Consider the following 69,905-nt stretch of genomic DNA (forward strand, 5'->3'; position numbering starts at 1 on the left):
AGGACAGTCAATGTGTTGGTAATAATTCTGGAGCACGAACCTCAAATTACCTTTGTTAATCAACACATTGACTGTCCTACTCGCGGAAATTCCACACTTGACCACTACTACACGCCTTTTAGACAGGTGTATAAGGCCGTCTCTCGTCCTCCTTTCGGTAAATCTCACCGAAACGATTTTGACTGCTGTGGCTAGCTGGCTGACTGCTGTGGCTAGCTGGCTGACTGCTGTGGCTAGCTGGCTGACTGCTGTGGCTAGCTAGCTGACTGCTGTGGCTAGCTAGCTGACTGCTGTGGCTAGCTGGCTGACTGCTGTGGCTAGATAGTTGACTGCTGTGGCTAGCTGGCTGACTGCTGTGGCTAGATAGCTGACTGCTGTGGCTAGATAGCTGACTGCTGTGGCTAGATAGCTGACTGCTGTGGCTAGATAGCTGACTGCTGTGGCTAGATAGCTGACTGCTGTGGCTAGCTGGCTGACTGCTGTGGCTAGCTAGCTGACTGCTGTGGCTAGCTGGCTGACTGCTGTGGCTAGCCTAAAAGGGACTTGTTTTGAAAGTTTGATTATCTTATCCTTTGAGGTTTTAAAAGTGTTCTTCCTCTATGAATTTGAACATTCACAGCAACTGGGAAATGTCTATGGCAGCCATTGTTGTCACCTTAGCTTGCTACATAACTTCTGAGTGATAGGAAGCCTATACCACTGTTCACACACCCGTCATTACTATGACGTTGTTACAACAGTATCACAACTAGCGTGACCATGTCAGCAAATAACGGCTGTCTGAACACACACAAATCCGATTTGATCACTTGTAACTTGCTGTTTGGACAGTCAGTATTCCAAAACAGAATAGAAGAACCAAACTATTCTGACCATTAAAGCCTGCAGGGTGAACAAGGCTTAAGTACAGGCGCCATTCTAAAGGCCACATCTTATTGCCTGTTCTTCATAGGACTATTGTGATACTGTGTCCTGAAATCAGGAATGTGTCAGATGTTGTTATACATTCACAAGAAGTGGATAAAGAAGTGCATAAGAAGTGGATTCAATAAAAAAGACCCAACTCAACTTGAACCACAGTAATACGTCACTGAAAGCTAGATTGGTTGGTCAGAATAGGAAGAGACTCAATACAACAGTTTGAAGCAGAAAGTATAGTTTATTGTATCCAGTATAGAAAATCAACCAAAAGCAGTGGAAGGCACACATTGTTTTTGTGGGGAAGGGGGTGGGGGGGTTGTCACTTGTATAAGTGCCAGCAAACTTCAACGTCGTGGACAAGATACCCCGCAACCCACATATAGACAGAATCATATCAAAATATACTGTTACACACGTGTGACGCCGACACAGCCCACCACACAGTCAACGGGGAGGTCTTTCTAGGCTCCAACCCACTGCCTCAATACGGTGTCCATATTAGGACAGCCTCAGTCTTTGCAGGACTTGACAGACAACCCCTGCAGAGACTGGGGATATGTCCTAATATGGACGCCGTAACTTCATGACAAGAATTAAAGGATGCAAACCCGTTACCAGGCCAAACATTCCAGCGTGTACAATGTCAAAACATATGACTTTGCAAAAATATATTCATATATACATTTACATTTTAGATGTTTGTTTCATATACTCCCCGATAAACTATACGAAAAGCAGAAAACTTGAATGGTACAGCAATAGGTTGGTACAGCTTTCTGTGAGAAAATGCGAAGAGTAGAGCCCCCCCCCCCCCCTGTTTAGCTTACTATTGGCAGTTACAGTTTTTGGAGAAGGGACTGCGTGACAGTTGCAGTACTTTTGTCATCGTCATAGTACATAAACATGTATTTTTCAATACACACTTCTTAATAGGAAGTCAACACTTCAGGAAAAATACTGTTTTGTATGCGCGTCCCTTTTACATGTTACGACAAAATGAGTCAAATGAAAGAGCTAAAAAACATATTGGAAAGATACATCTGGTAGGACACGCCAACATCAGGAGTAAAGAGCTGCCATGGTTAAATGCGGTGGAAAGATACATCTGGTAGAGGACACGCCAACATCAGGAGTAAAACAGCACCGGGAAGGCTTTACATTTTTGGGTAAGAGAAAAAAAAAATTCCCCAGAGTCTGAAGAGAATGCTGAGCTAGCGAGTCCGGAGTCCACCTCTCCCATTTCAGATTGGATTTCAGTGTGTTGTTGTTTTTAATGATTGGCCAAAGCAACTTGCTCCGGGGTACTCGCGTCCCAGCTTCTTTATAGTCGTACGATGTATTATGGATTAATAAGAACAGTCGGTTGGTTGCCTGTGTGTTTGGCCCATTCATTGCATACAGAGCTACATTACATCACCACCTGCGGTACTAAGGTTCGTAGATTCTCTCCAAGGTGAAGCCCCTGTGCGCGTGTCAAGTGTACTACTCTTTTTGTTTGGGATCAAGCCATAAAACGATTGCTTTATCAATGTTTTATATCCTTGCCATTACTTGTCATACTCGTACCGAGCAGATTGTGGAAACTGCATGGCTATTGGCTACAATCCTGGCACACTCGTGCCCATTACTTGAGTCCCATTATAATCACGTGAACAGTGTCCTCGCTCAACCCCCGTAAGGGAGATCACTCAGTTCAGTTTATGTTGATGAGGACCGCACACCTTTCGCCACAATTCAGTTTGATAACAGAGGGCAAAGAATAAGCAAGATGGCCGTCTCAGGGTTGACCGTTTTTTCCTTGGGACTTGGGGAGGGTAATCTCAAGACTGGCAAGAGGAGCTGAGTTTGGGATAGGAGTAGGGGAGGGGGGTTACAGAGCTCCAAATCCGCTCAGCAGTTTGGGCTCTGGGTGTGTAGTTAGGGGACTAGGGTTTGGGCTCTGGGTGTGTAGTTATGGGATGTGGGGTAGGGTAGTGGTGTGTAGTTTTGGGATGTGGGGTTGGAGTGTACAGTTAGGGGACAAGGGGTAGGGTAGTGGTGTGTAGCTAGGGGACCAGAGTTTGGGGTAGGGTAGGGGTGTGGCAGGGTACCAGATGACAGCTGTCTTTATTCCGTCATTGGTCAGAACATTCAGAATGAATAGTTATCGGGGAAGCCCAGTAAGGAGACGCACCGCTCCCCTCCGTCGGCCAGGTAGGGGCCACAGCCATCCTCGTAGTGGGCCAGGGGCACGGTGGTGTCGTCCTCCCCCGCAGACGGCGGCAGGCAGTCCGGGTCCTGCTTCAGGCTGGGCCTCTGGTTGTCAGGGAAGGCCATGGAGAAGAGCGCCTCGGGGTCACACGTAAACTTGTACACGTACCTCTCTCCAGCCACCTGACCCCACCCGAAGAGGAAGAGGGAGTTAAACAGTCGTTCAGCGCACAACCACTAGTAGTTTGAAAATAACGTTTGACTTTATACCCAACCTTCTGAAACTCTCAATGCATCTGACCTGTCCTTATATACAACCAATGTACTATTTATTGGTGCAATGTAGCCCTCAATTGTACTGTGATGTTTTCCATCAATTCACAAAGCCTCCATTGAATTTGAACCAAAACAGAAAATTCCAAATTGACTTGAATTAAATTAAAATTTACCTTTACCTTCTGCATGATGCCCTTCTCGTAGTAGTAGCGTAGAGAGCGGCTCAGCTTGTCGTAGTTCATGGCAGGCCGGTTCTTCTGGAGGCCCCAGCGCCGAGCCACCTGCCACAGGAGAGAGAAACGGTTCAAATCAACCTGTAGATACATACACCAAGCTCTTCTGATCAACCTGTAGATACACACACCAAGCTCTTCTGATCAACCTGTAGATACACACACCAAGCTCTTCTGATCAACCTGTAGATACATACACCAAGCTCTTCTGATCAACCTGTAGATACATACACCAAGCTCTTCTGATCAACCTGTAGATACATACACCAAGCTCTTCTGATCAACCTGTAGATACACACACCAAGCTCTTCTGATCAACCTGTAGATACACACACCAAGCTCTTCTGATCAACCTGTAGATACACACACCAAGCTCTTCTGATCAACCTGTAGATACACACACCAAGCTCTTCTGATCAACCTGTAGATACACACACCAAGCTCTTCTGGGGTTAGTTTCTGGTGTGCCACTTCTCGTGCCGTAGTAATACTGTGTGGTTATTCCTGGAAGCACAGCGACTTATCACGACTTGTTGAAACACTCTTCTACTTTAAACTCAGAGACATAATGATGAAAAACTCCAAGAAGCCCTAAAGTCTCTAAACTCACTAGGACCACAGCTCTGCCTGCTGACCAACTGACCTCTTCGGGCTCGATGAGTTTGAACTCCATGCCGCGGCCGGTCCAGGAGATGAAGTGACCATTGGCCGGGTCGTCCAGCAGAGTGACCAGGAACTGCCAGAGCTGCAGGGAACCTCGGCGCTGGTAGGGCGGTCCGTCACGGAACACTCCGGCCTCCTGCTTGATCTTGCCTGGATGGACAGAAGGAGAGGGGGAAAGAGGGAGTGAGTGTGTAAATGAAGGAGTGACGTGGTGGGGTGGGGTGGCAGGGTAGCCTAGTGGTTAGAGCGTTGGACTAGTAACCGGAAGGTTGCAAGTTCAAACCCCCGAGCTGACAAGGTTCTTTGTTGTTCTGCCTCTGGTGAAAGACTCCAGTGATTGGCAGTCTGAGCGTGGGGATACAATAAGAGGCTCTGCTCATGTCACACAGGCTCTCTGTCCAAGGCCCCGTGGGTCTCCTCTGGCATCCACACTGCCATGACATAACGAGAAGATGTCAGATACCAGGATTCACTACCTGCTGCACTACCTGCTGCACTACCTAAAGCCCTGTGTCAAACCAGTCAGAGGTTCTGTCTTTTTAAATACTTTCAGTGTTTGCACTTTTGGGACAATTGGGTTCCATTGTGCCCTTGTTTTTCATAGCAATTTACGGAAGAATGTCTCACCTTCTAGTCTCTCTGGAACCACGCATGTGTCGTCGTTGTACAGATGAGGCTCTCCGTCGTAGATCAACCCATCACTGTTTTGGTAGAAGTTACCGGACTTCCTGAAAGAAGACTGGCAGTTCTGCATTTCTGTAAGACACAAGGGAAAAGAGAAAATATTAGACATATTTTTCCTTAACATGCTCTTCAAACCAGAAAGATACAAAAACTATAAGGTGTTTCTTTGAATAGATTCTTACTACTAACTTAATTTCCCAACCCCATCTTTTAAAGTAGCCATTAGCCTAATGACATAATACCCAGTAGAAGGCGGACATACATTCTCACACAGCCAGCGGTCTCTTAACAATCCCCTGGGGTTTTCTTAGCTGGGACTTTATTAAGAGGATTTGACTGTTACATCACTGACAGAAAGTGGCCCAGACATGGAGAGTGAAATGAGGTCATCTTAGCTTAGTAGAGTCTTAGAATGCTACACTGCTACATACCCAACCACTACTGCTAATACTAGTGTCCACATCAGTCTGAAACATGCTTACTGTTTTATCCCCATCGCTGCACTATTAGCTGTGTACAGTAGAGTCTCAAAGGAACTTGGACTACCTCCAAACCCTTAGGGCCTTCCTGTCCGGACTCAGATTAAGCCTAGGCATGGAAGGAGAAGCACTTCCTATTGAGATTCTCCATTGAACATGATTTAATCTATGAGTGTGAAACTGAGCCTCAAAGACCGTTGCCATCCAGCGATTCCCCAGGGCTCACCTTGGTCAAAGCAGAAATCCCGGGGCTCCTGCTTTATAGAGAGGCCCTGGAACGGGGTGCGGGGAGGGCCCATTGTGGGGACCCCCTGCTCGGTGTAACGGAGGTCCACCAGCTCCTGCTTGAAGCCCTGAGCAGGGAGGAGGACCAAGGGCTCTGACAGGTGCCGCTGGTAGATGGGGCGGCCGTCCCGGGACAGGGGGGCCCGGTGGGGGTGATGGGGCTGAGGAGGGTAAGGGGTACAGGCGGCACCGTCAGGCGGAGGGAAAGGCAGACATGGCTCAGAGAGCTGCCGCTGGAACCTGCAGAGGGGAACGAGACAGAGAGACAAAATAAGGACAAATTTGTCAATTAGGATCTTAAACCAGAGAATCATACAACAATGGGATTTCAACTGTAGCACTGAACATGCATGCTGAGTCCCAGCCTACAGTAGTTCCAATCATGCCTTTACAACCAAGCTATGGGGTCAAACAGTGCATGGTGTCAACACATGGTGCCAACCTGAGCCAACACATGGTGCCAACTCACCTGTGTTCTGAGCTGTAGGAGGCATCGGAGTGATTGACAGGTAGGCGGGGCACGGCGAAAGGCTGGCTTTGGCTCGGGTGTGGCGGGAGTGTTCGGTGGTGGGAGGGGCTGTGCCCGTGAGTTGGACGACTGTGGCCGGGGTGTGTTGCCTGGACAGGGGACGTGATCTGCCTCTGTAGGGGGTGTGTCCCCGGGGTGGGGGCGGGGCTGCAAGGTGAGGCGGGTGTGGAGGGTGGGGTTAAAGTATTGATGCCAAGTGGCTTCCTGTTGTAGGCACTGTGGAGGGAGGAGGGGGATGGAAGGGGTTAACTTGGGCCTGTAGAGCATGGCTGTACACCTGTTGTATTCGGCGCATGTGACAAATAAAATGTGATTTATAATAGCACTAAGGCACCTTGGGGGTTTGTGGTATATGGCCAATATACCACGGCTAAGGGCTGTATCCAGGCACTCGTAAGAACAGCCCTTAGCTGTGGTATATGGGCCATATACCACGCCCCTCAGGCCTTATCAACTTGATGTAGGTATATCTAATTAAGCAATGTCTTAGTAGTGAACTTTATTATGCCTTACCCTCTTTTATGATCTTTTATTGGTTGTAACTGAAAATACCTCTTGCTACTGAGAGTACAATTTGTGTGGGGTGTCAAAACCTGGTCCGTCTCAGTGGGTACTGTAACGTACCTGTAGCTGTAAAGGCACTTGTCTGTGTAGAGTCTCTGTTGTTCCTGACTGCAGGGGGACAGATCTCTGGAGGCGCTGGACTCTCGCTTCACTTTATTGGCTGGAGGTCCATGGAACATTACTTTGAAGAAAGGAGAAAACATTTTAAAAAACTGAAATATATAATATGTGCCATTTCAAAGATTCACAAAATAATCACTACGTTGAATATATTTACTCAGTATTCTTGTTTTGTGTGCTTCACTAAGGAATAAGAAGATACATAGTTTTCTATCAAAGGATCAAATGTGTCTCCTATGCTGGGATTTGTCTTTAATTCCAACTTCCCAAATGTTTGTTGTTTAGTGAATTGGTGAGGTTGTAAATCTGTCCTTCCATTTGGGAGGGAAAACTATAAACCCAGCACTGAAAGACACACAGTGTACTTTCACTATTTTTTTTTTATTGTTTCCAAGGCAACAATCAGACCAGTAACAAAGATGCCTTTGTATTAAATGACACAGACCAAAACAGTCTGCTCCGACTTCCACCACCAGTTAGTAACTTAGGCAACCATTGTGTGTCTGTACATACAGTAGGACTTTAACTGGGTGCTGTGTTGGCATCAGAGGCTGGGTCTGTCAGAGGCCGGGTCTGTCAGAGGCCGGGTCTGTGCCTACATCAACTCTCCATTTCCTGTTGTGCCACAGAACGGCCATCATTCAGCTTCCGCAGCCACGGGCCAGCAGTCTACACACACTCATGTTATGGGGTTAGGCCTCTCAGTGTCCATAGTGACCTCCATTATAAGATCAAATTTTGAACACCTAGCATCCATGAATGAAACACAGTGCAACTCTCAAGCGTGGCCAGAAGACATTTAAATCTCAGGTTTCAAATCATTTGCAACGTTTCTTTAAATCACTAACTGGTAGTTAATAAGAGTGTGTTCTCACTTCTCAGCCAAGTTCATTGCTAAATTAAGGAGTAAGGAGATGATGGCATAATGCCATTTGATCGCTATGGACACTGCCCCTTTGCCCAGCTGCAGAGTCCACACACACACACACACAGAGAGAGGAGGACTGCTGAATGAAGGGTCTGTGAGACCAACTGGCAGCGTGCCAAACTAGGGAGCGTCATGCCAACCCCGTCACCGCACACACACACTCAGACTCTTCAGCAAACACAACAATCGCCCGGCTGTGCCACGACACAATTCACTCAGTGTGTACACACTGCATTAAACCTGTCACTAGCTGCATCCGCGACAATGAAATACAACGTTACAGGGAAACAAGGCGATACCGGGCCTCTAAAAACACTCTTTCTTCCTCCACAGGATCATTCACATCTTGAAACCCAGGCCTGCAACTACACCAGGCCTACAGCTCCGTCTGGAGCCCAATCAAAGGCTTCCATTCAAACCCCATGCATATATTATTCTAGACAGAGAAAGGAGAGAGGAGATGAGTATAAAGCAAACAGCATGAGGGTTCTGTGGGCTTGGATTGGAACGTAGCCCATCCTAGCAGCCAAGAGCTGTGGTTAGTAGGTTGGGACTCCATGGAAGGCCATCCCAGGCTGCTATGGTGCACCTGGGTCATGTTAAGTAAGGCCCACCGTAGCAAAACTCTAATGCAACAGAACATCTCCCCGTTTCAAACCGTTCTCTCTTTATTTCCTCTGATGTTAATGTGGTGGATTTGGGCAGAGATCAGAGAATAGGATTGTTCTCATCCGGGTTGACGATCAAAGAGGAGAGCTGAGGGATTTCTGGTATAAAACCACAAGATTCTTGATTTTCACCGAGTGAGTAACGTCTTATTCTGAGGTAGCTCTATTATTCCTGTGCCTTTGTTGGAACACAAATCCCTACAATACAATAATCAAATCAAGTTGTATTTGTCACATGGGCCGAATACAACAGCTGTAGACCTTATTTACAAGTCCTTAACCAACAATGCAGTTTTTTTTTTAAATACACTTCTTTTTTTAAAGTAACAAAACAGCAAGGTGTGCATTAAGGACACCGATTGGCAACAGGGCAGAAGTAGGTCCACTGCAGGGTGAGTGGAGGTTGGTTAAATCAGGGCTCAATGACATCGATTGGATTTCTGCTTTCGACGAGGCAAATCTGTCGATAATGTTAGCCCTCAGCCTACATAGGCAACCCGAAAACCCCAACCACATACCCATAAAAACACACTCACTGTGACGCACTGAGTTAATATGCCAACTGGATAAGACTGGTATTGGAAAACCAGTTCATCTCTTTGTTGTGCTTGTATGTTGTGTCAAAGACCATGTCTGGGAATTAAAGCATCAATTAGGAAATGCGCAACTATGCAGGAGCAGACGCTGTCGATTCCCCTTTGTAACACACATACACATATATTTCATTGGCTGGTACTTACGGTTATCTGACTGGAAATCTGGGACAAACTGTTCGTCATCAGGCACCTGAGCTGAAAGAGGGGACGGAGAGAGTTAAATGACTAACTTATGGAAGGCATGCCACGTGGCTGAGTCACTTTAATATGCTTCATAGAACAAATAGAATGCACTTGATACAGTACAGTCAAAAATACAGTAAATATGTATGATACAGTACAGTCAAAAATACAGTAAATATGTATGATACAGTACAGTCAAAAATACAGTAAAAATGTATGATGCAGTACAGTCAAAAATACAGTAAATATTTATGATGCAGTACAGTCAAAAATACAGTAAATATTTATGATGCAGTACAGTCAAAAATACAGTAAATATTTATGATGCAGTACAGTCAAAAATACAGTAAATATTTATGATGCAGTACAGTCAAAAATACAGTAAATATTTATGATACACTTGTTAAAAAGAGGAAGTTGTATAAAGTTCTTATAACAACCTATTTTCCAGTTTTTCCTGATTCAATAGCCTCGGCTAAACCACTGATGTTACTAAAAACAATGAGTATGATGCAAGATTGAAAACCTTCTGAAATACAAGAGCAGAACTCACCTTCTGCAATCCATGTCTCTTGAAGTTGCATGAGGTCCTGAAAGAGATCTTCTGTGTCCTGGGCGAGCTCAGTGTCAACAAACTTTCTCTTCCGGTCGTTAAATGGCGTGTTCGCTGGTTCTTCCACGTGACAATTCTGCTAGTACAATGTTTAAAACACCTACAACATTAGTGATTGCATTGGTGTGAACAAATCCCTAAGCATTCATATATGCTAAAAAGTCGTTGTTATCTTAATCCACTATGAAAAGTTTCAGATTAGTGCTTTGATCAAAATCCTATGTTGAAAAACTATCAGAGAAAACATTCAGAGAGTCAGCCAAACACTCACCCTGGAGGGGGCCATGAAAGGGACTTGCTGGTCATAAAATCCATCCATGTTGCCTGAATATCTTCACGCCCTCGGGACTGAAGTTGGTCTTGGAGGGGTGGAGGGGCTGACGGTAGCAGCAGGAGACGCTCGTTCGTCTGTCTGTTCTTTCTGTGGAGAGCAGGGAAAAGTGTGCCCCCTGGTCAGTAGCTTATACCCAAATCACCTGTCATATAACATCAACACAGACATAGGATGTTTCCCAAATGGCAACCTAACCTATTCCCTGTATAGTGCACTATATCCTATGGGCCTTGGTCTAAAGTAGTTCCCTATGGGTCCTGGTTTAAAGTAGTTCCCTATGGGTCCTGGTTTAAAGTAGTGCCCTATTCCCTATGGGTCCTGGTTTAAAGTAGTGCCCTATTCCCTATGGGTCCTGGTTTAAAGTAGTGCCCTATTCCCTATGGGTCCTAGTTTAAAGTAGTGCCCTATTCCCTATGGGTCCTGGTTTAAAGTAGTGCCCTATTCCCTATGGGTCCTGGTTTAAAGTAGTGCCCTATTCCCTATGGGTCCTGGTTTAAAGTAGTGCCCTATTCCCTATGGGTCCTAGTTTAAAGTAGTGCCCTATTCCCTATGGGTCCTGGTTTAAAGTAGTGCCCTATTCCCTATGGGTCCTGGTTTAAAGTAGTGCCCTATTCCCTATGGGTCCTGGTTTAAAGTAGTGCACTATGGGTCCTGGTTTAAAGTAGTGCCCTATTCCCTATGGGTCCTGGTTTAAAGTAGTGCACTATGGGTCCTGGTTTAAAGTAGTGCCCTATTCCCTATGGGTCCTGGTTTAAAGTAGTGCCCTATTCCCTATGGGTCCTGGTTTAAAGTAGTTCCATATGGGTCCTAGTTTAAAGTAGTGCCCTATGGGTCCTGGTTTAAAGTAGTGCCCTATTCCCTATGGGTCCTGGTTTAAAGTAGTGCCCTATTCCCTATGGGTCCTGGTTTAAAGTAGTGCCCTATTCCCTATGGGTCCTGGTTTAAAGTAGTGCCCTATTCCCTATGGGTCCTAGTTTAAAGTAGTGCCCTATTCCCTATGGGTCCTGGTTTAAAGTAGTGCCCTATTCCCTATGGGTCCTGGTTTAAAGTAGTGCCCTATTCACTATGGGTCCTGGTTTAAAGTAGTGCCCTATTCCCTATGGGTCCTGGTTTAAAGTAGTGCCCTATTCCCTATGGGTCCTAGTTTAAAGTAGTGCCCTATTCCCTATGGGTCCTGGTTTAAAGTAGTGTCCTATGGGTCCTGGTCTAAAGTAGTGCACTATGGGTCCTGGTCTAAAGTAGTGCCCTATGGGTCCTGGTCTAAAGTAGTGTCCTATGGGTCCTGGTCTAAAGTAGTGCCCTATGGGTCCTGGTCTAAAGTAGTGCCCTATGGGTCCTGGTCTAAAGTAGTGTCCTATGGGTCCTGGTCTAAAGTAGTGTCCTATGGGTCCTGGTCTAAAGTAGTGCCCTATGGGTCCTGGTCTAAAGTAGTGCCCTATGGGTCCTGGTCTAAAGTAGTGTCCTATGGGTCCTGGTCTAAAGTAGTGCCCTATGGGTCCTGGTCTAAAGTAGTGTCCTATGGGTCCTGGTCTAAAGTAGTGCCCTATGGGTCCTGGTCTAAAGTAGTGTCCTATGGGTCCTGGTCTAAAGTAGTGTCCTATGGGTCCTGGTCTAAAGTAGTGTCCTATGGGTCCTGGTCTAAAGTAGTGCCCTATGGGTCCTGGTCTAAAGTAGTGCCCTATGGGTCCTGGTCTAAAGTAGTGCCCTATGGGTCCTGGTCTAAAGTAGTGCCCTATGGGTCCTGGTCTAAAGTAGTGCCCTATGGGTCCTGGTCTAAAGTAGTGCCCTATGGGTCCTGGTCTAAAGTAGTGCCCTATGGGTCCTGGTCTAAAGTAGTGCCCTATGGGTCCTGGTCTAAAGTAGTGCCCTATGGGTCCTGGTCTAAAGTAGTGCCCTATGGGTCCTGGTCTAAAGTAGTGCCCTATGGGTCCTGGTCTAAAGTAGTGTCCTATGGGTCCTGGTCTAAAGTAGTGCCCTATTGGTCCTGGTCTAAAGTAGTGCCCTATGGGTCCTGGTCTAAAGTAGTGTCCTATGGGTCCTGGTCTAAAGTAGTGTCCTATGGGTCCTGGTCTAAAGTAGTGTCCTATGGGTCCTGGTCTAAAGTAGTGTCCTATGGGTCCTGGTCTAAAGTAGTGTCCTATGGGTCCTGGTCTAAAGTAGTGTCCTATGGGTCCTGGTCTAAAGTAGTGTCCTATGGGTCCTGGTCTAAAGTAGTGCCCTATGGGTCCTGCTCTAAAGTAGTGCCCTATGGTTCCTGGTCTAAAGTAGTGCCCTATGGGTCCTGGTCTAAAGTAGTGCCCTATGGGTCCTGGTCTAAAGTAGTGCCCTATGGGTCCTGGTCTAAAGTAGTGCCCTATGGGTCCTGGTCTAAAGTAGTGCCCTATGGGTCCTGGTCTGAAGTAGTTCCCTATGGGTCCTGGTCTAAAGTAGTTCCCTATGGGTCCTGGTCTAAAGTAGTGCCCTATGGGTCCTGGTCCAAAGTAGTGCCCTATGGGTCCTGGTCTAAAGTAGTGTCCTATGGGTCCTGGTCTAAAGTAGTGTCCTATGGGTCCTGGTCTAAAGTAGTGCCCTATGGGTCCTGGTCTAAAGTAGTGTCCTAGGGGTCCTGGTCTAAAGTAGTGCCCTATGGGTCCTGGTCCAAAGTAGTGCCCTATGGGTCCTGGTCCAAAGTAGTGCCCTATGGGTCCTGGTCTAAAGTAGTGCCCTATGGGTCCTGGTCTAAAGTAGTGCCCTATGGGTCCTGGTCCAAAGTAGTGTCCTATGGGTCCTGGTCTAAAGTAGTGCCCTATGGGTCCTGGTCTAAAGTAGTGCCCTATGGGTCCTGGTTCAAAGTAGTGTCCTATGGATCCTGGTCTAAAGTAGTGCCCTATTCCCTATGGGTCCTGGTTTAAAGTAGTGCCCTATGGGTCCTGGTCTAAAGTAGTGCCCTATTCCCTATGGGTCCTGGTTTAAAGTAGTGCCCTATGGGTCCTGGTCCAAAGTAGTGCCCTATGGGTCCTGGTCTAAAGTAGTGCCCTATGGGTCCTGGTCCAAAGTAGTGTCCTATGGATCCTGGTCTAAAGTAGTGCCCTATTCCCTATGGGTCCTGGTTTAAAGTAGTGCCCTATGGGTCCTGGTCTAAAGTAGTGCACTATGGGTCCTGGTCTAAAGTAGTGCCCTATGGGTCCTGGTCTAAAGTAGTGCCCTATGGGTCCTGGTCTAAAGTAGTGCCCTATGGGTCCTGGTCCAAAGTAGTGTCCTATGGTTCCTGGTCTAAAGTAGTGCCCTATGGGTCCTGGTCTAAAGTAGTGCCCTATGGGTCCTGGTCTAAAGTAGTGTCCTATGGGTCCTGGTCTAAAGTAGTGCCCTATGGGTCCTGGTCTAAAGTAGTGCCCTATGGGTCCTGGTCTAAAGTAGTGTCCTATGGGTCCTGGTCTAAAGTAGTGCCCTATGGGTCCTGGTCTAAAGTAGTGCCCTATGGGTCCTGGTCTAAAGTAGTGCCCTATGGGTCCTGGTCCAAAGTAGTGTCCTATGGATCCTGGTCTAAAGTAGTGCCCTATTCCCTATGGGTCCTGGTTTAAAGTAGTGCCCTATGGGTCCTGGTCTAAAGTAGTGCACTATGGGTCCTGGTCTAAAGTAGTGCACTATGGGTCCTGGTCTAAGTAGTGCACTATGGGTCCTGGTCTAAAGTAGTGCCCTATGGGTCCTGGTCTAAAGTAGTGCACTATGGGTCCTGGTCTAAAGTAGTGCCCTATGTTTCCTGGTCTAATGTAGTCACTAGGGCATAGTGCCAGCCGGCCTTCAGGATAAGACAGTTGTTCCTTTCCTCTGTCTTGGGTGTTTGTTTTGTGTTGTTTGTTAGCGTAATCCTCCCTGCATCGTAGTGCTGGCGGGCTGTACACTATGCCAGTGAGCATGTACTCAATACGCTGGGGACTACGTTCTTACATAAGCAAGGCAGCAAGGCACAGTAAGCTATTTGGAGAGGAGACTGTTGACATTACAATAAGTAGAAGGACTAGGAGGGAGCTGTTTTGAATAAGTGTTCAAAAATAGGATGCAAATCAGGGTATTGAGTTAAGTAGTCGTTGATATCTAAACATTGGATAAACTATCTTCATAATGGGAACATATAAAACGTATACATGCAATAATCTGAATAAAACATTTAGAGATCAAATTTCAGCATTATTTGACAAGTATTGGATAAAGTTATTTATTCAGGGCAGCAGAGGGTTAATCTCAGCAAAGAAAATCTGAGCCAGTTCAAGAAGTAGCTAAACTCCCCCCCAGACCCTCCTCCCTCTACCGTTTCCTATTCCCCCTCTCATGGCCCCAGCTTGTTTTTCTCAATGAAGTGAAATTTGATCCCTGAGCTAAGGGGGGGGGGGGGGGGGGGGGTCGAACCTTCCATTCATAAATGTTAGAACCGTCTATGAAGATGCTGCATGCGCCGTAGCAAGTCAAAATACTGCAACATAAACATTCTCACGTCAAAGTACTGCAAAAACATTTGACTACAAATAAGAAAATGGTTCCCAAATTAAGATACATATAAAATGGCGTTCACATTTCTACCCCCCCCCCCCCCCTCACCAGACAGCTAGAAAATGCTTGGCAGAGAGCTCGCATTCTACGGATACTAGTCGGTCAAAGTAAATGCATTATTACAGGCGCTAGAAATAAACTAACGCAAAAACCTTATACGCATCTTTTTTGTTGCGGTTGATAGTTTGATGTTAAACTCACATTTGCGAAGATTTAATTCCTTTGCAATGTTGAAAATAAGTTATGTTTCACTCCACGCTGTTGCAAACGTTCTTTCAGGGTTGTCGTCTATGCTCTTCTCACACAAAGCTTGACTGTGGATTTCTGAATGGAATCGTCTGGTTTTCCCTGAAGCCAAAATAGAGGACTCCATAATACACGCCAATTGGTTGTTACACAATGCCATTCAAGTGACTGGCCAATTGACGTTCAGAGAGCTCTTTGGACCCCAGTGACCAATGGTAAGCGAGCTTGTCTTGTTTTTATGAATGACTGCTTTTCATTCACGTCTGACGGCCAGACACGGGGCGGAAACGAAAAATGTACAGTAGAAACAGATACTGACATCTTGAAACTTATAACTCGAGTACATTCATACAACAACCAGATACAATGTTTTGCCGCAAAGTTGTTACATAGTTATTACAGCATCTTGCTACATTGCTATTACAATATCTTGCAACATATTTTCCATTTTCAGTTTAGAAAAGCTGCCTTGTGTAGGAAAACAGCAGGATATGCAGTTTCCATTTTCACATGTTTTTCTGTTTTTTCTTCTGACATTGATTAACTGCTTGGAGTTGGGTACGTTGTTGTGATATTCTCAGGACAGAGCTGGCTGTAGGGAGTCTGGACACAAGTGATCACACAAACACACACGCATGTACTGTATGTATGCACACACAGACAGACACACATGCACGCTACACGCACGCAAGCTCACACACACGCACGCAGACACGCCCCCACACACACACACACACTATTCTGCCCAGGGTTGAACTGCAGTCAGATAAGAAAAGGCTAAAATTGTTACAGTCGATTAAATGCCAAACATGATCTGACTTGCAGGGTAATTATAGGTCCCATAATGACCTCATACTACCTTGTTATGGTGATACAGAGGAATGCTCCATTGTCTGCACAGACTCTATCGTATTAAAGAGATGGAACTATGGTATTACAGAGATATACACTGAGTATACCAAACATTAGGAAACACCTTCCTTTTAAAAAAAAAAACGTTTTACCCCTTTTTCTCCCCAATTTCGTGGTACCCAATTGTTTAGTAGCTACTATCTTGTCTCATCGCTACAACTCCCGTACGGGCTCGGGAGAGACCTAATATTGAGTTGAACACAGGAGAAACTTCTGAGCGTGAAAAACCCAGTAGTGTTGCAGTTCTTGGCACAAACAGATGAACCTGGCGCCTACAGTGCACTCGGAAAGTATTCAGACCCCTTGACTTTTTCCACATTTTGTTACGTTACAGCCTTATTCTAAAATGGATTAAATCATTTTAAGTACATTTTTACACATAATAATTATAATACTCCATAATGACAGAGCGAAAACAGGTTTTTAGAATTTTTTGCTAATTTATAAAAAAAAATGCAAAACTGAAATACCTTATTTAAATAAGCATTCACACACCTGTCTATATAAGGTCCCACAGTTGACCGTGCATGTCAGATCAAAAACCAAGCCATGAGGTCGAACGAATTGTCCGTAGGGCTCCGAGACAGGATTGTGTCGAGGCACAAATCTGGGGAAGGGTACCAAAACATTTGTGCAGTATTGAAGGTCCCCAAGAACACAGTCGCCTCCATCATTCTTAAATGGAAGAAGTTTGGAACCACCTAGACTCTTCCTAGAGCTGGCCGCCCAGCCAAATTGAACAATCCGATGGTCACTCTGACAGAGCTCCAGAGTTCCTCTGTGAAGATGGGAGAACCTTCCAGAAGGACAACCATCTCTGCAGCACTCCACCAATCAGGCCTTTACGGTAGAGTGGCCAGACGGAAGCCACTCCTCAGTAAAAAGCATATGATAGTCCATTTGGAATTTGCCAAAGACACCTAAAGGACTCAGACTATGAGAAACAAGATTCTCTGGTCTAATGAAACCAAGATGGAACTCTTTGGCCTGAATGTCAAGCTTCATGTCTGGCACTATCCCTACAGTGAGGCATGGTGTGGCAACATCATGCTGTGGGGGTGTTTTTCAGTGGCAGCACACAGCTAAGACAATGCAACAGTGGCTTTGGGACAAGTCTCTGAATGTCCTTGAGTGGCCCAGCCAGAGCCCGGACTTGAACCCGATTGTCACGCCCTGGTCTTAGTATTTTGTGTTTTCTTTATTATTTTGGTCAGGCCAGGGTGTGACATGGGTTTATTATGTGGTGTGTTTTGTCTTGGGGATTTTGTAGGTATTGGGATTGTGGTATAGTGGGGTTGTCTAGAATAGTCTATGGCTGTCTGGAGTGGTTCTCAATCAGAGGCAGGTGTTTATCGTTGTCTCTGATTGGGAACCATATTTAGGCAGCCATATGTTTCGTGGGTGATTGTTCCTGTCTCAGTGTTTGTTTGCACCAGATAAGGCTGTTTAGGTTTTCACGGTACGTTTATTGTTTGTGTTTATCTTTTTTATTAAACATGAATCGAAATAACCACGCTGTATTTTGGTCCGCCTCTCTTTCGACGGAAGAAAACTGTAACACCGATAGAACATCTCTGGAGAGACCTGAAAATAGCTGTGCAGCAACACTCCCCATCCAACAAGACAGAGCTGGAGAAGGTCTGCAGAGAAGAATGGGAGAAACTCTCCAAATATAGTAGGTTTGCCAAGCTTGCAGTGTCATACCCAAGAAGACTCAAGGCTGTAATCGCTGCCAAAGGTGCTTCAACAAAGTACTGAGTAAAGGGTCTGAAAATGTGATATTTCAGTTTTTTATTTAAAATAAATGAGCAAAAATTTCTAAAACGTATTTTTGCTTTGTCATTATGGGGTTATTGTGTGTAGATCGATGAGGGAAAAAAATATTGAATCCATTTTTAGAACAAGTCTGTAACGTAATAAAATGTGGAAAAAGTCAAAGGGTCTGAATACTTTCCGAGTGCACTGCACTACCAGACCCCGTTCAAAGGCACTTCAATATTTTCTTGCCCCTTCACCCCTCTGAATGGCACATAAACAATCCATGTCTCAATTGTCTCAAGGCTTAAACATCCTTCTTTTACCCTTCTCTTCCCCTTCATCTACACTGATTGAAGTGGATTTAACAAGTGACATCAGTAAGGGATCCTAGCTTTCACCTGGTCAGTCTATATCATGGAAAGAGCAGGTGTCCTTAATGTTTTTTACAGTCAGTGTAACTCTATGGTGTAACACATCCTATCTTTCACATCGGTTCTATTCCCCTGGGACTTGTATTTGCTGTTTATATATGGGCATGTCTATTTTAATGTATTTTATGGTTGTGGGTGTTTCATACTTTAAACTTTATGAAGGAATTGCAAACAGGACAGGTATCTAAAAATGAATTTGATTGATGAAAGTGTTATCCAGTGGAGGCTGCTGAGGGGAGGACGGCTCATAATAATGGCTGGAACTGCGCGAATGGTATCAATCACATAGAAACCATTTGTATTTCATACCATTCCACTGATTCCACTCCAGTCATTACTACGAGCCCGTCCTCCCCAATTAAGGTGCCACCAGCCTCCTGTGGTGTTATCCACTTGCTTGGGAAACCAAGGCCTTATTGACCAATCACCACACTTTACACTGTCATTATTGACAAATCACATTTTACCCTGTCGTTATTGACCAATCACCACAATTTACACTGTCGTTGTTGACCAATCACCACGCTAGGAGCATTGCAGTTCCCTTTGTGTTGGCTTTCTCCATGCTCACCCCTTCCATAATACATTGTCTCTCTGTTCCATCTCTGCTGTGTGGATTGCAGTAGGACTGGATCAGAGGCCTGGTGTTAGTGGTGTCTCTCTGTTCATATGACTGGATCAGAGGCCTGGTGTTAGTGGTGTCTCTGTCCATAGGACTGGATCAGAGGCCTGGTGTTAGTGGTGTCTCTCTGTTCGTAGGACTGGATCAGAGGCCTGGTGTTAGTGGTGTCTCTGTCCAGAGGCCTGGTGTTAGTGGTGTCTCTGTCCATAGGGCTGGATCAGAGGCCTGGTGTTAGTGGTGTCTCTGTCCATAGGACTGGATCAGAGGCCTGGTGTTAGTGGTGTCTCTGCACATCTATTATTAACACCAGGAACGTTATTCAGTAGTGCACACCCTAGCAAAATGTATTGCAACGGAAAACAAAATTAGTTGGACAAGTCCAGATAGTCACTCCCTGTTTCAGTCAGGTTTCTTCCTTTTCGTGCCTAATGAACACGACCCAGGTCTTCAAAGGGTCTTTCCACCACCCTGTGCGGTCTATCTTTGGACTATTTGTACCCAACCCACTGGCCTACTGACCCCTTCTCACCCTATGTTGGTACCCTTGGTACAGGTATGCACCAACACCAGCCCAGAGTGCACATTCACAAGACCCCCAAATTCACACAGTCCTGTGATCGAATACAGCTCCCTTTGTCCTCATTGGCTGTGTTCCCAGATCCCCCTCCAGGTCTCCTAGCCTCCTCCCTCTGAAGCCTGCAGACATCTGTACAGTCTGCGTCTGAAATGGCACCCTATTCCTTACGTAGTGCACTACTTTTGATCAGAGCCCTGTCAAAAGTAGTGCACTACATAGGGAATAGGGTACCATTTGGTACACGCACACAGTTTGGTAACAGTTCTCGTGGCTCTTTGATAGTATTTACCATGCAGTATCATGACTGTATGCTTCAAAGACTCTTCATCTCCCCCCTCCCGTCTCCCACATTTCAAGCAGTATGTCTGTCCAGCTAGGAGCAGCAGATTCCTCTCTAATTCCCCTTTGAACTAATTCTAGTTCATTACCCTTCCCATTGTTCCTAAGCAGAGGGATCTAGTCCATGAAGCTCACCGCTCTCTCACCCACCATTATCATAGCCCACCTCTCTCACCCACCATTATCATAGCCCACCTCTCTCACCCACCATTATCATAGCTCACCTCTCTCACCCACTATTATCATAGCCCACCTCTCTCACCCACCATTATCATAGCCCACCTCTCTCACCCACCATTATCATAGCCCACCTCTCTCACCCACCATTATCATAGCTCACCGCTCTTTCACCCACCATTATCATAGCTCGCCTCTCTCACCCACCATTATCATAGCTCACCTCTCTCACCCACCATTATCATAGCCCACCTCTCTCACCCACCATTATCATAGCTCACCTCTCTCACCCACCATTATCATAGCTCACCTCTCTCACCCACCATTATCATAGCTCACCTCTCTCACCCACCATTATCATAGCTTACCTCTCTCACCCACCATTATCATAGCTTACCTCTCTCGCCCACCATTATCATAGCTCACCTCTCTCACCCACCATTATCATAGCCCACCTCTCTCACCCACCATTATCATAGCTCACCGCTCTCTCGCTCACCGCTCTCTCACCCACCATTATCATAGCTCACCTCTCTCACCCACCATTATCATAGCCCACCTCTCTCACCCACCATTATCATAGCTCACCTCTCTCACCCACCATTATCATAGCCCACCTCTATCACCCACCATTATCATAGTGCAACGCCTCTCTTTCTCTCTCTCTGAACTACTAGGCTATGTGGTGGGATTATGCTGCCACTTCATGTAGGGTGAAGTACAGTATATTAATGTTATTGGTTATGTATGCCCTATAATGCCTGGTTAAAACGTGAGGAAATTGACTACTGTACTGCAGTGGTTCCCAAACTGTGCCCCCTCCCAAACAAAAATAAATAAATATATTTATTATTATTATATATATATATTTATTATTATTATTATTATTATTTTTTAGAGGAACTCAGTCCGGCTTTAAACCTACTCTTGAAAGTTGTAATAGTAGAATGCAAAAGGTGTCATTTCTATATTAGGTATTGCATCATCAGTTCCTCTTGTCATGTCAGTCATTGCAGACCTTAGAGAGATATTTAAATGTCCAGATCAACTAGCCCATGTCAGATAATGTTTTTTTATTTAGGTTTATTAGCCCAAAGATATTGTTGTATTTTTTTTGCCACTTAAATATCACATGAATACACATTAAGCATGGCAAAATGTATAGAATTGCAAAAAAAGATGTTTGCTTTAAAACTGCAATGCTTTCTTCACACCCCATGACAAAATGTGTAGAATTGCAGGAAATGAGCTTTAAACCTGCAACATTCTCTCCACCAACAAGAAGGGTGTGAACAGTTGATGTCATGATCAGTGCTTGTGCCCATGGAAATAGACATGGCGTGAGATGTTACCCAATGCTGGCAGGGGGGCCCTGCTGTACTGCACAGTATCACTAGTGCTCTACTCTACTGTATCACTAATGCTCTACTCTACTGTATCACTAATGCTCTACTCTACTGTATCACTAATGCTCTACTCTACTGTATCACTAATGCTCTACTCTACTATATCACTATTGCTCTACTCTACTGTATCACTAGTGATCTACTCTACTTGTATCACTAGTTCTCTGATCTACTCTACTGTATCACTACTGCTCTACTCTACTGTATCACTAATGCTCTACTCTACTGTATCACCAATGCTCTACTCTACTGTATCACTAATGCTCTACTCTACTATATCACTATTGCTCTACTCTATTGTATCACTAGTGCTCTACCCTATTGTATCACTAGTGCTTTACTCTACTGTATCACTAGTGCTCTACTCTACTGTATCACTAGTGATCTACTCTACTGTATCACTACTGCTCTACTCTACTGTATCACTAGTACTCTACTCTACTGTATCACTATTGCTCTAATCTACTCTACTGTATCACTAGGGCGTTTCTCTACTGTATCACTAGTACTCTACTCTACTTGTATCACTAGTTCTCTGATCTACTCTACTGTATCACTAGTGCTCTACTCTACTGTATCACTAGTGCTCTACTCTACTGTATCACTAGTGCTCTACTGTATCACTAGTGATCTGCTCTACTCCACTCTACTTGAAAATGCACAAATTAGCCCACTTGTTTACCCTCTTATAGCAAAACACATGGAATACACATATCTGAATATCTTATTAAGTTGTCTTTATAATCCCAACCACCCAACCATTGTAAAATGTATTATGGGGTCTCTATCATCTTCCTGGCCCCTTCATGTTGCATCATGTGCTAGGCCTATATTTTTCCTCCAACTAACAAGCAAAGCAGCCAATCTGAAAGGGCCATTCCATCCCTATACCTAAGCATTTTAACCATCAACCTAATTATATTCACCACAGAGCCTGCTAGTTGTTCAGAGAGAAGGGTTTCTCTGGTTTGATCTTTGCTACACGTTTCTTTCTCATACCTAAAATCATCTCCAAATGGCCTCTTACATGAGACTGCTCAGTGCTTCAAGAGAGATTCCTGTTGCTGCTGATGCTGATGCTGGTCATCTCTCTCCCTTTCTCTCCAGCTCTCTCTCTCTCACTCTCTCTTGTTCTCTCTCTTTCTCTTGTTCTTTCTCTTTCTCTCACTCTCACTCTCGTTCTCTCTCTCTCTCTCTCTCTTGTTCTCTCTCTTTCGCTGGTTCTCTCTCTCTCTCTCACCCACACCTTCTCTTGTTCTCTCTCTCTTGTTCTCTTTCTCTTGCTTTCTCTTGTTCTCTTTCTCTTGTTCTCTCTCTCTCTCTCCTGCTCTCACACACAAGACAAATTATCTCTCTCTATTTGCTCTAGTGAGGGAGGATGGCTGCCAAACAGATCATGTCCAGGCTTGCTCCCCTCCCCTTTTAAATGCACCGCATCAGGTAAGATAGGATGACTGAGAAAGAAAGAGTTTTAAATGAGTTAAACCAATCATAAGTCAAAGAGGAAGAGCCCTGGGTGGTTGGATGTTGTCCTGCATAATGACAGGGGGTCGTTTTTTTTTATTAGAGGATCTGAAACACAGTATGGAGTTCTTGGCTTTGTAGTGGGTTCCACGTCACCATCGTCGGAAGCATCATCCTCCATTCAGCCAGGCTCTGGAAAGTATCCCTGAGGACACGTATTCCACTGCTGCTGTATTTATGTGTGTGAGTGCTGCTTTTTGCATACAAATGTACTCTCTCACTGCAGGACTGTTTCTTCAAGTTATACTGTAGAAGTCATTGCATGATAAAGGACCCACCAGTGTGTGGATAGCTGCTTGGCCTTGCACTGCTTCTTTTGTGTCTTGAGGAAAGCAGGAAAACAGGGTGTAATGATTTAGCTAGTGTGGAAATACAAGAGGTTGTGACATAATTAAAGAGAATAGAGGATTGTGGGAAGGGAAACTACTAAATCGGTTCTATTAAACCCTAATTTTATCAGGTAAATTGACTGAAAGCAAATTCTCATTCACAGCAACGACTTGGGGAATAGTTACAGGGGAGAGGGTGGGGGGTGAACCAATGAATTAAAGTGATGTGTGTTCGAGAGCTTGATCATGTAATGAGCCATATGACTTGCAGTACAACGCTGCCAGATACAAGCACTTACTGTATGTGTAGACTGGGGAGATTAGAGTAGATCAGGGTTTCTTAAACTATGGGTCGGGACCCAAAATGGGCCCTGGGCTTGTGAGAGGTGGGTCGCACGTTTTGAGAATGCATCTATTATAGTACAGTATTTCTTCACATTTGGGTTGTTGGAGGACGATTTGGGTCACGGGAGGACGGTCAATTTCTCATTTGGGTCTCGAGCTGAAAAAGTTTAAAACCCCAGGATTAGATGGTACTTTATTGTTGGTTTTCACAGAAGTTTGTATTACGTTCAGAAATTGCACTGCACTTATAAATCTATCAGGGACACATCACATCCACTAATTAACCTATCAGGGACACATCACATCCACTAATTAACCTATCAGGGACACATCACATCCACTAATTAACCTATCAGGGACACATCACATCCACTAATTAACCTATCAGGGACACATCACATCCACTTATTAACCTATCAGGGACACATCACATCCACTAATTAACCTATCAGGGACACATCACATCCACTAATTAACCTATCAGGGACACATCACATCCACTAATTAACCTATCAGGGACACATCACATCCACTAATTAACCTATCAGGGACACATCACATCCACTAATTAACCTATCAGGGACACATCACATCCACTTATTAACCTATCAGGGACACATCACATCCACTTATTAACCTATCAGGGACACATCACATCCACTAATTAACCTATCAGGGACACATCATGTCCACTTATTAACCTATCAGGGATAATGTCCTGTGTCCTGTGTTGTCCAACTTCATCCTCTATCCATTGTATTCATCCAGCCTCTTATATCCTATATTCATTGTGACATAGTGATTGCATCAACTCATACACAGTATCACTTCATCTTGTCATTGTAATGTAAACAACAACAGTGAAGAAAGGCAAGCAGCCTGTGTGTGGATGGAGTTACTGATCACATGTGGGTTTACTGTCATGTTTAAGGTAGCTTTGTATATTCAGATATGTTTTCAATTGTGGGTATATTTTGGTATAACAAAGGCCCTGATGTTTGACTGACTGACTGGCTGAATGACTGACTGGCTGAGTGACTGAATGACTGACTGACTGACAGACTGAATGACTGGCTGGCTGAATGACTGACTGGCTGAGTGACTGACTGGCTGAGTGACTGACTGGCTGAGTGACTGAATGGCTGGCTGAATGACTGAGTAGCTGACTGAATGACTGAGTATCTGACTGAATGACTGACTGACTGAGTGACTGAGTATCTGACTGAATGACTGACTGACTGACAGACTGAATGACTGACTGGCTGAATGACTGACTGACTGAATGACTGAGTATCTGACTGAATGACTGACTGACTTACTGACTGGCTGGCTGACTGACTGACTGAATGACTGACTGACTGGCTGAATGACTGACTGGCTGAGTGACTGAATGACTGACTGACTGACAGACTGAATGACTGGCTGGCTGAATGACTGACTGGCTGAATGACTGAATGACTGACTGACTGACAGACAGACTGAATGACTGGCTGGCTGAATGACTGAGTATCTGACTGAATGACTGACTGACTTACTGACTGGCTGGCTGACTGACTGACTGACTGGCTGACTTGCTGACTGATATTGTAGCTGGAGTGACAGACAGAACTGTCCATTAGAGAGTAAGGGAAAGGAAGACGTATGATTGTGCCGATTTAGAATGAATCAATTCCTAAATGATGAAATTGGGTTACTGATTAGGTTATAGCAGCAACGTCAATGACCCACTTCTCTCTACATTATGTTCATTTAACAAAACAAAAAAAGTTGTTTCAGCAAAAGGCTAAATGAGATGTTTCTTGGGTACAATAGCTATTGATTAGTGTTGATCATCATGAATCAAATCTATAAGATCCCTTCTCTATGCAAAGGAGTGCAACTGCTGCCATACGTATACAGTTAGTGCTAGAACCCATGTGACAACCTGTCAGTTGAACCAATCAGCTGAAGACCATTATTACCTGGGCCAGTGATTATTTTGAGGCTGGCTGTTGGGATTATCACTAACCATCAAATGAAAAGTTAAAGAAAACTAATGCCAAATTAAGGTAAACAAGAAATATCCAACAAGATAGGAAAGACAGTCTGAAAAAGGATATTTTTCTATCCACGAGGAGATATTCTCTATTGTTTAAAACATACCCAGAACCAAACCAAATGTTTCCTACTTTAGTAATACCACAACTGCCCCCCCAGACATAGGCTTTTACCTTCTGACATAACAGAGGATCATGCACTATGCTTGAAGAACACTGTGAGTTGAGCCGTTTACATTATTGTAATGATGTATGATCTTCAAGAGCAGTGTGCAGCAGGGTCATATTCGTTCGGAAAACAAAAACAATAGTTTCTTAATGGACAAGTTCAGCTAGTCCCTCCCCTGCTGAGGGAATACAACCCAGGTTTCTGAGTCAGATTCACTGTACATTCTCCATATGCACAGCACCATGTCTGATTTGCTCTTATATAAAACATGAAGCTGCAGGCATGGAGCCAAAATAACCCACTGCAGCCTTAGCTACCTATCTGTGTTCAGCTCTCTTCTGCAGCTGGTGTTGGATTTCTCTTGGTTGTCTCCCGTTTCCCCTTGGCATTTGTTAGGACAACACCGAGATGTTTCCTCACATCCCCTTTGTGTAAAAGCTACTCTCCTATTAGTTCCGTTGTTGTATTGGGGCAGAAACAAGTATGACAATCACTTTTTAGGAAGAAACGGAGCTGAGCACTGTGCCTTGGGGGATCCCAAACAAATGAAATACTGTTGCAACAGACGGATAAGGGAGAGAGATGTAGAAAGAGAGGAGGGTGAAGGAGGAGGAACGCACAAACAAACAAAGAAACCCTGGTGACTCAGGTAAAGTAAATGAAAGCTTCAACAACAGGCCATTGACGTTCATTCGCTCCTCAGAGAGAAATTCTCCCAGTGTGTGGAATCTCTTAGGACTAACAATGTATGACTCACCTTACAGTGAAAATTAAAGCCTGTACTCTGTGAGCATGTCTTCAGGTCATATAATGAAAGCCTGAACTCTGTGAGCATGTCTTCAGGTCATATAATGAAAGCCTGAACTCTGTGAGCATGTCTTCAGGTCATATAATGAAAGCCTGAACTCTGTGAGCATGTCTTCAGGTCATATAATGAAAGCCTGAACTCTGTGAGCATGTCTTCAGGTCATATAATGAAAGCCTGAACTCTGTGAGCATGTCTTCAGGTCATATAATGAAAACCTGAACTCTGTGAGCATGTCTTCAGGTCATATAATGAAAACCTGAACTCTGTGAGCATGTCTTCAGGTCATATAATGAAAGCCTGAACTCTGTGAGCATGTCTTCAGGTCATATAATGAAAGCCTGAACTCTGTGAGCATGTCTTCAGGTCATATAATGAAAGCGTTAGAGGACCGTGCACTGTGTTTCAGCCTGACTCACACTCTGACTGATCTTCCTCAGTTGGAGTCAGGGATCAAACTGTACTCAATTAGCGTCCCTGTATTTATAGGCCTTCAGGCTGCTAGGCTTATCGTTTTCTGCTCGCTGTTCACAGTTGTATATATTTCTATTTTCAGTCATAGCTCACTGCTGAGCCGCCGAGTTAGACAGGTTAGTACATGTAGTACTCATAAGAATGTGTGTGTGTGTGTGTAGACTGTAGCAACCCTGTCACATGCCCATGCCTAGTGTGTGTGTGCGTGTGCGTGTAGGCACTCCTTTGATGACCTACTTGGACTCTATACAGTACGTACGTTCCATGGGAGAACGTTCTAAAAGCTAAGGCACATGTTTTCAACAGTCATTTCAGCAAAAGGCAACAACTATGCATAATAGTAAGATCTCACTGTCCTCTTTGCAAAGAGAGGAGGTTGCTGCCACTTGTAGTTCTAGAACCTGGACAGGATTCTAGAAGAGCTAGAAGGCTCGAAAAGTGGGGCCTGGGCAAACTATTGAGAACTTCACTCTTCTGTGATGAACCACGTGATGGATTGGAATATGGGATATAGTATGCTACCCACTCTCAGAATCTCACGTCACAATTAGATGTTCATCCATGTTTCTTTAACGTCAAATTTCTAAGTTGTTCCACTCATCAAATGTCAAAGTGTTTAAGATTAAGTTCAGGCATTAACTCTGAATGGTTAAGTTCAGGCATTAACTCTGAATGGTGAAGGTTAGGCATTAACTCTGAATGGTTAAGTTCAGGCATTAACTCTGAATGGTTAAGTTCAGGCATTAACTCTGAATGGTTAAGGTAAGGCATTAACTCTGAATGGTTAAGTTCAGGCATTAACTCTGAATGGTTAAGGTTAGGCATTAACTCTGAATGGTTAAGGTTAGGCATTAACTCTGAATGGTTAAGGTTAGGCATTAACTCTGAATGGTTAAGGTTAGGCATTAACTCTGAATGGTTAAGGTAAGGCATTAACTGAGAATAGTTAAGGTAAGTCATTAACTCTGAATGTTGAAGGTTAGACATTAACTCTGAATGGTTAAGGTAAGACATTAACTCTGAATGGAGGTAATTAAGGTAATGGTTAAGGTCTGGGATAGGCTTAAAACCAAAATATCAAAAACAACTTTCTATCGCTGGATTCAAACTTGCAACCTTTGGAAATAGAGGCAGATGCTTACACCCATCCCTGTCCACATGCCCTGGCAAAACCGAAATCTACTTCAAAGTAACATGCTCACTGTTGCCTCTAGTGGCCGGTTTCCACTTCATCTCCCAACGTCCTCAGACATGGATGGACGTCCAATACTGACTTGTATCACAGGTGACCTGGCTGATAGTATGAGAATCATATCGAACTCTGGATCTACTGTGGATTGGATCTACTCGAGATTGGATCTACTCAGGAGTGGATCTACTGTGGATTGGATCTACTCGAGATTGGATCTACTCAGGAGTGGATCGACTCTGGAGTGGATCGACTCTGGAGTGGATCGACTCTGGAGTGGATCTACTCTGGAGTGGATCTACTCTGGTGTGGATTTACTCTGGAGTGGATCTACTCTTTAGTGGATCTACTCTTTAGTGGATCTACTCTGGATTGGATCTACTCTGGATTGAATCTACTCTGGATTGAATCTACTCTGGATTGAATCTACTCTGGATTGAATCTACTCTGGATTGAATCTACTCTGGATTGAATCTACTCTGGATTGAATCTACTCTGGATTGAATCTACTCTGGATTGAATCTACTCTGGAGTGGATCTACTCTGGATTGGATCTACTCTGGATTGAATCTACTCTGGAGTGGATCTACTCTGGATTGGATCTACTCTGGAGTGGATCTACTCTGGATTGGATCTACTCTGGATTGGATCTACTCTGGATTGGATCTACTCTGGAGTGGATCTACTCTGGAGTGGATCTACTCTGGATTGGATCTACTCTGGAGTGGATCTACTCTGGATTGGATCGACTCTGGATTGGATCTACTCTGGAGTGGATCTACTCTGGATTGGATCTACTCTGGATTGGATCGACTCTGGATTGAATCTACTCAGGAGTGGATCGACTCTGGATTGGATCTACTCTGGAGTGGATCGACTCTGGATTGTTTTCACTTTAAGAATGTGTCCTAATACTACTACTGTTAGCTAACTGTTACGGACATGTTTTTGTGGTGGTATCTGGGATTCGCACCCCGGCTCCCGTGTTCAGTGTCCCAGCCTTAACGCTGGTCGATGGGGCGAGACGCTGCTCTTAAAATAGGCCAGCTGCCAGAGAGATGTGCCCAGCGATCGCTCTTCCCGCATGCATGGTGAGAGTGGAGCTAACTGGGGCGTGATGGTGCCCACTGCACAGAGCTCAACCCCCTCCTCTCCCCTGCACTTGTCTCCTATCCCTCCCGCAACACAGTGAAGAAATCAACGGAGATTCAAATAGATTAGATCAGAAAATCTTTCAAGTTCCCGATGAGGCCATTCATTTCACTGCATACATAATACACATACACACCACTACACATACAGCAGGCCTGTTTTAAAGGCTGGATGGGCCAGTAGAGAAAAACCACTGTGGATAATGACCTTAATAATAGATTTATTTGGAGTGGATTACTTTGGATATCTACAGTTTAGCTCAAGGGGTTGCTTTGTACTCTGTATGATGGCTTCATGACCCTTTGCATAACTTTTGACCTGTGAAATGTGACTCTTGTCCCAGACCCCATTGTAGCTGCAAAGATAAGGCACTGACGTTGCAACAGAGCAACCTTGTCTCTGAGCATTTCATATTATTCTGTACGAGCCTCTCCATTTAGAATGATATGTTTCGTTTGGTACGGTTACACACTGTAAGACAGATGGCTACTTAATGCAAAAACAAAAGGGAGGTGGATGGGTGGGCATATAACACAAATGTCTAGCAACCCAAAGGTTGCGAATTCGAATCTAATCACAGACAACTTTAGCATTTGAGTTAATTTGCAACTTTTCAACTACTTACTACTTTTTAGCTACTTTGCAAATGCTTAGCATGTTAGCTAACTCTTCCCCTAACCTTAACACTTTTAGCTAACCCTACCCTTAACCCTTTTAGCTAACCCTTCCCTTAACCCTAACCTTAACCCTTTAAATTTAACCATAACCCCTAGCCTAGCTAACATTAGCGAGCTAGCTAATGTTAGCCACCTAGCTAGAATTCGTAACATATCGTACATTTTGAAAAATGTAAATATTGTACGTTTCTTCAAATTCGTAACATGTTATATGATTAGCAAATGTTTTACATATCACACATTGTAATTCATAACATATCATAAGAAATGGACATCCACAAATTAATACATACCATACCAACATATCATACTAAAAGGAGTGTTTCGGATTTATGTGCAGAATAATACAAAATGCTCTGAGACCAGGTTGAAGAGGGAAGAACTTTATAGAAGAGTTTGTCACCACCACTCAAAAAGCCTTTTTCCTCCTCTTTGGCCCTCTCACTCCGGTTCACCTGGTGGGTAGGTAACATTTGGAGGTAAATTGTTTGTTTCTCTCGCACGTGTTAAAAGTTCCAATGAGAACAACAACTCCATCATAGAGGGGGGGGGGAAGAAGGTATTTGCAAATGTGATCCACTCGCAGTTCTATGCAACAATTTTGTTGTAAATATGTTGACTGGAAAATGTCAAAAAAGTTGTTATTTTTTCTTTTTCTTTTGGATGACTGAACCCGTTCTCCTCTTCTTCCTACAGAAGTTAAACACCACCAATGGAGAGTGCACTGTAACGATGGGAGAACATCACAACCAAACTCGTGATGCATTAGGACCCATCTGGGAATGGCGGTTGATTGCAGACCTCTTTTAGAACTGTTGTGTCACACTGAAAGCAGCGTTCAGGCGGAGTTTGTGTATCGAATAACTAATAAACGGAGTCGTATTTCAGTCATATAGTAATTCATGTAAATGTCCACAAACTGTATAAAGCCACGTTTTCTATGTTATTTTCTAATTTTCTGTCGATAAGACTATCCAGGTGTGAGTCACTATAGTGACCTTTGGCGTGCGTCAGACTTTCCTATTAATTCCAATGAAACCTGGGCTCAAGCAGTGCTGCTCGGTGAGAGTCTGTCGCTGCTCAACTTAAAATTGCGACTCACACCCAAGAACACTTCATAAAGTGTCTCGCAACTGGATCATGCAGGCAAAAGTTACTCATCCACTGTAACAGCTAAAAACCTACTGTTTTCTCCACGCCCCATTGTAACAGCTACTGTTTTCTCCACGCCCCATTGTAACAGCTAAAAACCTACTGTTTTATCCACGCCCCATTGTAACAGCTAAAAACCTACTGTTTTCTCCACTCCCCACTGTAACAGCTAAAACCTACTGTTTTCTCCACGCCCCATTGTAACAGCTACTGTTTTCTCCACGCCCCATTGTAACAGCTAAAAACCTACTGTTTTCTCCACGCCCCATTGTAACAGCTAAAACCTACTGTTTTCTCCATGCCCCATTGTAACAGCTACTGTTTTCTCCACGCCCCATTGTGACAGCTAAAAACCTACTGTTTTCTCCACGCCCCATTGTAACAGCTAAAAACCTACTGTTTTATCCACGCCCCACTGTAACAGCTAAAAACCTACTGTTTTCTCCACGCCCCATTGTAACAGCTACTGTTTTCTCCACGCCCCGTTGTAACAGCTACTGTTTTCTCCACGCCCCATTGTAACAGCTACTGTTTTCTCCACGCCCCATTGTAACAGCTACTGTTTTCTCCACGCCCCAGTGTAGCTCCCCAGTTAGTTGCTATTGAGACTAACATGTCTGAGCTGTCTCAGTAGCTCTATCACAGACACCTCCCAGTAACCTCCCTGTGACCTCCCTGTGACCTTGAGTCTCATCTCCAGATCATTACTCCCTCTGGCCTCTCTCACTACCCTCACAGGACTTCTGATTGGTCAAGGAAATGAGCTCAGAAATCGCATTGGCCGTGGACAACGGTGTGAGGTGCCCCAGCTGCTTTGTCCTCAGTCAGAATAATGTGATCGCCTCTTTAAGACACCTGGAAGTCATTTAGGAGCTATATCGGTAACCAAAAGTGCCAGCATAGATACAGAATCAGACTAAGCCTCAATGCATCCCCTTAGCCTTGATTGAGGGATAGATCACACTGTTGATTATAGCTGAAGAAATCCAGTCCAAAAGACAAGTCCTTGCTGGTATGTTTCCTGATCCAGCATGTTGCTGACTAGCATGTTCTGCTCTGCGCAAGGACCATTCATTCAGGTACTGTATCACTGAGTTATAGACTGCAGTTTATAGGCTGAGCATGCAGTACGTGCTTGATTAGCTTAGGTCTGTGAGATAACAGAGATAAAACTAACTGAATATTTCCGTACTGTCCGCTGAGCTCAGCATTGTTAGATCTCTATGTCATTGATTACCCAATGCTCTTGTTTACATCTGGGCTACACACACGCACACACACATGCACGAGAACGCATGCACACACGCAAGCACTTGAACACACACACACACACACACACTCACACAAAACACAACACGTTATAAATGACAATATTTTACAATCTGTATGGGGATTAGATTAGTATATAAAAGGCTGACATTCGAGAAGAATATGATTCTTTTAAGATGTAATCAAAGTATGATATGGAATCAGCTGAATGGCAATAACCTCTGGGGGAGGTCAGTCCAAGGCCAGAAAGAGTCACATAAGGATATTGGGTCTTAATTTGATCACTCTGTTGCAAGACATTTTAAACTTGTCGTGTATTTGAGGTTTAAAAAAGCTTCTGAATTTTGAGATTTCCACTTTGAAATTTCAGACTTGATTTTCCCTCACATAAAATGTATCAACCCCTACAGAAATGTCCATTACTCATAATCCACAAAACAATTCAAATGTTCTGTTGCTGCAGGATTATTTTCCTGCTGTAGTAAACTGGCTCAAATTAAGATCCTACATCTGTAGTTCGCAAACAGAACAGCACCGTTTCTTTCTAATAGTGAACAGGTGAACAGAGGACTGGCTGGCAGAGTGTTCCTCTCTATCAAGGAACAACATGGTGTAACAGACAGATGAACAGAGGACTGGCTGGCAGAGTGCCACAGGGGCAGAAGTGGATGAAAAACATCCAGTAGAACAACAACAGAACTTGTCTTATGACATTGACTCTCTCTGTAACACTGCTGTAGTGGCTACAATACAGAGGATCATTGTTCCTCAGATGCCTCCCCATGCAGCCCTCCCTTACTCCACTCACTCACTCACTCACTCACTCACTCACTCACTCACTCACTCTGTCCCCCCCTCCCTCCCTCCCTCCGTCTCTCCCCCTCTCTCTCTCTCTCTCTCTTTCTCTCTATATCTCTTTCTCTCTCTCTCTCTCCTCCCCTCTCTCTCTCCCTGTCTCTACCCCCTCTTTCCCCCCCTCTCTCTCCCTCTGCCCCTCTCTCTCTCTGCCACTAGTCTAATTAGCTAACAATATCACAACAAAGTAACATTCCCACACCACAAACATAACACGAGGACATGAAGTGATATTGCGCAACATGGCTTCAGTCGGGCGATTTGAACATTTACCGTTGTTTTCTATGGGGATTTTTCAATTCATGCATTTGATTTCAATCCACTTCGTGAATTGGGAACATAATTGACCCAAACCCTGTTGTGTAAAATGACGCCAAAAGTGCAAGATGACAAAACATGAGGTAACCAGGCTAACAACACTATAGCTATGACATAATACAGAACATGTAGTTTGCCTGCGCTATGTTTCTCACAGGATTACACAACATTAACAGCAGCAGCACTGGAGTGTGTGTCAGTCCAGTCTCAGATGGAGTGGGAGGAAGGTTTTATATAACAGAGTCGTCACTAGGCTTCATGTATGAGGATCCATGCTGCTAAAGCTTCTCTGTTTCTGCCTCCCTCAGGACAAGCTCCAATCATACTGTCCTACTTATATAAAACATCAGATGTATTTTGGACCTTCCTACAATGCCTGTCGGTGAATATGAGCACTGAGACCCAAAATAGCACGTTATTTTCACCAGTGAAGAGATAAGTTGAAAGACAAGAGAAACCCCAAACGCTGTTCTGTCTCGTAATCACCTATTTTATTAAAGCTTCAAATGAGCTCAGACCAGAGTCAGACATCTGAACATCTTACACGTCTTCGGTGATAATAAACATTAACGGGGCAATCTGGGGTATAAAGCGGCGCCGGGAAGAAATGGCAGCAGTTTTACGGGCGCCCAACCAATTGTGCTCCAAGCCATAAGACTCCTGAACAGGTAACCAAATGGCTACCCGGACTATTTGCATTGTGAGCCCCCCCCCCCCCACAAACCCTCTGTTTATCATATATGCATAGTCACTTTAACCATATCTACATGTACATACTACCTCAATCAGCCTGACTAACCGGTGTCTGTATGTAGCCTCGCTACTTTTATAGCCTCGCTACTATATATAGCCTGTCGTTTTACTGTTGTTTTTATTTCCTTACTTACCTATTGTTCACCTAACACCTTTTTTGCACTATTGGTTAGAGCCTGTAAGTAAACACAAGGTTGTATTCAGCATTTTACTGTAAGGTCTACTACACCTGTTGTATTCAGCATTTCACTGTAAGGTCTACTACACATGTTGTATTCAGCATTTCACTGTAAGGTCTACTACACCTGTTGTATTCAGCATTTCACTGTAAGGTCTACTACACCTGTTGTATTCAGCATTTCACTGCAAGGTCTACTACACCTGTTGTATTCAGCATTTCACTGTAAGGTCTACTACACCTGTTGTATTCAGCATTTCACTGTAAGGTCTACTACACCTGTTGTATTCAGCATTTCACTGTAAGGTCTACTACACCTGTTGTATTCAGCATTTCACTGTAAGGTCTACTACACCTGTTGTATTCAGCATTTCACTGTAAGGTCTACTACACCTGTTGTATTCAGCATTTCACTGTAAGGTCTACTACACCTGTTGTATTCAGCATTTCACTGTAAGGTCTACTACACCTGTTGTATTCAGCATTTCACTGTAAGGTCTACTACACCTGTTGTATTCAGCATTTCACTGTAAGGTCTACTACACCTGTTGTATTCAGCATTTCACTGTAAGGTCTACTACACCTGTTGTATTCAGCATTTCACTGTAAGGTCTACTACACCTGTTGTATTCGGCGCACGTGACAAATAAACTTTGATTTGATTTGATTTGCAGGTGCTACATCCATTCTTGGAATCATAAATGAATGATATTTACTCATTGATTCTTGAAGAATATAACTTAGAAATGCCTCATGAGCTCAGCTCAATAGTCGTACCCCATCAGAACCCATAATATAAGCTTGTTTTACTCCAATGTTTGTAAGCAAAGTAAATGTAAACAAACACTATATACGTAGCCTCAACATGGTTAAAACTATAATTTTGATATCATGGATAGTCAGTCTCTGCATCCATAACTCTGTCTACTACTCAACACACTTCTTCTACTCAACACACTTCTCAAGTCTTCCCGGGACAAAATAATAATTGATATGTTCACTGTAATCTGTCATACAGTGGGGCAAAAAAGTATTTAGTCAGCCACCAATTGTGCAAGTTCTCCCATTTAAAAAGATGAGAGAGGCCTGTCATTTTCATCATAGGTACACTTCAACTATGACAGACAAAATGAGCAAAACATTTTTTTTTATTAATTTATTTGCAAATAATGGTGGAAAATAAGTATTTGGTCACCTACAAACAAGCAAGATTTCTGGCTCTCACAGACTTGTAACTTCTTCTTTAAGAGGCTCCTCTGTCCTCCACTCGTTACCTGTATTAATGGCACCTGTTTGAACTTGTTATCAGTATAAAAGACGCCTGTCCACAACCTCAAGCAGTCACACTCCAAACGCCACTATGGCCAAGACCAAAGAGCTGTCAAAGGACACCAGAAACAAAATTGTAGACCTGCACCAGGCTGGGAAGACTGAATCTGCAATAGGTAAGCAGCTTGGTTTGAAGAAATCAACTGTCGGAGCAAGTATTAGGAAATGGAAGACATACAAGACCACTGATAATCTCCCTCGATCTGGGGCTCCACGCAAGATCTCACCACGTGGGGTCAAAATGATCACAAGAACAGTGAGCAAAAATCCCAGAACCACACGGGGGGACCTAGTGAATGACCTGCAGAGAGCTGGGACCAAAGTAACAAAGCCTACCATCAGTAACACACTACGCCGCCAGGGACTCAAATCCTGCAGTGCCAGACGTGTCCCCCTGCTTAAGCCAGTACATGTCCAGGCCCGTCTGAAGTTTATTAGAGAGCATTTGGATGATCCAGAAGAAGATTGGGAGAATGTCATATGGTCAGATGAAACCAAAATATAACTTTTTGGTAAAAACTCAACTCGTTGTGTTTGGAGGACAAAGAATGCCGAGTTACATCCAAAGAACACCATACCTACTGTGAAGCATGGGGGTGGAAACATCATGCTTTGGGGCTGTTTTTCTGCAAAGGGACCAGGACGACTGATCCGTGTAAAGGAAAGAATGAATGGGGCCATGTATCGTGAGATTTTGAGTGAAAACCTCCTTCCATCAGCAAGGGCATTGAAGATGAAACGTGGCTGGGTCTTTCAGCATGACAATGACACCAAACACACCGCCTGGGCAACGAAGGAGTGGCTTCGTAAGAAGCATTTCAAGGTCCTGGACTGGCCTAGCCAGTCTCCAGATCTCAACCCCATAGAACATCTTTGGAGGGAGTTGAAAGTCTGTGTTGCCCAGCAACAGCCCCAAAACATCACTGCTCTAGAGGAGATCTGCATGGAGGAATGGGCCAAAATACCAGCAACAGTGTGTGAAAACCTTGTGAAGACTTACAGAAAACGTTTGACCTCTGTCATTGCCAACAAAGGGTATATAACAAAGTATTGAGATACACTTTTGTTATTGACCAAATACTTATTTCCACCATAATTTGCAAATTCATTAAAAATCCTACAATGTGATGTAATTTTCTCATTTTGTCTGTCATAGTTGAAGTGTAGCTATGATGAAAATTACAGGCCTCTCTCATCTTTTTAAGTGGGAGAACTTGCACAATTGGTGGCTGACTAAATACTTTTTTGCCCCACTGTAGGTCATTACAGCATTGTAAACCTCCATGTGTCCTAATGATTTTACCCTAACATCGTACCATTCCCTCTACATTTTGTACCAGATATTGTGCCTGAAATGGTATTGAGACTTTACATATTGGTTTAGAGAATTCGGCATAGAACCCACATACACTAAGTGTACAAAACATTAGGAAAACCTGGTCTTTCCATGACATAGACTGATCAGGTGAATCCAGGTGAAAGCTATGCTCCTTTTGATGTCACCTGTTAAATCTCTATCAGTGTAGATGAAGTGGAGGAGACAGGTTAAAGACAATTGAGATGTGTATGACAGAGGATTTAAGTGCCTTTGAACGGGGTACAATAGTAGGTGCAAGGCTCTCCGGTTTGAATGTGTCAAGAATTGCAACGCTGCTGGGTTTTTCACGCTCAACTGTTTCCCGTGTGTATCAAGAATGGTCCACCACCCAAAGGACATCCAGCCAACTTGGCACAACTGTGGGAAGTGTTGGATTTAACTTGGGCCAGCATCACTGTGGAATGCTTTTGACACATTGTAGACTCCATGCCCTGATGAATTGAGGCTCCTTCTGAGGGCAAAAGGGGGTGCAACTCAATATTAGGAAGGTGTTCCTAATGTTGTACACTCAGTGTAGCTAGAAAAGAGTGATGAATATGCCTTTGAAGCTGTGCTGCAGTGGGTTCACAGGGCCAGGTACAGGTACTTCAGAGCAAGACTCAAAGGGCCTTTAATCTGAGAGGAGACAGCAAAGAACAGAGAGTGTGCTTCCCAAATGCCACCCCTTTTCCTCTGTGATGCACTACTTTTAACCAGGGCCCATAGAGCTCTGGTCAAAAGTAGTGCACTATATATGGAATAGGGCAACATTTTGTGACTCACAGAGAGGATTCATGGTGGCACTAACTCTTTTATCCTCTCTCTGCAGCTGCCAAATGTAACACCCACACCGTGGTCCCATGTCTGACTACTAGACAGACATGAAAGTGACACTCCCCTCTGTTGGCCGATGTTGGTAACTGCAGCCCTTATCAGATCTAATGGTCAATTCAGCACATTTGATTTCAACAATAATAATAATAATAATAATAATAATAATAATAATACAAGTACCTCCTTTTTTGATTTCATAAATATTGGTATTTGTCCATTTCTGTTGCATATACCTTTTCCATCAAGTTAGATACAATTGAATGGTTTTGGGTAGAGTAAAAATAGCAAGGATATTCCCTCACAGATGAATGCTTTTAGCACGGCACAAGGTGTTAGTTATGTGCAAAGACATTGCAAAGACTTTGCTATGGCAGGTTTGCATGAATCCGACCCTATGACACTTGAGAATGATTCCCTCTGCTGGAGGGTACCCATACTGTACAAGTATACAAAGAGATTTATGAAAGAGATTTAAAGGGATTGAGTGAGAGAATGCACTTACAGGAAAACAATGAGATGAACACCTATAGGTTTATAATACAGGTAAATTTGACTGAAGTAAGATGTAGGGAATCCTTTCATGAAACTGCATTGTTGTTATTGTCACTCTGAATACACAACGACTACAGAAAACAAATACATAGCTACAAATGCATTTATGGTGCACGCAGGGAAATGAAACAACGCAGAGAATCCCAGACATGATCAACACTTACACATCACAGACAATCATCTATCCATGAGTTACAGGTCCCCTAAATAACAGTGACTCGCCATTGATTTGTTGGTGTGGACTAGAAGATGGGGTGAGAATCAATGCTTTCATACACTATTTATAGATGTCTAAAAACACTTCTATAAAGTAGCTACTTGCAGGAATCCATTTTACCATTCCTGTCATATTATGATGCTGGATACGGTACTGTGCATTGCATGCTGGGTAGCAGGCCCTATGCAGGCTGGGTAGTGGTAGTAGTGTCAGAGCTGGCATGTGGTACAATACATTGGGCTGTGCAGGCCCAGGCCCACCAGACCCATGCCTGGTTTTTGCATCGTCAGCCACATCTGTGTATTAAACACTGTGTGATTTCAGCCATCCCTGGCACCAACCTGGTCTCAGAGCATTTTGTGTTATTCTGCATGTAAATCCGAGACGCTCCATTTAGTGTGATATGTTACGTTTTGTATGGTATGTATTCATTTATGGATGTCCATCGTTCATTTCGTATGATGCGTTATGAATTACAATTCGTATTAGATGTTACAAATGTGCAGAACGTAGAATATGTTACGAATTCTCAAAATGTACAATATGTTACAAATTTGCTAAATGTATAATATGTTACGAATTCTAGTAGGGTGGCTAACATTAGCTAGGTTAGGGGTCAGGGTTAAGGGTTAATGCTAGGTTTAAGTTTGGTAAAAGGGTTAGAGTTCGGGTTAGCTATCCATGAGGAGATTTGAACTCGCAACCTTTGGGTTGCTAGATGTTCATGTTATACGCCCATCTGTACACCCCAACCAACCACGCACGCATGCTACTTTTGTTTTTGCCGTAGCCCTTTCCTGCAGTCAAATTACCCAGTTGTCTCAGGGGTGGAATGTTATTAACATTTTTCATAATTAATGAACAGACAAAGATCCTGTGTTTCTATTTTTCTATGTCAAACATTATTATTATTATTTCAGTCTTCTGTGGTGTATATAAAGTGTAATATTGGAACTCAAACTCAAAATGTAATACATTTCAACTCTATATGTGACATGGTACAGGTGTCTTCTTTTTTTAAGCCCATAACCATGTGTGTGAAGTGGATACTTTTGCTTCAAAGTAGATTTGTTTAAGACGACCAAGAAACACTCTGTATGACCCAGATTTTGCCCACGGCAGTAAATTAAGTAACCATCTGTATTATGTAACCATACCAAACGTAACATATCATACCAACGTTCCAGATTTACATTTACTATGTTACGTCTAGTCTATGAGACCAGGCTGCTGGCACAGGCTCATCAGGCTGCCACCTCAGCACAATACCCTCCACTGACATTGCTGTGGATCCTTATTGGCAAATCCCCCTGAATCATCACTGGGGTTTACTGACCCATTGTTCAGACTTTTTAGCCCACATGCCCATTGACCACCACCTGCACCCACCTCTTACCCCACCCCAAACAGACTCCCCAGCTCCCCCCTGCCTCCCAATCCAAATAACCTCTGTGTATTGATGTTAGGAATCATCGGGTGGCTTCATGACAAAATACAAAAGAGTGAAACTGTATTATTGTTGTATCTCTTCCTGAATGTTCCTCGTAAGAGTTGGCTGGTGGGCGAACAGCGGCAGGGTCAAATTTCAATTGGTTGCGTGTGGTCACACGAGGGCACATCAGGACACAAACACTGTACACAAGATTCAGTTGACCTCATATGACCGAGGGATGTCACCATGACTACACACTTACTGTATTACACAGTCTGGTTGTTCTCAAAAACATCTCACCAAATACCACATATATGTACATTTTGCAAATTTGTAACCTATTGTATGTTTAGCAAATTTGTTGCATATAATACAAATTGTAATATGTAACTTATCATACGAAATGACTGATGGCCATCCACAAATGAATACATACCATACGAAACCTAACATATCACACTAAGTGGAGTGTCTCAGATTTACATACAGCATAATATAAAATGCTCTGAGACCAGTTTGCAAATACCGTGTTTGTATTTGACTTTATCATTTTTTCCCCAACAATGTATTATTCGACATAGTTATTTTCTAATGAGGTCCTGATCAATTTCTTTAATTTATATTCTATTGAAGTTGTTTTTTTTGGGGGGGGGGGGGGGGTCAGCTCATTTGGTATGCCAATCAATGGTCTTGATGCACTCCTTCTAGTCTAAACAATGCAGAAATTATAATTCATGCTGGATTTGTAAGTGTTGAGACTCTATTGAGTAGATACGATGGGAGGGGCAATGTGTCCCCAAAAGGCTTGCTGGAACACTCTTCTACTGTGGGAACTTACCTCAAGCGCTATGATGATGTCACACAATGGGGAAAATGTATCTACAGTGTGCTATATGGTACCATCTACAGTGTGCTATATGGTACCATCTACAGTGTGTTGTATGGTACCAGCCATCTACAGTGTGTTATATGGTACCATCCATCTACAGTGTGTTATATGGTACCATCTACAGTGTGTTATATGGTACCATCTACAGTGTGCTATATGGTACCATCTACAGTGTGATATATGGTACCATCCATCTACAGTGTGCTATATGGTACCATCTACAGTGTGATATATGGTACCAGCCATCTACAGTGTGTTATATTGTCCCATCTACAGTGTGTTATATGGTACCATCTACAGTGTGCTATATGGTACCATCTACAGTGTGTTATATGGTACCATCCATCTACAGTGTGCTATATGGTACCATCTACAGTGTGATATATGGTACCAGCCATCTACAGTGTGTTATATTGTCCCATCTACAGTGTGTTATATGGTACCATCTACAGTGTGTTATATGGTACCATCTACAGTGTGATATATGGTACCATCTACAGTGTGTTATATGGTACCATCTACAGTGTGTTATATGGTACCATCTACAGTGTGATATATGGTACCATCTACAGTGTGTTATATGGTACCATCTACAGTGTGTTATATGGTACCATCTACAGTGTGTTATATGGTACCATCTACAGTGTGTTATATGGTACCATCTACAGTGTGTTATATGGTACCATCCATCTACAGTGTGTTATATGGTACCATCTACAGTGTGTTATATTGTACCATCCATCTACAGTGTGTTATATGGTACCATCCATCTACAGTGTGTTATATGGTACCATCCATCTACAGTGTGTTATATGGTACCATCTACAGTGTGTTATATTGTACCATCCATCTACAGTGTGTTATATGGTACCATCTACAGTGTGTTATATGGTACCATCCATCTACAGTGTGTTATATGGTACCATCTACAGTGTGTTATATTGTACCATCCATCTACAGTGTGATATATGGTACCATCTACAGTGTGTTATATGGTACCATCTACAGTGTGTTATATGGTACCATCTACAGTGTGTTATATGGTACCATCCATCTACAGTGTGTTATATGGTACCATCTACAGTGTGTTATATGGTACCAGCCATCTACAGTGTGTTATATGGTACCATCCATCTACAGTGTGTTATATGGTACCATCTACAGTGTGTTATATGGTACCATCCATCTACAGTGTGTTATATGGTACCATCTACAGTGTGTTATATGGTACCATCTACAGTGTGTTATATGGTACCATCCATCTACAGTGTGTTATATGGTACCATCTACAGTGTGCTATATGGTACCATCTACAGTGTGTTATATGGTACCATCTACAGTGTGTTATATGGTACCATCTACAGTGTGTTATATGGTACCATCTACAGTGTGTTATATGGTACCATCTACAGTGTGTTATATGGTACCATCTACAGTGTGATATATGGTACCATCTACAGTGTGTTATATGGTACCATCCATCTACAGTGTGTTATATGGTACCATCTACAGTGTGTTATATGGTACCATCTACAGTGTGTTATATGGTACCAGCCATCTACAGTGTGCTATATGGTACCATCTACAGTGTGCTATATGGTACCATCTACAGTGTGTTATATGGTACCATCTACAGTGTGCTATATGGTACCATCTACAGTGTGTTATATGGTACCATCTACAGTGTGTTATATGGTACCATCTACAGTGTGTTATATGGTACCATCTACAGTGTGTTATATGGTACCATCCATCTACAGTGTGTTATATGGTACCATCCATCTACAGTGTGTTATATGGTACCATCCATCTACAGTGTGATATATGGTACCATCTACAGTGTGTTATATGGTACCATCCATCTACAGTGTGCTATATGGTACCATCTACAGTGTGCTATATGGTACCATCTACAGTGTGTTATATGGTACCATCTACAGTGTGTTATATGGTACCATCTACAGTGTGTTATATGGTACCATCTACAGTGTGTTATATGGTACCATCTACAGTGTGTTATATGGTACCATCTACAGTGTGCTATATGGTACCATCTACAGTGTGTTATATGGTACCATCCATCTACAGTGTGTTATATGGTACCATCTACAGTGTGCTATATGGTACCATCTACAGTGTGCTATATGGTACCATCTACAGTGTGTTATATGGTACCATCCATCTACAGTGTGCTATATGGTACCATCCATCTACAGTGTGTTATATGGTACCATCTACAGTGTGATATATGGTACCAGCCATCTACAGTGTGTTATATTGTCCCATCTACAGTGTGCTATATCGTACCATCTACAGTGTGTTATATGGTACCATCCATCTACAGTGTGATATATGGTACCATCTACAGTGTGCTATATGGTACCATCTACAGTGTGTTATATGGTACCATCTACAGTGTGTTATATGGTACCATCTACAGTGTGTTATATGGTACCATCTACAGTGTGTTATATGGTACAATCTACAGTGTGTTATATGGTACCATCTACAGTGTGTTATATGGTACCATCTACAGTGTGTTATATGGTACCATCTACAGTGTGTTATATGGTACCATCTACAGTGTGTTATATGGTACCATCTACAGTGTGATATATGGTACCATCTACAGTGTGTTATATGGTACCATCTACAGTGTGTTATATGGTACCATCTACAGTGTGTTATATGGTACCATCCATCTACAGTGTGTTATATGGTACCATCCATCTACAGTGTGTTATATGGTACCATCCATCTACAGTGTGCTATATGGTACCATCTACAGTGTGTTATATGGTACCATCTACAGTGTGTTATATGGTACCATCTACAGTGTGTTATATGGTACCATCTACAGTGTGTTATATGGTACCATCTACAGTGTGTTATATGGTACCATCCATCTACAGTGTGTTATATGGTACCATCTACAGTGTGTTATATGGTACCATCTACAGTGTGTTATATGGTACCATCCATCTACAGTGTGTTATATGGTACCATCCATCTACAGTGTGTTATATGGTACCATCCATCTACAGTGTGTTATATGGTATCATCTACAGTGCGCTATATGGTACCATCTATATGGACCGGTGCCATTGATGGCCCTACAGAGCCCCACATGCAATCAAGACATATCAAGAGAAAAGGAAGTAGCGAGGAAAAGAGAAGAAGTAAAAAGTCAGATGCCTTCTGATTGGCTGTTGAGCATAACAATGTCTTTATTTGATCACCCTGTTGCAGGAAATTAAAAACCTGTAGTGTATTTGAGTTTTGAAAAAGGCTTCTGAAGTTTGTAATTTCCACTTGATTTTCCCTTACAAAAATTATAATCCACATAATAATGAACATTTCCTGTTGCTGCAGGATCATTTTCCTGCTGTAGCAACCTGGCTCAAATTAAGATCCTACATCTGTATGACAAGGATGGTCTAAAAGTCCTGGACGCGGCGGAGGGAGCCCACGTTGGCCTGCATGCCCCCCCACTCGGTGTGGCGTCTGTACTCGCCCCTCTCCAGCAGGTGCTGGCGCCCCCTGTAGTTGGGGTGCTCATAGAAGACCCAGGCGCCGTCCAGCACATTGGCAGAGTGCACCTCGGGGTGGCGGAAATGCTCAGACAGGTTGGGGCTGTCCTCACTGAACTCAATCATCTGACCGGCAAAGTCAGGGCGCTCGTACACGCGGATCCTGTGCATGCCAGTGGTCTACAACACAGTGGAGCACAGTTCCAAACTTCATCTGAACAATATCCCCAGGGATCAATCAGCTGTGTCATTATACCTGGGATATCAGTGTCCTCATACGGGACACCAACATCAGGTTTCAACAGATCAAAACACCACTGTGGTGTTAGAATGAAAATGGATGCACTATAATAATTACATTTGGTGTGTGTGTGTGTGTGTGTGTGTGTGTGTGTGTGTGGTTTGCATGCGTGCACGGATGCGTGTGTGCATGCATGTCTGTGTAGATCCCTGAATGAGTAATCAACATGTACCACTACCACGCACAAATAACCTCACAGTGGCTTGACTTACATGTCTGATAATCCGGCAGGACCTGATAGTGTCGTTGTAGCCCATCCAGCGCTGGTAGTCGGGGTACTCTCCCCTGGTCAGGATGTACTGAGAGCCCATGTAGTTGGGCCTCTCATAGACCACCCAGGCACCACTCTCCACCCTGATGGAGTTGCAGCGGCTGAAATGAGAGCTCAGTTCGGGGCAGTCGCCGCTGCACTCATAGTGGAGGCCCTGGAAGTTCCGGTCCTCATAGAAGAAGATCTGCACAAAGGATTGTTGTCTTTTTAAAAACGGTTACTTTAAAAAAAAAAGAGGAAGGAACACACACACACACACACACACAGCCACCTATAGTACCTTCCCCTGCATGCGGTCCATGTTTGGATTATTCTTTTTAATACTATTCTACACACAATCAAAAATATCCCCCTAGACATATACGGTAATGTAAGGACTCTGCCCCGGGGGAGTTATATATATGTATGACATGGAAACGCATGGCCGGTGGAATCATTGTCATTCAAATGCGCACCACTATTAACTAGGGCACAACAGCTGATGCTGTGTTTGTTTTAAAACACCACGGCTTCATGCCAAGTTTAATGATCTGTTGTGTCGACGCTGACCTTTTGATCCCACGGCGCCTGATTCCAGAACCGTTTTAATTTATCCAATAAAATTGTTGCCAGCGGCGAGCAGCAGTTCCTAGAACAAAGCTATTAGTCTGAATACACTGTCGTCTCTGATAGGTCCAGTTTGCTAATTCCTGTCTGTAACACTTTACCTAAAGCCAGCTGCTATAATGCCTTATGATGTAGTTATAATACATTGTAAGACTTGTCTGAGCATGTATGATCCCATAATAATCATCTCATTATGACCCTCACCAAATACCAGTCATTTTGAGTCAGCTAAAATGTTGATACATAGAGAAACACAACATATTATAAGCCTTGTCAAAGACATTATAACAGCTCATATCCAGTACATGCTTATGACAAGTTATAAAGCACATACCGACATGCTTTACCTTTCTGTTGAATCGGTAGGTGCACTGTGACCAACTACCAGCATACAGTCTTTCTACAGATCATCAAATCAAATGTATTTATATAGCCCTTCGTACATCAGCTGATATCTCAAAGTGCTGTACAGAAACCCAGCCTAAAACCCCAAACAGCAAGCAATGCAGGTGAAGAAGCACGGTGGTGAGGAAAAACTCCCTAGAAAGGCCAAAACCTAGGAAGAAACCTAGAGAGGAACCAGGCTCTGAGGGGTGGCCAGTCCTCTTCTGGCTGTGCCGGGTGGAGATTCCAGATGAGTTCCTCTGCAGAACTATAGCACAGGGAAACAGTTATAGGCCCATCCCGGACCCTTTCCTGCATTACAAATCCTAGATAGGTATAAAAGTGCATCGCCTTATTTCTATTGACTTATACAGTTTTATTTCTGCACGTCTTTAGGTCGGTGAGGTAAAACCGTAGGATTGTGTGTTGTGAAATTCACTCCATAAAAAAAAAAAAAAAATGTACTGTATATATATATATATATATATATATATATATATATATATATATATATATATATATATATAAATAATAGTACCAGTCATTAGTTTGGACACACCTGCTCATTCAAGGGTTTTTCTTTATTTTTACTATTGTCTACATTGTAGAATAATAGTGAAGACATTACAACTATAAAATAACACATAAGGAATCATGTAGTAACCAAAAAAGCGTTAAATAAATATTTTTGATTTTAGACTCGTCAAAGTAGCCACCCTTTGCCTTGAAGACAGCTTTACACACTCTTGGCATTCCCTCATCCAGCTTCACCAGGAATGCTTTTCCAAAAGACTTGAAGGATTTCCCACATATTCTGAACACTTGTTGGCTGCTTTTCCTTTACTCTGGGGTCCAACTCATCCCAAACCATTTCAATTGGGATGAGGTTGGGTAATTGTGGAGGCCAGGTCATCTGATGCAGCAATCCATCTCTCTCTCTCCTCTAGCCCTCACACAGCCTGGAGGTGTGTTGGGTCAATGTTCCAAATGATAGTCCCACTAAGCCCAAACCAGATGGGATTGCATATCACTGCAGAATGCTGTGGTAGCCATGCTGGTTAAGTATGCCTTGAATTCTAAATAAATCACAGACAGTGTCACCAGCAAAGCACCCCCACACCATCACACCTCCTCGGTGGGAACCACACAGGTGGAGATCATCCGTTCACCTTCACTGCGTCTCACAAAGACACGTTGGTTGGAACCAAAAATAAACAAATTTGACTTATCAGACCAAAGGACAGATTTCCACTGATCTAATGTCCATTGCTCGTGTTTCTTGGCCCAAGCAAGTCTCTTCTTATTATTGGTGTCCTTTAGTTGTGGTTTCTTTACAGCAATTCGACCATTAAGGCCTGATTCACACAGTCTCCTCTGAACAGTTGATGTTGAGATATGTATGTTGCTTGAACTCTGTGACACATTTATTTGGGCTGCAATTTCTGAGGCTGATAACTCGAATGAACTTATCCTCAGCAGCAGAGGTAACTCTGGGTCTTCCTTTCCTGTGGCGGTCCTCATGAGATCCAGTTTCATCATAGTGCTTGATGGTTTTTGTGACTGTACTTGAAGAACCTTTGAAAGTTCTTGAAATGTTCCAGATTGACAGACCTTCATGTCTTAAAGTAATGATGGACTGTAGTTTCTCTTTGCTTATTTGATCTGTTTTTTCCATAATATGGACTTGGTCTTTTACCAAATAGGGCTATCTTCCGTATACACTCCCCTGCCTTGTCACAACACAACTGATTGGCTCAAATGCATTAAGAAGGAAATAAATTCCACAAATTAACTTTTGGCAAGGCACATCTGTTAATTGAAATGCATTCCAGGTGACTACCCCATGAAGCTGGTTGAGAGAATGCCAAGAGTGTGCAAAGCTGTCATCAAGACAAAGGGTGGCTACTTTTAAGAATCTTAAATATAAAATATATTTTAATTTGTTTGACATTTTTTTGGTTTCTATATGATTCCATGTGTTATTTCATAGTTTTGATGTCTTCACAATTATTCTACAATGTGGAAAATAGTAAAAATAAAGAAAAATCCTGAAATGAGTACATATGTCCAAACTTTTGACTGGGACTATGTATATATATATATATATATATATATATATATATATATATATATATATATATATTAATAATAATTCACTCCATGGTTTCATGCCTGACATGAAAACAGGAGACTACGTAGGTATAATGTACAGTATATTTTGTGGTGTTGAGAGTGCAGTTGTAGACATCAGAATTAAGTGGACATTTGGGCAATGTCAGCTATTTCAATCAGCAATGTCTTCTTTCTTTATAAAATAAATAAATACATGTAAGTCTACTTTTTGGGGGAAGTATTCAGACCCCTTGACTTTACCCACATTTTGTTACATTTCAGCCTTATTGTCACGTTGTATAAATGATTGGAGACATGCGCAGGAATACGTAATGAGGGTTTTTAATACTCCACCCAAAAATACATCATGCCATGAAAGGTACGGGGATGAAGCCCAAAACAAACACGCATACAAAACACAGGGATGTACCCAAACAAAAGGGCGAGGTAAAACCTCCAATAAATATACGGGACGAGACCCACAACACACCACACGGGGTGAGATCCGTAATAACAAGTGCACAATACACGCAGCACGAAATCCGAAATAACAAAGCACAGGTTCTCACAAACCAACAAACATGGGAACAATAACCGCTCAAGACAATGGTGAACAGAGGGCACGTATACACACATACTAATCAGGGGGAATGGGAACCAGGTCTGTGTAATGAGATAAGACAGTCCGGGGTTGGTGGTGATGATCCAGTTCAGTGACGCCTAGAAGGTCGATGACGTAGACCTCTGGAACTGGTGAACGGAATGAGCAGCAGTACCGGGGGAATCCGTGACACTTATTCTAAAATGTATTTTAAAAAATGCTTTCCTAATCAATCCACACACAATACCCCATAATGACAAAGCAAAAACAGGTTTTTAGAAATGTTTGCTAATTCATATTCATAAGTATTCAGACCCTTTACTCAGTACGTTGTTGAAGCACCTTTGGCAGCGTCTTGGTGATTCCAAACTTCTCCCATTTAAGAATGATGGAGGCCACTGTGTTCTTGAGGACCTTCAATGCTGCAGACATTTTTTGGTACCCTTCCCCAGATCTGTGCCTCGACACAATCCTGCCTCCGATCTCTATGGACAATTAATTCATGGCTTGGTTTTTGCTCTGACATGCACTGTCAACTGTGGGACCTTATATAAACAGGTGTGTGCCTTTCCCAAATCATGTCCAATCAATTGAATTTACCACAAGTGGATTCCAATCAAGTTGTAGAAACATCTCAAGCATGAACAATGGAAACAGGATGCACCTGAGCTCAATTTCGAGTCTCATAGCAAAGGGTCTGAATACTCATGTAAAAAGGTACATCTGCAAAAATGTAAACAAAAAATAACTGTTTTCGCTATGTCATTATGTTTTCGCTATGTCATTATGTTTTAGCTATGTCATTATGTTTTCGCTATGTCATTATGTTTTCGCTATGTCATTATGTTTTAGCTATGTCATTATGTTTTCGCTATGTCATTATGTTTTAGCTATGTCATTATGTTTTCGTTATGTCATTATGTTTTCGCTATGTCATTATGTTTTCGCTATGTCATTATGTTTTCGCTATGTCATTATGTTTTCGCTATGTCATTATGTTTTAGCTATGTCATTATGTTTTCGTTATGTCATTATGTTTTCGCTATGTCATTATGTTTTCGCTATGTCATTATGTTTTCGCTGTCATTATGTTTTCGCTATGTCATTATGTTTTCGCTATGTCATTATGTTTTAGCTATGTCATTATGTTTTCGTTATGTCATTATGTTTTCGCTATGTCATTATGTTTTCGCTATGTCATTATGTTTTCGCTATGTCATTATGTTTTCGCTATGTCATTATGTTTTCGCTATGTCATTATGTTTTCGCTATGTCATTATGTTTTAGCTATGTCATTATGTTTTCGCTATGTCATTATGTTTTCGCTATGTCATTATGTTTTCGCTATGTCATTATGTTTTCGCTATGTCATTATGTGTGTAGATTGAAAATAATAAATGTAATCCATTTCAGAATAAGACTGTAACATAATAGAATGTAAAAAGTCAAGGGGTCTGAATACTTTCCGAAGGCCCTGTATTTACATATTCTTTCTTTAGTGGTGGTGCATCTACAGACCCATGATCCTGGAACAGGGACCTAGCTCAACTGTAATGCTTGGTAACCTCTGACCATTGTTTTGGTTAACATTTTTAAAAATGTCTTTAACCTTTCTGGGTGACAACCAATTTGGGTGACAACCAACAACCAATGCTTTTTAAGTAGCATGTACATGTTGTTTCTCCGCATGAGATTTTGAGCTGATAATAGCTGTTATTTTGACAGGATCGTTATATGAAGACATACGGGTGTCATAATGAGACTATGACACATCTTACTATGCATTCAATCTGCATCACAAAGCATTACACCTATCGCTGTTAAGTAAAGTTTTTATCTCATGCAGCCCAGGTTTTGAAATCGGACTACAACTGTCACGAGAATCTATGGTCAGGACCAAAATAAAGGAATGAGATTCAGCCCATATCTGTCACTCAAGCCTGAATATTGTGCTCATATTGTAAAGACGTTTTTTAGATTTTCAACACAACTTTATTTGTACTTCTTACACACAATGATGCACATCCTCAACCCTTGGTGGTGACGTGCGGCACTACTTGACACAGCGGATGGAGCCTACGTTGGCCTGCATGCCCCCCCACTCGGTGTGGCGTCTGTACTCTCCCCTCTCCAGCAGGTACTGGCGCCCCCTGTAGTTGGGATGCTCAAAGAAAACCCAGGCGCCTTCGAACACCTTGCAGGAGTTCACCTCGCGGCTGTGCCAGCGCTCCTGGAAGGAGGGCATGTTGTCTGCCACCTCCATGCTCTGGCCCTCAAAGTTAGGTTTCTCCCACAGCTTCATTCTCCACGAGTTGCCCACCTGGAGTCAGGAAACAGAATCACAACAATAACTAAATGTTAAAGCATATGTTTTTTAGGGAAGATGTGACCATCTAAATAAAAAAAATGATATCTTGACCTGCCCCTTTATGGCTGAACAATAACTGCTGCACAATCAGACATGTAAAATACACTTACAGTAGGGTGGTAAGGTCTGGTTAGGAACAAGCTCTGTAAGTGTGGTGCTAACCTGGGTATAATGATTACAGGTTGGTTATACTTCTCTATTCCATATGAACTCTTTCAAAAAAGTCTCATATTGTCCATCCATCCACTCTACTCACATTCCTAATGATGCGACAGGACCTGACGGTGTCATTAAATCCCATCCAGCGCTGGTAGTCAGGGTACTCTCCAGGGGTCAGCACGTACTGGAAGCCCATGTAGTTGGGCCTCTCGTACACCACCCAGAATCCCCCCTCCACCCTGACTGAGTTACAGCGGCTGAGGAAGGTGTGCAGGTCGCTGGAGTCACTGTCGCACTCATAGTACCGTCCCTGGTAGTTCCGGTCCTCGTAGAAGGTGATCTGACACCAAACATCATATAATTAAGTGATAATTCCTGAGAAGCCTGTAGTAACTTGTGGAATAGACACCAGCTGGAATGCCGTTTTAACCAATCAGCATTCAGTATTAGACCCACCCGTTGTATAATACACATTATGAGTTACTCTGCAACTTCAATGACATATGCAGTTTGTATATAACTTACTGTAGAGTTATACTTTATGATAACTTGGATAACTTTGTGACAGCTTTATCAATAACTGAATGTGGTAACTTTATAATTTAATGTGATAGCCTTATCAATAACTTCATGTGATCGCTTAATCAATAACTTCATGTGATTGCTTCATCAATAACTTCATGTGATAGCTTAATCAATAACTTCATGTGATTGCTTCATCAATAACTTCATGTGATAGCTTAATCAATAACTTCATGTGATTGCTTCATCAATAACTTCATGTGATAGCTTAATCAATAACTTCATGTGATTGCTTCATCAATAACTTCATGTGATAGCCTTATCAATAACTTTGTGATAACTTTATGAATAACTTTGTGATTATTTTATCAATAACTTAATGTGATAGCTTTATCAATACCTTTGTGATAACGTTATCAATAACTTCATGTGATAGCATTATCAATAACTTTGTGATAACTTTATCAATAACTCTGCTTACCTTTTCCATGGTTAATTATCAGTAGGCCAGGCGTGATACATTAAACCACCAAGCTCCACCAATATTCTCTTTATATGCAGCCAGGACAATAAAAGCAAGCACATGGTTACTTAGCACTGTTCGAATTGGATATAATTCAATCAGCAATTCAAATCCAGACTCATCACATTGTTCAGAAGCACTGATGCCCCGATCTACAAACAAAGACAAATGGAAAGTGCAAACCATCCCAAATGCACTTTATACCGTACACCATGCTGACCAAAACAAGGGCACTAGAGGACATTGGTTTGATATCAAATGTTTTGGGTCAGGGCCCATCCTTTTTCATTTGTCAAAGAACCTGCAAGAGGTCTGGTCTCCACAACAGGACAAGAGGTCTGGTCTCCATAACAGGACAAGAGGTCTGGTCTCCATAACAGGACAAGAGGTCTGGTCTCCATAACAGGACAAGAGGTCTGGTCTCCATAACAGGACAAGAGGTCTGGTCTCCACAACAGGACAAGAGGTCTGGTCTGCACAACAGGACTATTCATGTGCATATTTTTGCCACTGCTGATGGTGCTTATGATGATGTCTATAACCCCTCTTAAAGGGACAGTTCACCAACACATTTCAAAATGGTAAATGTGTTGTGGTACCCTGAAATCAGGTTATGAACAAGGAGAAGGAGAGACTGCAGTCCATGCTTTGGGTTTGTTTACCCAGCCACTGTCACTGCCTGCTTAAAAAAAAAGTCTCGCTCCAAACTAATGTGAGACAATGTAACACACCAGATATCAGTGTTGTGGTACTCGAGAGGTCTTAAGACCACATATTGAGTGTCTCGGTCTTGTCTCAGTGTCGGGGATACATTTGTACTCGGTCTTGACTCACCGAGACCAGCCAAGACCAGCCGAGACCAGCGGAGTAAACAAGTCCTAATTATCAGCTTCCATTCAGTCAGCACATAAAACTCCTAATTATCAGCTTCCATTCAGTCAACCAGCTCTAAGTGGACAGTTTGATTTCACAGAAGTGTGACTGACTTGGAGTTACATTGTTGTTTAAGTGTTCCCTTTATTTTTTTGAGCAGTGTATATATCCATACACGCTTGCATACACATACATGATGAAATGATGTTTTATTATTGGTTGGCAGATTGCGGTGGGTTGTACATAGGTGTGCATATCTACTAAGACATATCATGGATCATAATTTAAGGATTGAGGTACAAAGGGAAATCCAATAGAAACATTAGGATCCTGGTGGCGCAGCAGACTAAGTAGTGTACAGGGCTTGAAGATCGCAGGTTTAAATCCTTCTTTTAAAAAGCTATACATACACTATATATACAAAAGTATGTGGACACCCCTTCAAATTAGTGGAATCAGCTATTTCAGCCACACCCATTGCCAAAAGGCGTATAAAATCGAGCACACAGCCATGCAATCTCCATAGACAAACATTGGCAGTAGAATGGCCTTACTGAAGAGCTCAGTGACTTTCAACGTGACACGGTCATAGGATGCCACCTTTCCAAAAAGTCAGTTTGTCAAATTTCTGCCCTGCTAGAGCTGCTGTAAGTGCTGTTATTGTGAAGTGGAAACATCTGGGAGCAACATTGGCTCAGCCACAAAGTGGTAGCTCACAGAACGGGACCGCCGAGTGCTGAAGCGCGTAGCGCGTCAAAATCATCTGTCCTTGGTTGCAACATTCACCACTGAGTTCAAAACTGCTTCTGGAAGCAAGGCTAAAATCACCATGCGCAATGCCAAGCGTCGGCTGGAGTGATGAAAAGCTTGCCGCCATTGGACACTGGAAAACGTGTTCTCTGGAGTGATGAATCACATTTCACCATCTGGCAGACTGATGGACGAATCTGAGTTTGGCAGATGCCAGGAGAACGCTACCTGCCCGAATGCATAGTGCCAACTATAAAGTTTGGTGGAGGAGGAATAATGGTCTGGGGCTGTTTTTCATGGTTGAGTCTAGACCCCTTAGTTCCAGTGAAGGGAAATCTTAACGCTACAGCATACAATGACATTCTAGATGATTCTGTGCTTCCAACTTTGTGTTAACAGTTTGGGGAAGGCCCTTTCCTGTTTCAGCATGACAATGCCCCTGTGCACAAACTGAGGTCCATACAGAAATGGTTTGTTGAGATCGGTGAGGAAGAACTTGACTGACCTGCACAGAGCCCTGACCTGAACCCCATTGAACACCTTTGGGATTAATTGGAATGCCGACTGCGAGCCAGGCCTAATTGGCCAACATCAGTGTTCAACCTCACTAATGTTCTTGTGGCTGAATGGAAGCAAGTCCCCGCAGCAATGTTCCAACATCTAGTCGAAAGCCTTCCCAGAAGAGTGGAGGTTGTTATTAACAGCAAAGGAGGGGAAACAACTCCATATTAATGCCCATGATTTTGAAATGAGATGTTTGATGAGCAGATACTTTTGGTCATGTAGTGTGTGTTTGGACAATACCCTAATAAAGTATAATGATGTCCATTATCTTTAAGTTTGCCAATGATAATAATGTTACATTCTTTGAATGTTTGTGGGACGTTATCATCCTAAAGTTAGCTCAAACCCTAACTAGAACTTGGGACTGTGGACTGTTAGCTAATGCTCTGGCAGTTTGTTAATTGACATTCAGAATACTCAGAAGGTTGCTTATGAAATTGACTTGTCAGAAAAGTTTAGCATTGTGGTAGGATCATAGTGTCCTACCACCAAACTCATGGAACCTTGATGTTATCTTTTGCATCTCACCTCAACAGATCACAAAACGAGTTTCAGACATTTGCAAATAGTTCATTTTTTTATTGGATCATGTCACACAGACTCAATAAGACCAGAGAACAACTCGATCCCACGGTCAAAGGTCACAGAGCCCTAGAACTCGGTGATCTTGCGGAAGGAGCCCACGGCGGCAGATGCGGCGCTCCAGTCTGTGTGGCGGGGGTACTCGCCGCGCTCCAGGAAGTACTGGCGTCCCCTGTAGTTCGGCAGCTCGTAGAAGGCCCAGGCGCCGTGGGTCACCATGCACGAGTACACCTCGCGGAACTTAAAGGCCTCGTAGATCGAGGGGCAGTCCTCGGCCCACTCCACCATCCGACCGCCGAAGTCTGGCCTCTCGTACAGCCTCAGCTTCCACACGTTGCCATACACCTGGCAGGAACAGAGGGAGATAAAGACAAACATTGTGAAGGGTTAGTTAGGATTTTGTTTTGTACCAAATCTACTGTAATATAATTTATTGGGTGTTTCAGAGGCTTCTGAAATTCAGTTGGACATCATATTAGCTATAGCTGCCGTACATTCATGTTAAATATAATAAACTACTTGTAAGATATCATCTTCACTTATGTTGGTCAATAAATTATTTTAAATATAGAACAGCTCATTTAAATGACGTTGTAGCATGTTTAGTGTGGATTTGTTCATCTCTTTTCGTGTTCGAAGGGCATGAACTATTAACGGAAAATGCCCCTTTAAAGGTTTCTTGGCATATTTCCTCTTCAAGTGATGGGCGTGGGGGTAAAATGCTGCCAAAAATGTCTGCTTTTGTCTGCTTGTATTGTCTGCTGGATTATAGAGCAGTGTGTTATTCCCTGATGCATTCTGGGCCCGAGGTCCACTTAACCCTGTATGAAACACTATCTCAGTCCCATTCTGTAACATAGACTTTTATACAATATTAGTCAAGAGGGAGGATTAGCTTACCTCCTAGTCGAGAATATCAAAACATCATATTTTACTTATTTTCTTACACATTTTTCAGAGCAAATTTTAAATGCATATGGTTTGCGTTACAAGTTTCTGCGATGAAAGAGACACATTAATTGCTGGGAACTATGGGACTAGGATTTTTTTTTTAAGGCATACAGAAAGGGGGAGAGAGAGAGAATATGGAGGGAGGGAGGGAGGGAGGGAGGGAGGGAGGGAGGGAGGGAGGGAGGGAGGGAGGAGAGAATTAGGGATATAGGGAAGAGGGAATTATGATATAAAATATGGATATGCAAGGAATCATCTTACATTTTTGATGGCGCGGCAGGACTTGACGCTATCGTTGAATCCCATCCATTGCTGGTTGTCCGTGTACTCCCCTGGGCTCAGGATGTATTGGTAGCCCTTGTAGTTGGGTTTCTCATAAAGCACCCAGGCCCCGCTCTCCACCCTCGCCGAGTTGCAGCGGTTGAAGTAGGAGTGCAGGTCGGCACAGTCGCTGCTGCACTCATAGCAGCGGCCCTGGAAATTATTTTCCTCGTAGAATGTGATCTAAGGAAGGATGGGAAGCAGAGAATACTCTGCGGTGAGTTACGGATGAAAACAAATATCATGTTACTACAGGATCACATATTACATGAACACTTTATTCAGACATTCTCAAAGTCATATAAAAATGGCAAAGCCATATCTTCAAACTATTATCAAGTAAACTTTTTGTGTTTGCAGGAATATGAAGAGTGTTGGCTGCACATGAATGAATAAAAAAAATAAACATATAAACCCAAATGTTTAACATTTATATTGAATAAGTATATGCATTGAAGTTACTATCATCACTGATAAATACAGATGTGTTGTTTAATGCGTCACCTTACCTTCACCATTTTGCAGCACAGTCTACTACTTTCTTAGCTGCCGCACCGGCAAACTATTTATGTATAAACAAAATGTGCAGAGTGTGGAAAGCCTTTGATATCCAAATGAGGCCGATTTGCATATCAGCAAAAATGATTTGGTCATGTTTTATTTCTCTTTGTTCCAGTCTAATGATTCTGTAACAAACGATTGCTGGAACAGTGAAATTAATGTTATAAAGGCCTAAGTCACAGAATTCTGCTCTGACCATTTTATGATTATTTATTTTTCTGTTGGGGTTTACATCTTGGATATACTGAGTGTGTTTCCTATTCCACTACTCTTGTTGAGGAAAATGGACTTGGATCAAGTTTCTTCTTCATCTGATATCAAAGATGATCTGCATGTTTATGTGAGATTTGTACTTTTTTTAAAATATTGTTTGTCTGTAACTGTTTCTGCTGTATTGTACTACATTTTCAAATGATACAAACATTTAAAATGCTACTTGGCCTTGAAATACAGTATCTTGTGTTTTTTAATAATTACTTCAGTTGTGATTTTTGAAATTACAAACACGTAGCCTATTTTTAATTGATAAGCGGGGTGTTGATAAGCAGGTGTTGATATTGGCAAGATATTTGCCTCGCTACCACTCTCTGTGAACAGATTTTCTGACAGTTACTTGATACTGATTTGAGGTCAAATCATTCCTTGGTAGAAATTGAAGTGGATGTATACTGAAAGCAACTATGGATACTCAATGAAATGTCAATGAGAGCTAAATTTACTCTAACCTTGATAATGAAAATACTGGAAAAACAACCTTTCAGCTAAATTTTGCATATTTCTCAATAATCTTGGATCCTTTCTCAAACTGGTCTCGGAGCATTTTGTATTATTCTGTACGTAAATTCGAGACACTTCATTTAGTATGATATGTTAGGTATGTATTCATTTGTGGATGTCCATCACCAATTTCGTATGATAAGTTGCGAATTACAATTCCTATTATATGTTACGAATTTGCAAAACATACAGTATGTTATGAATTTACAAAACGTATGATGTGTTGCAAATTCTGGCTAGGTGGCTAACATTAGCTAGGTGGGGTAGGCCGTCATTGTAAATAAGAAATTGTTCTTAACTGACTTGCCTAGTTAAATACAGGTTAAATAAAACATGTACAAATACATTTTAAAAATCTAGGTTAGGTTTAAGGTTAGGTTTAAGGTTAGGTTTAAGGTTAGGTTTAAGGTTAGGTTTAAGGTTAGGTTTAAGGTTAGGTTTAAGTGTAAAAGTTAGGTTAAATGGGTAGGGTTAGCTAAAAAGGATTAAGGTTAAGGGAAGTGTTATGGTTAGGGAATGTGGGTTAGCTAAAATGATTAAGGTTAAGGTTAGGGGAATGGTTTAGCTAACATGCTAAGTAGTTGCAAAGTAGCTAAAAAATAGTAAGTAGCTAAAATGCTAAAGTTGTCCGTGATGAGATTTTAACTTTCATCCTTTGTCTTGCCTTAGATTTCAAACTGTCTTATGTAACCATACTAAACAAATAGTTATCATACATTTTCTATGTTAGGTCTAGTCTATGAGAACAGGCTGCATTTCTATTTAATTATGTAGGCCGATCATTACCGCAAGTACTGCATGCAGCTTTTCCATATTTAGTCATCAGAGCCAACATCTTTGAATGTAAAGTAAAACTCTTAATGGCCCTCTATCATCCATCAGTAAAGTCAAGCATTCATCATTTCATAATTGGTTGCCTTACTGGCATGCTTGTAAAGGCCCACCTCCGAGGAAGTATTTAGAGTAATTCATGTCGTAGAGCGGAAATTCTTGTTCTTGTTTAGATTCCACCTCAAAGACTGACTTCGACTGCTAAAACATATTATGGAATTGGGGATGGGAACGTTGTGGTGATTCCCACGCGTAGCAGAGAAATAACAACCCTGATTGACAGCGGTCAGTGTAACTAGCTAGCATGCAAACCTTAGCTAGCTAATGAACGTTATATGAGTACAATTTAAACTAAGACAGGCGTACTTTAAGTCAGGTGAAAATAATTATTTCAGAAACGAACTACCAGCCTACCTGTCAAGAGATGAGTCTCAGCTAAACTGTGCCAATACCAGTTGTTGAGATGTTGAGGGCTGACATTTGTCTGACTCTTCCAGTTTTTGATAATTCCAGTGAAACTGTGTCGGCTTCCAGACGTCATTAATATTTAGACGTGCACAAGAACATAATCAAATAGCTATTTTCTTTGTTCTTTCAGCAAGCTAGCTAGCTATACAATGAGTATACATAACATTAAGAACACCTGCTCTTTCCATGACGGACTGACCAGGTGAATCCGGGTAAAAGCTATGACCCCTTATTGATGTCACTTGTTAAATCCGTCATTGTAAATTAGATTTTGTTCTTAACTGACTTGCCTAGTTAAAGGTACAATTATTATTTTTTTTTTATCCACCTTAATCAGTGTAGTGGTGTTCTAAAATACAATCATATCACACAATTTGACCATTTATAAAATCATCTATGTAGACTACTTTAAAAATAAGTGAAATCTGACATGATCCAATGGATTATGATAATTAGCTAGTAAAAAAGGGAAAGCGTAAAATCCTTACTTTGACCCCCTATTTTAATTTTCTCCATGGCAAATCGGTGAAGTGTAGATTCGTCACTAGTTAACACAGCCACAAAGTCATAAAACAGGATTTTAAGCCTAACCCTAACCTTAACAACACCTAACTCTCACTTTAACCCTAACCTTAAATTAAGACCAAAAAGCACATTTTTGTTTTCATGAATTTGTATGATATAGCCAAGTCTAACTTTGGCTGTTTTTATCTAGTAGAAAAGCTGTTTGGCTCTCAGTCGACTTGCGAATAGGAAGAACTTTGCAGCGGAATCAAAATAACATTGCCATGCTGGTGGGTGGTAACGTCTAGAGAAAACCCAGCCCTGAAACGAATCGTAGGCTGAAAATAATCTAATCTAATCTAATAGGAAAAGATACGGAAGACTCACGGAAACATCCGAAGTCACACATTCAGATTTGGCACTTCAAGGCCAAATATATCATACTTTTGACTAAAATGATGACTTAGTGACTTACATTGTTGTGAAACGTCGTAGGTAAACTGTGGCCATCATCTTTTAGCTGTAAAAAGTGAATTTCTACTGGTGTGGGCGTTAAATAATGATAAGTAAACTGCTGGGTTGGTCTCCTTACTCTGAGTTCCCCTAGCCTCTGTCCCCCTATAGGCTGAGTCACTGCAGGATTAACCCGAGCATGACCTCGTGACCCCATCTTCTCCCAGGACTGTTGACATCCACCTCTCAAAACAGTTGTCATGGTGACAGACACATTCTCACCCCCCCTAAAATGTGTATGTTAAATACAATACACAAATCATTAAGATCCATCTTCACAGCCTAAATAAATGAGGTAAAAAATTATTGCACCATATATTTCATACTCCAAACCAATTATAATGATGGTGAAAAGTGTTGGTCTTTTGTAAAACCCAATCCAATACATGTAAAAAGTGTTTGTAAATACTCTTGGTAAAATATGATAAAAACAGCTACATGTTTTAAATACCTATGATCACATGATAATTCTAATACAGTATTCGTGCCCACTGTCTCTCTGCTTGTGCCAGCCAAGGACACAGCTGCACAAAATCAACAGCAAGAAGCATCCTGCTTATTCATCAGGATGGGGAATTTGAATAACAAAAAGCCATTTGAAATGGTATGAGGTATAAAAGCTTGAGTGAACATGGCCTATTGGACAACATCCCAGAGCCGCAGCAAACAAACACCATGGCCAAGGTACAATGTTGTATAGCTGGATTTTCTGCCTGATACATTAGCAATTTACTTTATTTTATTTATTTATTTTAGAATTGTTAAGTTACAGTTTTGATGTTAAAAGCTTTTTTTTATGTTCAGTAACGTTCAATTACATTTGAACAGCTGTTCTTCATGGCTGAGTTTGTGTGGGCCTCATTTCTACATTTTACCATTTCATTGTTGATTTACTAAATTAATTACCAGTCGTTCTTCTTACAGAGCAAATTGTTTACATTTCAATATTTAATTATTTAGTTGATTAAAAATGACTTTTGATTTGAGGCATATCCTTTTCCTATCTGTGTTGTGATTGATGTCTTTTCGTTGGTTGCTCCAGATCATCTTCTACGAGGACAGGAACTTCCAGGGTCGTTCCTATGAGACCAGCTCAGACTGCCCTGAGTTGACCTCCTACCTGAGCAGGTGCAACTCCTGCAGGGTGGAGAGCGGCTGCTTCATGGTGTACGACCGCTCCAACTTCCAGGGAAACCAGTACTTTGTGAGGAGAGGAGAGTATGGTGACTACCAGCGGATGGGCATGTCTGACTCCGTTCGCTCTTGCCGTATGATCCCCATGGTAAGATGGCTCTATTGGAAAACAACTTATATATATGATGCATTTATAGTGTCATATGTATAGTTTATATATAGCTTAATACAATGTATAAAAAAATGTAAGTATTTGATTGTAAACTGATCAGATTCCTATTTAATTACTGTGATCATGTTCTTACTTTAAATATGTGTCCTTATTAACTTTACAGCACAAAGGACAGTTCAGGATGCAGGTCTATGAGAGAGAGAACTTCGGGGGTCAGATGCACGAGATGATGGACGACTGTGACTCCATCCAGGAGCGTTACCGCATGTCCGACTGCCAGTCCTGCAACGTGATGGAGGGCCACTGGCTCATGTACGAGCAGCCCCACTTCAGAGGCAGGCAGATGTACGTGAGGCCTGGAGAGTACAGGAACCTCAGAGAGATGGGAAACAGCTCCGTGAACAGATACACCTCCATGAGACGTGTCCTGGATTCCTGCGAGAGCCAGCATCATTGAAGTCTGAGATTCTTATTTTTCTGGCATTCAAAATAAATATTGGATAATTGAAATGCATGTTTCATTGTCTATGTATTACTTACCTAAACTTTAATGATCATTCTAGTACAAGTGAATGATAACATTTTGTCTCTAGTGCCTTCAGAAAGTATTCATACCCCTTAACTTATTCCACACTTTGTTGTGTCACAGGCTGAATAATAAAAAATTATACAATTCTCCCACATCTACAAACAATACCCTGTAACAACAAAGCGAAAATATGTTTTTAGATATTTTTGCACATTTATTGCAAATTAAATACAGAAATGTCCCATTTTATATAGGTATTCAATACTTTGTATAAACACCTTTGGCAGCGATTACAGCTGTGTGTCCTTTTGGGTAAGTCTCTAAGAGCTTTCCAAAAGTGGATTGTGCAACATTGGCCCATTATTTTTTTTCAAAATTCTTCAAGCTCTGTGAAATTGGTTGTTTATTACTGCGAGACAACCATTTTCAGGTCTTGCCATATATTTCCAAGTAGATTTAAGTCAATACTGTAACTCAACCACTAAGGAACATTCATTATTCTTCTTGGTAAGCAACTCCAGTGTAGATTTGGCCTTGTGTTTGAGGTTATTGTCCTGCTGAAAGGGGAATTAATCTCCCAGTGTCTGGTGGAAAGTAGACTGAATCAGGTTTTCTTCTAGGATTGTGACTGTGCTTAGCTCCATTCTGTTTCTTTTTTATCCTGAAAAACTCCCCAGTCCTTAACGATAAACAAGCATACCCGTAACATGATGCAGGGACCACTAAGCTTGAAAATATGGAGTGTGGTACTCAGTAATGTGTTGTATTGGATTTGCCCCAAACATAACACTTTGTATTCAGGATATAAAGTTAATTTTGTATTACTTTAGTGCTTTGTTGTCAACAGGATGCATGTTTTGGTATATTTTTTTATTCTGTAAAGGCTGTTAATTAGTTAGTATTGTGCAGTAAGTACAATGTTGTTGATCCATCCTCAGTTTTATCCTATCACAGCCATGAAACTCTAACTGTTTTAAAGTCATCATTGGCCTCATGCTGATATCCTTGAGCGGTTTCCTTCCTCTCCTACAAGATACAGAGATGAGGTAGTCGTTGAAAAATCATGTTAAACACTATTATTGGATACAGTGAGTCCCATGCAATTTATTGTGTGACTTGTTAAGCAATATTTTTACTCCTGAACTTATTTAGGCTTTACCATAACAAAGGGGCTGAATACTTATTGACTCAAGACATTTCAGCTTTTCATTTTTAATAAATCTGTAACAATTTAGAAAAACATAATTCCACTTTGACATTATGGGATGTTATGTGTTGGCCAAAAAATCTAAATTGAATCCATTTTAAATTCAATCTGTAACACGACAAAACGTGGAAACGTGAAGGGGTGTGAATACTTTCTGAAGGCGCTATATTTCCTTTAGTGTCAATTAATGAAAAAATGCTTTTGGTTTAGGAGACCTGTTTATATTGTAGTCCTAAAATATGCACCATGCTTATTTCTGAAACAACTAATATTGCCTATACTGTATATGTTTATATCAGAGCCAACGTAGGTGCACGCTGCCACCTTACTACCCCGATACAGATTCAAACACAGCTCTGATGATTATAACCATGTTTACATCTAGACATTATTCTGGAGCCCACCAGGCACCAGAATAATGGATAGTCCATATGAATGATAGAAACTCATATACGGTAGGTGTCTGTGACATCATCTTGAGTTGAACTTAGGTAATGCAATTGAGTAAATTGATCTAAAAAGGAACATTTGTAAATACAGACAACTTCATTATGTACAGGGCCACAACATTCACTTGCTCTATGTTTTGGGGATTGTGGGTAATTTGGCTCATCGTGAATTTCGTACATCTTGGGTTATTGAACTTAGTGCCCTTAGTTCTTACAGTAGCAAATGGTCAGTAATTCTAATAACCGGCAAAGTCAGCTCTTCCAACATGGAGTCTGCTGGTCAAACTACTGAAAGTACCATTTGAGGGGTAGAGTATGCAACCTACTGTAAAAAAATAACTAACTAAATATAATTTGGCCGTCATGTTGTTTAAGCCTTTAACTTATTTTGAATTTACTTGATTATTGTGAGTTACACAAACAAAGGAATCTAAGTTGAAACTTTGTTGAATTTAATAAATCAGGCCAGCCTACCATTTTCCCTAGGATAGCTACTGCAGCAAGAGAGTGAAGGAGAGGTTGCTAACTAAGTGTATGTAACTTGTGCTAGCCAGCTAACTAACTTTGGTACCTGGGGTAAAACAATGAAGCTTTTTTTAGTTCGGTAGCTCCTGCACCGCTCTTTGCTAGCTAACGTAACGCTGCATCCAAAACTCATAGAACTCCAAAACTGATAAGGTGGCTGCAATAATGCTTATATTTGTGATCTATCCCCTTTCTAAACATATTGCATTATATTTACTGAACTTATTTATGGATTCAGCTTAAATTCTTTGTCATTGAATCTAATTACAGATTATCTCAACATTTTGAATGGCGGTGACACCATGTCCCTTTGTCAAATTAGCATGCCTGACTAAAATGGAAGAGTGAAGGAGTGGTTTAGCATGTACAGTACATGTTTACAGGTTAGTGCTGTAGCCTTCTGAAACTATAACCAGCACCATTCACTTAGAAAGTGGATTATATCACAGTCTGTCAAATGTAAACACAACTGCAACTCCTAAACTCCTGAAACTCCTAAACACAAACACAACTCCTTATCATTTTTGGAGGCATGTTCTTGACACAACAGTCTTACAGTAGCTAGTAAAATAGTTTAGGAGTGTCTGTTAACGATCTGTAAATAACTTTGGCTAGCTGGCTAACTAACATCGCTAATCTGCAGGCCAAAACAATTCACTTATTTACAGCTAGTTAGCGGTCTCACCGTTATTTGCTGTCAAGTGTAATGTTACCCCCAGAACTGATAAGGTGTGTTCACTAATGGTTCCATTTCCCTCTTTGTGACATGTCCACTTTCCAAGCCTATTGGCTCATGGCAGACACCAGACCTTATGCACTTGTCTTACTAATTGGTTCCTTTTGATTGATGAGATGGTTGTTATGCTCTGTTTTAATGAACTAGGACACATCAGGAATACTTAGAAATTTAACACTTTATTGAGTTAAACTAAAAAGTTGTGATTTTAACAGGAATCAGTGATACGTCTAACCGACATGAATCTATTCATGGAGCTGTTTCCCATCTCTCTGAGGTTCCTGTACTCTCCGGGCCTCACGTACATCTGCCTGCCTCTGAAGTGGGGCTGCTCGTACATGAGCCAGTGGCCGTCCATCACGTTGCAGGACTGGCAGTCGGACATGCGGTAACGATCCTGGATGGAGTCACAGTCGTCCATCAGCTCGTGCATCTGGCCTCCGAAGTTCTCCCTCTCATACATCCTCATTCTGAACTGGCCCCTATACTGTTGATAAAAGCAACAGGTCAGACAGATATGGAACTACTGTAGATCCAACCGGTGGACTCATACATTTAAATGTCAAATCTTGTTGATGACATGAGTTCACAACCCTTGCTGTTGAAACTATCTGCATCAGCTAAGAAGCAGCTACACACTCCTTTACTTACACTGGGGATGTTACGACAGGACCTGATGCAGTCGCTCATGGTCATACCCATCAGGCGCTGGTTGTCGGGGTACTCTCCTCTCCTAACCATCATCTGGTGACCCATGAAGTTGGGGCGCTCATAGACCATGAAGCAGCCGCTCTCCACCCTGCAGGAGTTGCACCTGCTCAGGTAGGAGGTGACCTCAGCGCAGTCGTTGCTGGTCTCATAGGAACGACCCTGGAAGTTCTTGTCCTCGTAGAAGATGATCTACACAGACAATCACACAGTTAGTGCTCGATATGTTGAAATTAGTGCACTGATGCTCATTTGATTAGCAATGCCTTGTTTCCGATCCGACAGTCTTCTTTGGAAGCATTGCTGCTTGGATAGACCCAGAGAGATGGGCATGGAGGAAGACTTGCAGTGGCACTTACCTTGCCCATGGTCATGGTGATGGTGATCCAATCTCTTATCCAATTTCAGATGGAATGCTGGACCATCGACCTCCTGTCCCTTTTATACCTTGGACCGCATTCACATCTCCATATTTATTGTTCTAGAACTCCATGAGTCATCATTCTATATTGTTGTGCAAGCCAGTCCTATAGTGGCACGTACTGAATGCCACGTTTATAACTATGTCACTGGGGGTAAAATAGAGGATCATGTTTGTTTCCAGCTAACCCTAGCTACCCTAATACTAGCTAAAGTAGTATATTAGTATTTGATCAAGTATTCCAGATCAATTGAGATGGAACTGAGATGGAATTCAATGTACATTATTTTATTGTGAGGTATTATTTTACTGGATCGTTTTTTTTATGGCACTATGTACACTACCGGTCAAAAGTTTTAGAACACCTTCTCATTCCAGGGTTTTTCTTTATTTTTACTATTTTCTGCATTGTAGAATAATAGTGAAGACATCACAACTATGAAATAACACATATGGAATAATGTAGTAACCAAAAAAGTGTCAAACAAATCCCAACATATTTTATATTCGAGATTCTTCAAATAGCAACCCTATGTATTGATGACAGCTTTGCACACTCTTAGCATTCTCTCAACCAGCTTCATCTGGAATGCTTTTACAACAGTCTTGAAAGAGTTCCCACATATCCTGAGCACTTGTTGGCTGCTTTTCCTTCACTCTGTGGTCAGACTCATCCCAAACCATCTCAATTGGTTGAGGGCAGGGGATTGTGGAGGCCAGGTCATCTGATGCAGCACTCCATCATTCTCCTTCTGAGTAAAATAGCCCTTACACAGCCTGGAGGTGTGTTGGGTCCTGTTGAAAAACAAATGATAGTCCCATTTAGCCCAAACCAGATGGGATGGCGTATCGCTGCAAAATTCTGTGGTAGCCATGCTGGTTAAGTGTGCCTTGAATTCTAAATAAATGACAGACAGTGTCACCAGCAAAGCACCCCCACACCATAACCCCTCCTCCTCTATGCTTTACTGTGGGAAATACACATGCAGAGATCATCCATTCACCCCCCACCGAGTCTCACAAAGACACAGTGGTTGGAACCAAAGATCTCCAATTTTGGCTCATCAGACCAAAGGACAAATTTCCACCGGTCTAACGTCCATTGCTCGTGTTTCTTGGCCCAAGCAAGTCTCTTCTTCTTCTTAGTTTCCTTTAGTACTGGTTTCTTTGCAGCAATTCGACCATGAAGGCCTGATTCACAGTCTCCTCTGAACAGTTGATGTTGAGATGTGTTTGTTACTTGAACTGTATAAACCATTTATTTGGGCTGCAATTTCTGGGGATGGTAAATCTAATGAACTTATCCTCTGCAGCAGAGATAACTTTTGGTCTTCTTGTGGCGGTCCTCATGAGAGCCAGTTTCATCATAGCGCTTGATGGTTTTTGCGACTGCACTTGAAGAAACTTTCAAAGTTCTTGAAATTTTCTGTGTTGACTGACCTTCATGTCTTAAAGTAATGATGGACTGTCGTTTCTCTTTGCTTATTTGAGCTGTTCTTGCTATAATATGGTATTTTACCAATTAGGGCTATCTTCTGTATACCCCCTACCTTGTCACAACACAACTGATTGGCTCAAATGCAATAAGAAGGAAAGAAATTCCTCAAATTAACTTTTAAGAAGGCACATCTGTTAATTGAAATGCATTCCAGGTGACTACCTCATGAAGCTGGTTGAGATAATTCCAAGAGTGTATAAAGCTGTGATCAAGGCAAAGGGTGGCTATTAGATTTTTTTTGGTTACTACATGATTCCATATCTGTTATTTCGTAATTTTGATGTCTTCACTATTATTCTACAATGTATAAACTAGTAAAAATAAAGAAAAACCCTTGAATCAATAGGTGTTCTAAAACTTTTGACCGCTAGTGTATGTATTTCTAAAATGTAGGGAATCAGTAGTGTTTTATTATTTCAATATTTACCTGATAATTACTTTGTCCTCTGATTCTTATTTTAATTTTTATTTTGAGAAGAACCAGGAAGTTGTTGATGTTATGTTGTTAATGTGGTCAGACCAGTAAAGCTGCCAGATGTTTCTTCATCCAGTGCTTGTCCTCATGAAGTCATACACCCACCTTTAAAATAACCCTCTATCTACATCATCTTTGTCCTGCTGAGAAATGCTGTGCTTGAGTTGAACTAAAAATGTGTTCACATTTCTTTCATTTATGATATGCAGCAACTCTATAACTATATATTGCTGACCAAAATCGACAGCTTGGGACTATAAGGTTCTATGATTCTGAGAAAATTGGCTTTAAAGTTTTGAACCCTCATTGGTTTGAATGGTGTCAGCCATTTTTATCTTGTATTCTTTTGAATTTAACATGAATTGGGGTAATTAGAGTATACACAGGAAGATAACATTGAAAAGAACAAGGCTATGTCAATAACTCAAGCCTGACAAAAATGCAGATCGAACCTTATAGTCCAAAGCTTTCAACATGTAATTACAATAGAGAACTGTAAACATTTCAACAGATAAGGTTTATCAACAATTATTGAATTAAAAAGAAACTGGTCAAATACTGTTCTCAGTATACTGTGTAGATATGTAATCACCCCAATAAATACAATGTCAGGTAACTAGCTATATGGTGTTTGTGCAACTTAATATAAAGTGTGACCAAGTTCACTAAGTGGGGCCAAGTTCATTAAGTGGGACCAAGTTCATTAAGTGTGGCCAAGTTCACTTAGTGTGACCAAGTTCACTAAGTGTGAGCAAGTTCACTAAGTGTGAGCAAGTTCACTAATTGTGACCAAGTTCACTAAGTGTGAGCAAGTTCACTAATTGTGACCAAGTTCCCTAAGTGTGGCTAAGTTTACTAGTAAATATACTGTAACTGTATTTTAACCTGGTAAAGTACCATCTAGCATAGTCACCCAAACTGAAGAATACGCCATGTTCTATTTCTGATGAGAACAATACATGTCATGGCCCCCATGCTGCATTCAGCATCCAATAATAACTCATGTAGATGTGCTGTGTAAAATGTATACAAGCCCCACGTGGGCCTTGTGATGACTCATGCTATTTAGCACAAAGGTATGCAAGGTGCCCTGTGGACCCAATGTCAATATAAAAGTGCCACTGGATCGACACAACACACCGTGTCTTCTGCGTGTCATCTAATCAAGCTTCACCATCAAGCTAAACCAGCCATGACCAGAGTAATACAGAGCAGGGGATTTTTATTCACTATAAGAGCTGGCCATTGAGATATGAATATAGTGTCTTGCATAGCAGCTATAACCACAAAATCCTAATCATATCAATCTGTGAGAACAAAGCAACGTTTTTCAGCTAAATAATGCTAAACTATCTTTGTTTTATTAAAATAATATAGAGTTATTATATGAGATCCTGCAGTTGATATGCATTATATACAAAGTTAAGAATTTATAATTATGTTTTTAATTATTAATAGTAATGACAAATGAATCACAATCAATTCATAATGATTAACTATGTTAATTATGTAAAACATTTAAGATCATAGCTTTTATAATCCTCTCAACATAGGTGAAGAGGTCATAGGTTAAATCATTTTCTCAATCAAATCACCCTCTCAGATCATCTTCTATGAGGACAGGAACTTCCAGGGTCGCAGCTATGAGACCAGCAGCGACTGCCCCGACCTCAACATGTACCTAAACCGCTGCCAGTCGGTCAGGGTGGAAATGGGCTGCTTCGTCATCTACGACCGCTCCAACTTCATGGGCAACCAGATGTTCCTGAAGAGGGGAGAGTACTCCGACTTCCAGCGTATGGGCTCCGTGATGGGCATGGGGGATATGACCATGTTGGAGTCCATCCGTTCCTGTCGCATGATCCCAATGGTAAGACGTCCAC

General features: G+C 42.1%; 5 protein-coding genes and 2 pseudogenes across 8 annotated transcripts in view; 2 read left to right on the forward strand and 5 right to left on the reverse strand.

Annotated features, from left to right (window-relative positions):
- Positions 1 to 1,139: 1,139 nt before the first annotated feature.
- On the reverse strand, positions 1,140 to 15,244 carry LOC118965235 (ETS translocation variant 5). 4 transcript variants are annotated; one of them, XM_090242262.1, is made up of 11 exons: positions 14,995 to 15,244; positions 10,204 to 10,353; positions 9,873 to 10,008; positions 9,281 to 9,331; positions 6,885 to 7,005; positions 6,201 to 6,476; positions 5,673 to 5,971; positions 4,911 to 5,039; positions 4,264 to 4,433; positions 3,567 to 3,668; positions 1,140 to 3,294 (listed from the first exon to the last, which is right to left on the reverse strand). In XM_090242262.1, the coding sequence occupies exons 2-11, from the start codon at positions 10,249 to 10,251 to the stop codon at positions 3,052 to 3,054; spliced, it is 1,575 nt and encodes a 524-aa protein (XP_090098388.1). In that variant the 5' UTR covers positions 10,252 to 10,353; positions 14,995 to 15,244; the 3' UTR covers positions 1,140 to 3,051. The 4 variants fall into 4 exon arrangements, with proteins under 4 accessions (XP_090098388.1, XP_090098386.1, XP_090098385.1 ...); XM_090242260.1 differs by having other exon boundaries at positions 9,873 to 10,011; positions 14,995 to 15,123; XM_090242259.1 differs by having other exon boundaries at positions 3,561 to 3,668; positions 14,995 to 15,121.
- Positions 15,245 to 44,533: 29,289 nt separating this feature from the next.
- Positions 44,534 to 45,499, reverse strand: LOC118965340 (gamma-crystallin M2-like). Its single transcript, XM_036984402.2, has 3 exons — positions 45,479 to 45,499; positions 45,140 to 45,382; positions 44,534 to 44,806 (listed from the first exon to the last, which is right to left on the reverse strand). Exons 1-3 carry the CDS (start codon positions 45,497 to 45,499, stop codon positions 44,534 to 44,536), a joined length of 537 nt encoding a protein of 178 aa, XP_036840297.2.
- Positions 45,500 to 50,843: 5,344 nt separating this feature from the next.
- Positions 50,844 to 51,774, reverse strand: LOC118941060 (gamma-crystallin S-1 pseudogene; annotated as a pseudogene).
- Positions 51,775 to 55,284: 3,510 nt separating this feature from the next.
- On the reverse strand, positions 55,285 to 58,824 carry LOC110495576 (gamma-crystallin-4-like; annotated as a pseudogene).
- Positions 58,825 to 60,696: 1,872 nt separating this feature from the next.
- On the forward strand, positions 60,697 to 61,984 carry LOC110495575 (gamma-crystallin M3). The gene is made up of 3 exons (XM_021570901.3): positions 60,697 to 60,852; positions 61,211 to 61,450; positions 61,638 to 61,984. The coding sequence occupies exons 1-3, from the start codon at positions 60,775 to 60,777 to the stop codon at positions 61,929 to 61,931; spliced, it is 612 nt and encodes a 203-aa protein (XP_021426576.1). The 5' UTR covers positions 60,697 to 60,774; the 3' UTR covers positions 61,932 to 61,984.
- Positions 61,985 to 65,080: 3,096 nt separating this feature from the next.
- On the reverse strand, positions 65,081 to 66,076 carry LOC110495577 (gamma-crystallin M3-like). The gene is made up of 3 exons (XM_021570903.3): positions 65,988 to 66,076; positions 65,572 to 65,820; positions 65,081 to 65,407 (listed from the first exon to the last, which is right to left on the reverse strand). The coding sequence occupies exons 1-3, from the start codon at positions 66,000 to 66,002 to the stop codon at positions 65,129 to 65,131; spliced, it is 543 nt and encodes a 180-aa protein (XP_021426578.2). The 5' UTR covers positions 66,003 to 66,076; the 3' UTR covers positions 65,081 to 65,128.
- A 3,088-nt stretch (positions 66,077 to 69,164) lies between these two features.
- The window catches only part of LOC110527266 (gamma-crystallin M3-like), a 1,535-nt gene continuing 794 nt past the window's right edge, over positions 69,165 to 69,905 (forward strand). Inside the window, exons 1-2 of the mRNA XM_036951381.2 lie at positions 69,165 to 69,223; positions 69,626 to 69,892. Of these exons, the coding sequence (XP_036807276.2) occupies positions 69,215 to 69,223; positions 69,626 to 69,892 (276 nt within the window). The 5' untranslated portion in view covers positions 69,165 to 69,214. The remainder of the gene's footprint in view (positions 69,224 to 69,625; positions 69,893 to 69,905) is intronic.

The sequence above is a fragment of the Oncorhynchus mykiss genome, chromosome 7, assembly GCF_057628025.1.
Source record: "Oncorhynchus mykiss isolate SJ-2025 chromosome 7, ASM5762802v1, whole genome shotgun sequence".
NCBI lineage: Eukaryota > Metazoa > Chordata > Actinopteri > Salmoniformes > Salmonidae > Oncorhynchus > Oncorhynchus mykiss.

Coding starts and splice junctions, on each gene's coding strand:
- LOC118965235 (XM_090242258.1), bottom strand. CDS start 10,251: ATGGATGGATTTTATGACCAGCAAGTCCCTTTCATGGCCCCCTCCAGG. Junction 5,040..5,672: donor GGATTTCTGCTTTGACCAAG/GTGAGCCCTGGG, acceptor TGTGTCTTACAG/AAATGCAGAACTGCCAGTCT. Junction 3,669..4,263: donor AACTCATCGAGCCCGAAGAG/GTCAGTTGGTCA, acceptor CTCCTGTGGCAG/GTGGCTCGGCGCTGGGGCCT.
- LOC118965340 (XM_036984402.2), bottom strand. CDS start 45,499: ATGGACCGCATGCAGGGGAAG. Junction 45,383..45,478: donor TGGACCGCATGCAGGGGAAG/GTACTATAGGTG, acceptor TCCTTTGTGCAG/ATCTTCTTCTATGAGGACCG. Junction 44,807..45,139: donor CCTGCCGGATTATCAGACAT/GTAAGTCAAGCC, acceptor ACTGTGTTGTAG/ACCACTGGCATGCACAGGAT.
- LOC110495575 (XM_021570901.3), top strand. CDS start 60,775: ATGAGGTATAAAAGCTTGAGTGAACATGGCCTATTGGACAACATCCCA. Junction 60,853..61,210: donor AAACAAACACCATGGCCAAG/GTACAATGTTGT, acceptor TGGTTGCTCCAG/ATCATCTTCTACGAGGACAG. Junction 61,451..61,637: donor CTTGCCGTATGATCCCCATG/GTAAGATGGCTC, acceptor TTAACTTTACAG/CACAAAGGACAGTTCAGGAT.
- LOC110495577 (XM_021570903.3), bottom strand. Junction 65,408..65,571: donor CCTGTCGTAACATCCCCAGT/GTAAGTAAAGGA, acceptor TTTTATCAACAG/TATAGGGGCCAGTTCAGAAT.